General features: G+C 45.1%; 1 long non-coding RNA gene across 1 annotated transcript; it reads right to left on the bottom strand.

The window, feature by feature from the left end:
- Nucleotides 1–1,152: 1,152 nt before the first annotated feature.
- On the bottom strand, nt 1,153–40,336 carry LOC308463902. The gene is made up of 3 exons (XR_013979806.1): nt 40,253–40,336; nt 8,788–9,369; nt 1,153–1,309 (listed from the first exon to the last, which is right to left on the bottom strand). It is a non-coding gene; the product is annotated as an uncharacterized lncRNA (long non-coding RNA).
- Nucleotides 40,337–61,899: the final 21,563 nt, after the last annotated feature.

Here is a 61,899-nt window from a genome sequence, read left to right as displayed (position 1 = left end):
TAGTTGAGTGGAGATTTAAACCCTGGTCTCCCAGGTCCCACTCCAGCAGTCTGAGCCCTACACCATGCCAGCTTCCATATGGTATTAGAAAACTCTGCTTACCTCATTTCCGTGGCACATTTGAATGCCACCCTCCCTTTGAGTTGCTCAGAGACAAAAACAACTGGCAGGTGAGTAAGACCCAATTGATTGATCAGCAGGCCAAGAAGATCATTCAGCCACTGAGCAAGCCAGTGACAGCAGAGGGGTACTGTAGAGGTCTCCTAGTGACCTTCCAGTGACCCTGTGTCTCTGATTTACCCCTGATCTCTCAATGGATAAGGATGCAACTTTTCATTTCAAATGAGCCTTTTTTGAACTGTTGTTTCAAATGCTTTGATTCCTTTATTTTTTAGGGATCAGTGCAGTGCCCAGCATGGTGGCATCAATCACATCTGGACATAAAACCTATCTTGTTGAGAAATTCATGTCAGAGTGGTGAAAAGAGGTTTGGAATTGGGCAGCAATGACTCAAAACCAGCAGTACATTTTGTCTCTGGGGTACCCAACACAGCGTCTTTCAGATGTTGGACGCTCCAACACCCATCAGCCCCAGCTGGCGTAACCAATAGTTAGGAGTGAGAGTTGTGGTCCACAACTTCAAGTGGGTGCCACACCATTGTTTACCCCCCATTCTATGCCACATCTTTGAATCGTGGATGAAGACCCTGGGCTGGAACCCAGATGGTTTTTCTCCTCTGGCCGGTGGGAAATGGGGATTTTGTTTTCGCCAAAGCAAATTTCTACTTCAAAAGAGGGGAAATTGGGGGAGGATGGTGATAGGTCAGTGGTAACGAAACTGCTTTGCTTGCAGAAAGTCCCAGATTTTGTCCCCATCATCTCCCGGTAGGTTTGGGAGAGTCTCCTATCTGATACCCTCAAGATCTGTTGACAGTCACTGTAGACAGTACTGAGCTAGTTGGGCCAATGGTCTGATTTGGTAAAATGCAGCTTCCTATGCTCCTATGATTTTCCTCGGGTCCACAGCTAGATAGGAAGTGGTTAACACACACACCCTCCAACCAATCTGCCCGCCTGCCTACGGTGACCCTGAAAATTAGTGCACCCACACAGTTAATACTAGTTGCATTATTATTATTATTATTATTATTATTATTATTATACAAATCTGCACATTAAACACAAAGACACATTCAGGGTCTACTTTGGCTCTCAAACAGCTTGTAACCAAATGGTGCACGGCCCGCTTACGAGATTCCTTCAAGGCTCCTCTGTGTGTGTGTCATTGCTGAATTATCATTTCCTTTGTCTGAAATGGAATAACAAGAGCAGGATATACCACCCATATTTCCTTTTGGAAAGAAAAGGGAGGGAAAGGAAAGTGGGTAGAACAACCAACACTCCTTCCCTCCCCCCCCACCCCCACTTTTGCATCCCCAGACCTGTAGAAGTTACTGAGCTGAATTACAGAGATGAAGGTTGGATGATTAACCATCTTCCTGCATTTCAGCATCCCGGCCATTACTCACTCCAAACCTGAGGCTTCTCAGTTACATAGCCCCGCACAGGCTGGCCATTTTTTCCATTGACTGAAAACACATTCTGACTGAAAACAAACTTTCGATCCCTGAGGCTTGGCATGCCTCGGGTCCCTCACCATATTTAATCAACGGGAAGCTAAACACTTTCAATCTGTGATGGCTCATTTGGAGAAGGAGCTCTGGGCCTTTGCTCTGTGCCAGATGTAATAACTCTCCCCTTTTCTTTTCTGAGGACTACTTTTATAATTTTGCTATTTTTCAACGTCAGGCCCATCTTTTGAAGAATTTTTATTGGATTTCCCGCTAGACATCACCAAGAATTTTATTTCTTTGGCAAAAAAAAAAAAAAAGAGTATCAAGCAGAAGGGGGGGGGGGGAGAGAAACTCAAATCATAATCTTGCAAAACAGATTATTATTAGTTGGAAGTTCTTTGTTTACACAAATACGGTCACAAAGAACCAGGCTGTGGCTTCTCGGGTCTTCAGCTGTCTACAAAAATGCCTTGTTGGGTGGTTTATGAAAGCCAACCATTGCAGGACAATAACTCCGTAGTGCAGCAGATGCTCTGTGTGCAGACAGCCCCTGGTTCCATCCCTGACATTTCCAGTTATGGCTGGGTTTGACTCTTTTCTGAAATCTTGGGGAGCAACCACCAATCAGTGTAGACAATACTAAAGTCCCATTTGCACTATACACTTAAAGTACTCTTCCACGATTTTAACAGTCATAGCTTCCGCCCAAGATTCCTGAGAACTATAGTTTGTTAAGTTGTTAGGGGACCCCGTTCACCTCACACAACTACAATTCTCAGAGTAGGTTAACAATTAACCCTTCTTTCCCAGGATGCCTTTTGAATCTCTATAGGCAGGGTGTTCCACAAGACATAGCCAATGACACTAGAGGCAACCTCCGAGAGCCTGGATTTTAAAACTCACCTATCCAATCCTCTGCCTGGGACAGAACCGTCCTTCATCAGCCTTTGCCAACCTGGTGCCCTCCAGATGTTCTTGGATTACAACTTTGGGGGAAGGGTCATGGCTCAGAGGAAGAGCATGCAGATCTTAGATTCAATCCCTGGAGCTTCAAGGTAGGGCTGGGGGAGAGACCTTTTCTGAAACCCTGGAGAGACATTGCCATGGACTGCCAGTCATTGTAGAAATACTGAACAATTAGAGATTTGTGGTTGTAGCCTTGGAGGACCTTGACCAAAAATAGCCAGCAATAGCCCTCAAGGGGTTTCATAATGTGCTGAATAAACTTCCCTTTGGAGTGGCTCAGTAAAGGGGAGTGGTACTGCTCAGGGTCTGATTGATTCCTTATTCGGAGGCAAGAAGGAACAGTTCTCTTATTCTACTCTGTGTATGAGTCTGGGAGCTCGTCCAATGAAGAACATTAGACAAAGCAGATTTATCCAGTAAGAGTCAGAACAGGTAACCTGCGATCCTCAAGGTGACGTTCTTTAACTCCCATCAGGATCAGCCACAGTGGCCAATGTGCAGGGATGGTGGGAATTGTAATCCAACCTCTGGAGGACCATAGGTTCCCCACCCTTGTTCAGATGCAGAAGGGGGTCTGTGTGTGTGTGCAAAATGGCCCTTGTGACTGTCAAGCACTGTGTATAGGGCAGACATGGTATTGTTGCACACCACCCAAATCTCAGAGCGGTGTAAGATTCCAGGGGTTCCAGGCACTTCCCCAGGGGTTGGTTTCCTCAGAATGAGGAATAGCAGAGACTGTGGTGTCTAGGATATGTGGTTTATTGACACATATGCATAACCTGAGCCTACGATGGAGGGGCTCACAGTGTTAACACGCCAATAAGGTCCTGCTTCTGCCATAGCCACAGTGTTGGGTTCCAGCAGAAATCAGGCAAGGCTCTGTCTCTTAGCTGCCCAGCTTGAAGTGTGTTACTAGGTTTTAGCTAGAAGGCCTTTGTCCTTCTAACTAACGGCCAGGTGAGGGAGGGGGCTCACACATTTGTTTTCTGGCGCAGAATCACTTGCATTCTTAGGGGACCATTATGGCCCTTGCCTGGCTAATTCAACAATTGAATCCTTGCTAGAGCCAAGAATTAGAAGGGTCTCGGATATGCAGCCTACCTCCTCCCGCCCAAACAATTTAAACACTCAGAGTTTATCCTGCCTTTGTGCAATCAACAAAACATTACTTGCTGCTTCTGTTGCATTCACAGAACTTGTTCCACTCACTTAGTGACTTCATTGGATACATCCCATTCTACATCCCTTCACTTGATATAGCCATCAAAAGGACTCACGCAAGAGACATGGGCATTGTCTTGCACTTGCCATCGGCCAGTTCATATGGCAAGGATAGGCAATCTGCTTTAAATCTCCCAACATCCCTGACCACTGGACATGCTGACCAACTGGAGTCTGAAAACATCCACAGGGTGACAGGTTACCCACCCCTGCCCTGTTTAGTCAGCTCCCAGAGACCTATTAAGCATCAGAGACCTCTCTATTGCTAAACCCAAGAGCAGGTAAGAATCACTTTTAGAAACCAGCAGAAATGCTGCTTCTAGGTGCCAGTGTCTGGCCTATGCAGAAAAAACTTTGCTTCTAAAACTTGATTCTCCACTGGTTACAGTCTGTGCCATTTCACATAGATGGGTTAGTATAACGTGCTACATTTGCCAAGCTAAACATAGTATGCTCTTTCAATAACCGTTTTTCTTTTGCATTTTAATACACTTGTTGCCATTTTCTCCACAGACACACCAGTTGTCTGACCTGGTATAAGGCAGTTTCCTATCTCCCCACAATTTCTGTACGCCTTCTGAGGATTTGATTGATTGGGACTAATGCCTTTCTAGTCACTGTCAGGCCAGGCTGGAAGAGTCAGATCGACAGTTGAGAATCATTCTATGCCTGCGGTGATCTACCATAGGGAATTTCCTTGGTGCTTTATAAGTCAATCACAATCCCCTCTCCTCCACCACTGCCTCTCCCTCTCCCCCCGCCAAAAAAAAAGGGACTGCAGATCTGGTACATGAATCATGGGAACGTAAACAAAATATGAGCCAGACATACTCTACGCATGGTAAGCACTGTGTGCCAAATCAAACCATAGCCTTTTGTGCACATGCTACGCAGCTAAACCAGGAAAGGTTTTTGCAACTCGAATGCAGGCTTATTCCCTATGAGCTCATGACCCCAAATCAAACGCCTCTTGAACTGCACTATGTCCATTACTAAGATCCAAATCTTTGCAGCCTGCATGTATTAGGAGTGTTCCCACTCCCACACGTTCCCATCGGAGCTTAAAGAATGCAGCCTTCTGCCCGAGGAGCAAAGCCTCTCCTTTGTTCTCAAAGCAGGTTCTGCTGTCTCAAGGTTTTCCTGGGGCTCTTAAGAGTTGCCTTATTCTCTCTCCCTCCCCCACTTTCTCTAGTGTTTGAGGTTAAGAAGTATGCTACAGTATTCAATAAATCGCTTGGCAAGGCGTATGACAAAACAAGAAAATGTAATTCAGATTAAAGTCACCCTCTGGCTAAAGTGATAGTTTATTAAGTAAACTGCAGTGCTGCCAATCAAGTCTGCTGGCAAGCAATCCTTTGACATTAATCTTTTTTGATGTGATTTAAGGTACACCTGGGCCTTTGTAGAGTATCTCCCATAATTTCTTTCCCATCTCTCTGGATCAAGCTGCCGTGCTTGGCGTGGTTGACAAATTCCCGGAGTAATCCCTCAAAAGATTGGGGAAATGCTCCAAACGCTCCATTAAATTTATTTTCCGTGCTTTAAGAGACCCAAAACTATGTCCAATAAATAAGTGTTCCCTGTGATTTATTGAAATGCTGGTCTGATTTAAAGTTATGGGATTGGGGGGAATGTCGCCCTTGGGAGTTTGAAGACCGGCTTTGCAAGTGAGTCCAGATGTGTTCTTTCTGCCTTGGTGAGGAGGGAGGGAGGAGGGAGCAGGGAAGAGAGAGAAAGAGAGAGAGAGAGAGAGAGAGAGAGAGAGAGAGAGAGAAGATTAGCCTAAATGCTAAAGGTTTCCGAGTGACAATGGCGGAACCTTGTTTCCAAGCTTTAACATAAAAGGTCCCCAGTTGTGTTTTCTTTCTTGCAAAATTTATTGTGGTTGTAGTTACTGGGGGAATCATCAAAAGCCTCATTCTGGCCCTTGCTTTTGCACTGCTCCTTTGATAAATATGATACTTAGAAATATGCCTCCCACAAGACAGAAAAGCCATAGAGTTAAAATGAAGTAATCTGTCAGTAAACTCACAGGAATCAAAGCCAGAATGAAACCTGTAAAAGGGAGAGAGGGAGGAGGGGAGAAGCCTCAGCTCCAAAGCATTTTAGGAGAAGACAGAGATTAAGGACCGTCCTTTCTACACTATTTTTATCTGCAAAGTTAAAAGTGAAGATTTATTTGTTAAAGAGGGCCTCGGTGTTGGCTCTTGAACAGATGGACTCTGTTCTTTCTTGCCTTTCTGAAGTCCCAGGGCTTCAACACACATACACAGAGACATAAAATTAAGATGGTGCTTTCTTTTTTGTCCTTGATGGGTGGCTTCACCTGGAATTCTCTGCCTTTCTCCTACCTTGCTAGTCTTTAGAAACGTTTGCACACACACAAAAAAGGTCAGATTTATTTTTTACAACCCTTGTACAGATGTTGGCCTCCAGTGTTGCAATGCTACGGTAATTTTTGAAATCGAGGGTGCTAAGGCTCCCTCTACTCTGGAAGTGCTTGCCCCAGATGTTTGTGCCTTGGCTACAGAATCACAGTGTTGGAGGGGACTTAGAAGGTCATCTAATTCTACTTCTTGCCAGTGCAGGGTTTCCCCCACACACACACACCATCCCTGATATTAAGATCATACCCACACCATATTTTCAAAGGGCTAGTATACCACTTTCACTGCTTCCCCCAATTAATCCTGGGAATGGTAGTTTGTTAAGGGTGCTGACCTTGCCAAGCAAAATTCCCAGCATTCTTAGCGAACTACAGCTGTCAGGATTCCCTATGGTTTTTAAAGTGGCATAAGAGTGCTTTAAATGTATCGTGCAGGTGTGGCTTGAGTTACTATACTTGTGATGAGATGATTTTTAAAAGGCATTCCGAAATCCAAAGTATGGTAATTTTTTTAATCCCGCCATTCTATTTCAGAGAAAATACTGAAGCATCTGACCAAATAAAAATAAATCCCACAACTGTATATCACCAATATCTGACTTCCTATATCCTGACTTTCATCAAAAGGGCTCAATGCTTCCCAAAGGGATCTGACTGGCCTCTGGGAGAACAGGATCCTGAGTTAGATGGGCCATTGGCTGGATCCATTGGGGTTATTCTTATGCTCTTAAGGTGACATGCATGGCTCATCCCCCCCCCCTCACTTTATCCTCACAACACAACCCTTTTGTGAAGTCAGGTTATACCAGGAGTCGGCAACGTGAGGCCCATGGGCGGATCAGGCCCACGAAGACTGTTTTACTGGCCCACGAGCCACCCCAGAACTGAGCCACCTGCTCGACGAGTCCCCTGCGCAATGTGCTAGACCGGCGCAGTGCAGGGACTCGCCGAGTGGCGCTGGAAATCGCATCTGCGCATGCACAGATACCAGAAATCGCATCTCCACATGTCCAGAAGCCGAAAATCGCTTCTGCGCAGGTGCAATTTTTGGTGTCTGGGCATGCACAGAAGCGATTTCCGGTGCCGTGGACATGCGCAGACGTGATATCTGGCATCACGCTGTGCCGGTCTGGCCCACGTGGGAGTGTTCCAGCCCATGGCCGGTAAACCTTGCCAACCCCTGGGTTAGACTAAGAGATATCTAATGAGCTTCATGCAGAAGTGCCAAGTATAGGGGCAGAAGGGGCTTTGGCCCCCTCAATATTTGTGGGGAAGGGGGCTGAGCCCCTCCCCAATGGTGAGAGGGCCCCCATCCCCCGACGCCACCAGGTGAGCAGTCGCGCAGTGGCCGGGGGCAGGATGCATGGAGTTCCCAATCCCCCAGTGCCACCAGGTGGGGGCAGGATGCATCCCGTGACGCTGGGCCCCCTCAATGTAGGGGGCAAGTCTGCCCCCTGGCTTCATGGCTGAATGAAGTGTTTAACCTGGGTTTCCCCGTTCCTAGTCAGACACTTCAACCACTACAGAACACTATATATAAACAGTATGGCAATGTTTATAGACCCATCAATAATCAAACATGTAAGCTACATAGCAGCATCAGCAGACTGTTGTTAAAATTGAGGCCCTCTCAATGAAATCCTGCTGAAAAGAGGTGTGTTCTTCTTGTCCGCTGGTAAATGATCAGATAGAGAACTGCATAGTTCTTGGATGGGTATGTCCCCGTACCAGAGAAGGTACGTGTGCCTCCCTGCCACACTTCTGATAGTACAGGGAAAGGAAGCAGCAGGAGTTAAAAGGCAATGGAAATAGGGGTGTCCTTGTTTGCTTACAGCATCTCTCATTTCACATCAAGGGTGGCCACCGGATCCTGATGACACCTTGTCCACCACATGCTGCCTTAGTGCTGATGCACATACATTCCTATGCATGTGCACCAGCCTCTAGCCAAACTGCACATGGCTCTGAGAGGTTTAACAGCAGGGAGAGAGATAGGAAGAACAGCAGCTCTGATACATAGGGTGTGGAACCCTTTTTCAGCCCAAGGGGTTCATTCCCTTTGGAGAATCTTTCTGGGGACCACTTGTCCTGATGGGTGAGGCCACAAATGTAACATTTACTTTTGTACAGTAGGTTGGTTTCTGCACACACTCATACCTGTATGCAGGTTTCTAGGACACATTCCATCCAAGCATATATACTTGGGGTGCAAACCAAGGCCAGACCTGGGGGAAGTTCTGAAGGACTAGAAAATAAAAGAAAAATGTTCCTGTTAAGTCAGAACAGTTTCCCCAAGGAATTGTGCCTGCTGCAACAGGATGGATACTCCTAATCTAACTCTGACTCCTAAGAACCTTTCAACACAGAAGAAGAAGAGTTTGGATTTGATATCCCGCTTTATCACTACCCGAAGGAGTCTCAAAGCGGCTAACATTCTCCTTTCCCTTCCTCCCCCACAACAAACACTCTGTGAGGTGAGTGGGGCTGAGAGACTTCAGAGAAGTGTGACTGGCCCAAGGTCACCCAGCAGCTGCATGTGGAGGAGCGGGGAATCAAACCCGGTTCACCAGATTACGAGTCCACCACTCTTAACCACTACACCACACTGGCTCACAGGGTTAGCCCAAGATGTTTTCCTACCTGAAATGTAGGAGAAGTCCAATTACACAGACAGAATCTGACTGGATGGTAGTTGAAACTTTGTTCAACACAGGTGATGGGACCACTTCCTCCAGAGGAAGCTAGCTTTGGAGATTCAAGAGGCATGGTAGTGGAACTGCTATGGCCCCCTGGAATCAGCCGCCTGAGACAACTGCCTCATTCTGCCTAATGGTAGAGCCAGCCCTGTTTCAACATCAGTCCCAGCAATTGCGCCAGGTCAGGACTAGTGACTATGACTGAGTTCCTGGACAAAGGACATTAAGACTGTTGAAGCTGTACAGCCTTGTTAGGACTGTACCACTTCAGAATGCATGTAGCATGTTTGCTTTTTGTTGAGAGGAAAAAGACTGGTGTCCCTTACCTGCATTCTGAAATAGATAGATTGAACGGTACCACCTGGGTTATTCTCTTTTTTTTTGTCCTGAGCCTTCTGATGCTGAGCCGCTTTCCTTGTGTGTACACCATTGGCTGCTTCCTACATTGTCTCAGCAGGTTTGGATGGAGTTAAAAGAGAACTGTCTCTTGCAGCACCTGTATTTGCGCTCTTCAATCTTCAGTTTACTGTAATAAAATCATTTAATACAGTCATAATTTTGTTGGCAAGGCCTATGTTTATGGTGAGTGATATGGAATGAGGCTAACTGACAGCCGCCTGATTAAAACCATAAATCAAAAAGTGAGGTTGCTTTTAACAGGAAGCAACATGAAAATCCAGTTTGAAGCTGAGACTTCAGTGTTTGTGGTGTGGCTGTAGTTAAGACGGCTGATGGGTGCACCTCTCCTTAGAACTTCAGCCAAGCTCTTCAGAGCTGCCTCGCTAGAAAATGGGCTTGAATACTGCTAAGACAAAAAAACAAAAAAAGCAAACCAGCCAACAAGCCAACAAGCTTTCTTTTGAAACATCGGTGCTTAGAAGAGTTGAGTAATAAACACAATGAGAACACCCTGTGGGAATGGCATCTTAAAGACAAGCTGAGAGAATAGGATGCTAGGATCTCTCTTGTTAATATTGGACAAGGCTCTTTTGATCTTTGTGTCTCAATTTCCATTCAATAACCATTTCATCCTGTACTCTGCACGTAGCTGTCAAGTGTCCCTTATTTGAAGGGACAGTCCCTTACTCCAGCGCCATGTCCCGCTGCTGTCCCTTATTGATGGATGTCCCTTAAATGTCCCTTAAATTTCAAAGGAAGCAGCTCCTCTCCCTCCCTCCCTGCCAGCCAGGGAGGAGAGAGGCTCCAACTGTGTTGCTTGGCTGTGTTGCTCACCCAATAAGAAGTCTAAGAACGACTGGGGGGTGGAGCTTGCATGCCTTGTGTGTGGCTAGTTAATGCAAGCTGAGGGGTTTTTTGAATGCTGGACGCCATTTTGTTGCACGTGCTGCTGCAAACTTTGCAGTGCAAAGCCAGGCCGGGGAGCCATCTTAAGTTGAGGCTGCATAGGCCTTGTGGTGCATGTGATTCAGACTCTATTCAGTTGAACCTCTGGTTACAAAGTTGTTTGGACAGTGTTCTCGAAGCTACCAGCATGAGTTTGACCAGACTGCAGGAGGACAGGAAGACTGGAGTGCCTGGAACAAGTGAGGCTGCAGGTCCCTTATTTTGGCTGCTGGTCCCTTATTTTCAGGGCTGCTGGTCCCTTATTTTCAAATCTGTAAGTTGACAGCTATGACTCTGCATTCCATAAATGAAGCAAAGTTTACAACAGCCTTAGCCTGGTGTGTTTCTTCTGAAGAAGAAGGATGGTGGACAAATTCAGTCCAGTTCACATTTGAAGGTGAACCTTCCTAATTTGCACTTTCTGAAACATTACATGACCTGAAACATAACTGACCAGAACTTTAAAAATAAAATGCATGCTGATGTGGAAACATAGAGAACCGAACTTAAGATCGCAAAAATGAGAACGTGAAATTGAAGGATTCCTCTGACCCTACAGCAGAGACATGTAGATTTATTTATTTGCAGATGTTTGGACTGAAGACCAATAATTGGACCTCAGAGTCCAGAACAGGCAGTGCTAGTGCCAAAACAGAGACACTTTTATTAGTAAAAGACCTAGAATCCAACAAGGCCACAATCCATTTCATTCTCTTGAACTTCTTGCCTAGGTAGATGAGATGTGTCTGGATTTGCAGCATATTTTTTTGGGGGGGGGAGGAGGCTACAGCCTCTGTGGAAGGGTGCAAATTGGACTGAGATAGGGTGCGTCATTTCCACACTTTGAATTCCCTGAATGCCAGGTGGCCAAACAAGTCCATAAGAGATAATGGACAGGTGCATTTGTGTTAAGAGCATAAAATCAACATGGATAGGTGGTAAATAATCCATGCAGGTCAGCCCTATATGGAAAACACAGGTTTCATTTACAAAACTGGCTTGCAAACTTCTGTTCCTAGATAAGCTGGCCTGGAAACCACTTTACACAGAACTGGCGGCATAAATAGCACTTAAAGTGGGTGTAAATTTCAATTATACCCACTTGGAAGCGCACTTACACTGAGCATTTGCAATATATTACCAGATTAGATGAAATATTAATTAAAATTAATCAACCACAGACACTGAGATGATCCTTTGGGAAGAAGAAACTATAAATACGCAGCTTTTAAAAGAGAGAAGGGCACTTCCTTTGCTTGTATCTGGCTGTTTAAATATTAAAATGTTTGTTGAAGAGGGGGAAGACAAGGTGGGAGGGGGCATGAGTGTCTCAGATCTTCAGCTTTGTCTGCAACGCAATTGCTAAATCATAACTTCATTGATCTTGGTGAAAAATTGGCAAGAAGAAGCGGGGAGTTCTCTGGGGATTTCTTAAAGCATACTGAAATTCCAAAATCTAAGTGTTTGTAATGTGAGTAAACCGTTGCTCTTTAGTTAGCTGGTAAGGCTCCTGAGCTCTTGGGATCCAGGTTTATGAGCCAGAAAGAAAGACTTCCCCTGTCCCTTATTAGGGATAAATGAATCTATCAATTCCAGTTTCACTCCATTCTTCCCAAACTCAAAATTCAATTTACCACATTTCCACATCAGTTTGTGATTTTTTAAAATAATAAAGAAGTCCTCGTGAAATTTTGTTGACATTTTTGTGTGCATTTTACCTAATACAATAGACACATTTTTCAATTCAGTTTTGCCTAATACGTGTTTTTTGAATAATTTTTCATAATATAATACTTTTTAATATAAAAAGTAAGTTTTTGAAACATTAAGTCAGAGACTATTAGACCATCTGCACTATACGTTTCAAGCAATATTATACCACTGAGAAGAGTTCCCTGAGAAGAGGGATTGATGGTTAAACCACTCTGAGAATTGTAGCTCTGGGAGGAGAATAGGGGTCTCCTAACCATTCTGAGCACCCTTAACAAACTACACTTCCCATGATTCTTCGGGGGAAGCCATGCCTGCTTAAGGTGGCATGATGCTTCTTGAATTGTATACTGCAGATGAGACCTGAAGGACATTTGTATGAAGAAAATTGTGAATTGGTTAACCCCTTCCCACAGCTGGTGATTCTTCCTTGCTCCACCATAATTGTTAAAGGGTCATCTCCCTAAGTGGGCTCCAAAACCAGTTTCAGAACCTGTGTAAGTGTATTCTGGACTGGAAATCAAGGTGTGATTTCCTGAAACTCACTGGATGGCCTTGGTTCTGCAGCTATTTCTCAGTTTCCATCCCTGGCATCTCCCATTACAGGAACCCTGATAGCAAGCAATGAGAAGTGACCCTGAAGAGGCACTGCCAGCTAAAATAGACAAAATGATTCCAGTCTCACCTAGAATTGGAGCACTTTCCTATCTTCCCTTCCATGTAGGCCTCACCAGGCAGATGGTATCAACAACTCAGAACCCACGGTGGTGGCACTGTTGGCATCACTGGCAGAGCAGCAGTGTAAAAAGGCATCTCTCCAGCCTACCGTTGCCTCATCAGAACGGCTGTGGCCATCAGAGAAAAGCTCCAGAGCTTGGTGACGTAAGACAAATAGCTCGCATCAGATGTAGGCATTGCTGGGCACCTGTAAGGGCCCACACCACAGCAGGGAGGCTAGGGCCAACCATAGGAGTCCCCTAATACTCACTTCAGAGCCTGTTGATGAGTTCCATCTAAGCAACTGAGCAGTGACAAAAGTGAGGAGATGAAACATCTTCCACTTGTGTGGTTTCTGTGGACTGCTTCCAAACAGAGAGGGTAAGTGAATGGACAATGTTGACAACAGTGAGGAAGAGTTGGAACCACACGGGGTCCCACTGAGGGCATCTTGCCAAGGGCATCCCAGAACCTGAATGCACTAACAATGCATTCAGTCCCCAAGAGGGCAAGCACAGCCAGGAAAATCACACTATACTTTGAGCTAAATCTTGGAAATACTTGGGGAACGAAAGCTTCTAAAGGGGTTGTGGGAACCATGACATAAAGCATCCTCCTCCTTCCAGATGCCTCCCAGATGTTGCTGGACTCCAACACTCATCACCTCCAGCCATCATGGCCAATGGTCAAGGATGATGGGAGTTGTAGTCCAGCATCATCTGGAGGGCACCAAATTGAGGAAGACGGATGAGGAGGGGAAGACATCCTCTCTCCAAACCCTGCTGTTGCATTGATGAATTCTTCCATGCCTCCGTTTGCTGGGGGCGGTTTGCAGATAAGACCTTGACTATCAGTTGAACTTCTATGCAGGTCATGAAGGGAAAGCAAAACCAAAATTAAAACAGGGTGTGAGACTGAAAAATACCAACAGCCCCCATCTTTCTTGGTACATTAGAGGGCATTGTTGTCTAGACACAAAGCAGGGGGAGGTGGGACTGAGGTGTAATATAAGTCAGTAGCTGCTTTCCATCTGCATTAGTCACGGAAGGCTGTATGTGAAACTAACCCAGGGAAATAAGAATCTGTAAGACACACCACAGCTCTGCACATGAATTGGCCTGATTTATGAATCTGTGCAGGATATAAAAGAACTAATAAATTATACGTTTCTGCCAACCTAAACCATACATGAAAAGAGTTTGCTCAGGGAATAGCTCGGTCTTGGCTCCGGTGAGCCTCCTAAAGCCCCTGGTGACAGAGTTCTGAAGGGCTGCTAGATGAAGCTTTATGCAAAACACACTGCAGAGAAGGCCCTGGCCAAGCCCAAGACTTTTCTGAAAGCCTCTCTGTGTGGGGAGTGAGCCCTTCACAAGCACAGAAGCTACATTAGTATGGTGTGCAATCCCACATTGCAGGGCACAGACATGTGAATGGTGTGATCCTAGGGAGTTACACCTTGCTGGCTGGTATGGGTGTGGAGGGGACCTCGGCCTTTCCTCTTTCAGCTTTGTTGAAATGTTTCACTGCTGCTTTCTTCTGCCTATGCCTGTTTTTGGCATGCAATTTCCCCCTAATATAACGAATTTTATATGCTGTTTTCGCTAATTTATGCAACTTATGCACACTTTGCTCTAACACACGCACATTTTAGTAAACATCTTTGGTTGGGGAAATATTATTGCAAAAATGTGTGAATTTCGAAGGATAGCTGTGCTTTGGTGCATGTGTATCCTTTCATGAAGGGCAAATTAGGACGGTTCACGTTGCAATGTGTGAACCAAGCTGAATGTCGCTCCCTCACTTTGTTAAGATCAGCTGCTCCTTCTTTCCCTCCCTGTGGGAGGCACCAAAATTTAAGAAGGTTATTGACAAGCAGGAACATGTGCAGAGGAGTGTGACCAAGATGATCAAGGGTTTGGAAACCAAGTCTTAAGAGGAATGGTTGAGGAACCTGGTTATGTTTAACCTGGAAAAGAGGAGGCTGAGAGGAGATAGGATAGCCATCTTCAGATATCTAAAGGGCTTCCATATGGAAGATGGAGCAAGCTTGTTTTCTCCTGCTCTGGAGGGTAGGACCTGAATCAATAGATTCAGGTTACAGGGAAGGAGATTCCAAAAACTTCAGGAAGAACTTTCTGACAGTAAGAGCTGTTCTGCAGTGGCACAGACTCCCACCAGAGGTGGTGGACTCTCCTTCTTTGGAGGTTTTTAAGCAAAGGTTTGATGGCCATCTGTCATGGATGCTTTAGTTGAGATTTCTGTATTGGGATTAATAACAAATGACATCCCCATAAATAAGAAAAGTATATTCTTATACGCATCCGCTGCCGCAAGTGTCCTTATAGCAAAGAACTGGAAGGGAGACAAAATACCCACAATAATAGACTGGCAAATCAAACTTACTGAATTTGTTGAATTGGCCAAAATGACGGCAGCTATCAGAGGTCAAACAAATAAAAATTTAATAAAAGAATGGAGTTGTGTGAATGAATATACGAAGAAAACACTGCTCCGGTACAGAAATATTGATATGTAAACAACAAAGTTTGTAAGGGGAAAGGTTACAAATGCAAGTAAAATCAGAATATTTGTCAAATACAATACAACAACACACTTGTAATGATAAGTTATAGAATTAAGGTTAAGCAACGATGGAAAGAAGTCAGATTTTAACTCACATTTCGAGTTATGTCGAACCAATGGTGGGATGGCGGTGAGGTGGTGGGATGCTTTGTGTTACTAACATGTACACATGTGTAAACCTTTCTTTATTTCTGTTATTTTGTAGAGATAAAAACTCCAATAAAAATTAATTTAAAAAAAGAGATTACTGTATTGCAGGGGTTTGACTAGATGATCCTTTGTGTCTTTTTCAACTCTACAATTCTATGAATTCTAACTTTTACTAAATCCAAGTACTTTGGGAAGGATCTAGCACCCAGGAACTTAAAGGATCCTTGCCCCCCCCCCAAAAAAAAACACAACTTGAATCAATACATAGCCAAGGGTTAGCTATCTTTAGTTTAGGTGAGATGGGGAAATCAAGGGAAGATAAGGGATGGAAAAGGTAATGTTTTGATTTGATGGGTGTCCCTGTGTTGGGGGGAACCCATAACATCCTCTACTATGTGACCATTAAAAGAAAGATGACTCGTGGTAACAAGCTTAGTGAGGTGTGTTCTGCTTCCAGTCAGCCATGGCTTCTTCCAGAAACTCAATTCCATCCTTCTTTACCCCCCGGTTTCTGCCCACATTCAGTCAACCTCACATGCCCACGAGCAAGTGCAGGCCTCATTGGGCCATTTGAGGGGGGGTTCCCCCTTCCCACCCATTTAAAGGGCTTTCCTCTTAAATATTGTTGTAATTCTCCACTCTTCAAGCTTTCCCTATGTCTGCCGATACCTTCCTTGCATGCGCGGGTGGTGCTGTTTTGGCTGCATAGACGCCGGCACTCACAGCCTGAACCTTGGAACGATTTCCTGCCAGTTGCCTGAAACTGCTTGAGGTTTCCAACACTTCACATGTAGAATATCAAAGAATTCCTAATGTGTTTCCTGCCACTTTGCAGATTAGTTTGGGTGCCAATAAGGGAGCTGTGAAACTCTGGGCATCCAGCGCAGGCGAATGAGCATCCAAGTTTGTATAAACTGACGCAAAGTTTTTGTAGAGGGGTTGGTTATGTATAAGAGGGAGAAAAAGATTCACTCACGTTCATCCAGCTAATTAGCATCCCATTATGAACTTCTGAAATACATCCCTAAAGCCTCTCCTCTCCCTTCTCTGCCCCCTCCCCCCAGTAAGGGAAAGGGAACTCCAAGGTCACATGCTCTCCAATTGGTTGCACAGGAATCTGTGAAATGTTATCCTTGTCCCTGTTTTGGGGAAGTGGGGCCTGCGCCTCTGCAAAGCACAGTTACACATATTGGTTCTGACAGCTTGAATTAATATGTCAAATTCTATGATCCATATTGGCGACAGGCCTTTTGACCCTATCAGCACGTTGCTTCCTTGGCTGAAAATCGGGAGGCTTCAAATTGATTTGGAGTTTTCGAAACATCCTGATGTCAAGACTGAGAAGGGGGGAGAATGGGGGGGGGGTGGAGAGAGAGAGAGAAGGAGAGAGAGATTCTTCATCAAGGTTTTCTCAGTCTGGCTCAGTGCTGATTACTGTGACAGGAAATATAAGTTCCTCTTGCTTTCTTCCAAAAGCTGATCAAAAACTTGATATGCCAACAGCCCATCCAGGTGTCTAAGGGTCAAGGGCTGATCACTGATAACCTAGAAAGTGGGTTGGGTTTGATTTCAGGAGCTAAACAAATAGCTGTGGGTACGGTGAGCTGACGAAGCCTGTTCCTTCTCCCACGACTTACCTCTGTGCAGCCCCTCACCCAAATAACTCATCTCTCAAGTGGATTTATCTCCAGCATCAATGGCCCACCTGGGAAGGAAGTGCCTAGACTTGAGATTGTGTCACAGGGAGAGTTCTGCACTCCTCATGCAAGCACCACTTTTTTCCCTAAAATCAGAGGGGCCCCCCCCAAAAAAAAAACCTGCTTTGATACAGTTGTGGCTTTTGCTTTTTTAGGCACACAGGTCTTTTCACATCATATCTAAGACCACATCCACACGAAACCTTTGAAGAACTCTTATACAACTATAACAGTTATCATGGCTACCTCAAAGAGTGTGTTAAGAGTTGTTAGGAGACCACTGTTCACCGCACAGAGCTGCAATTCTCAGTGTAATTTAACAATCAACATCTCTTTCCTGGGCACTCTGGGGACTGTAGTTCTGTGAGAGGAACAGGGGGTCTCCAAAGAACTCTCAGTACCCTTAACAAACTACAGTCCTCAGGAGTCTTTGGGGGAAGCTAGGACTGTTAAAATGATATAATATGCAAACTGAAACACGGCCATCCTTCCATTCGCACGTCTCTGAATTTTGCAGTGCAGTTCTCCAGCCAAGTAATGGGTACAAAAAGGAGCATACTAGAGTAAAATATGCATTAAAATACCTAAATTAGTGAAAATAATGTACAAGTAGGGGTTGTATTATGGGGTATTGCTTGCAAAAGTGTGCACATTAGTCAAAGCTACATATAAAATTATGTTTATCCGGAGAAATGCACATCAAATTGCTGATCAACTTATATGAGGACTTCTTTTTAAAAAATAAATAAATCACAAATTGCTGCAGAAATGTGGAGAAATCAGTTTAATAATGGAAGAATGAGAAGCTAAGGGAACTGAAGCAGGCTGATTGGTCCATTCCAGCTTGCCAAAGATGTAGACAAATGTATTTCTGGTATGGCTATTTGAGAGACTTTTAAGCCAGGGACAGCCCTCCAGAAGTCTGATTCCAACTCCCACAAGCTGCAGCCAGCCTGTCCAACTGTCATGAATTATGGGAGCTGGAGCCCAACAACTAGTATATATTGTTCTCCAGCCCTTCTTTGCATGAGATCTGAACTCAGGACTTTCTCCATGCAAGCCTTGTGCTCTACTGTATGTCTGAGCTGCAGCCTTCCCCCAAAACTATGTGAATCAGCTACAAGACCAGCCAGTTTCTCATATAAACCATGCTTGAAAGCTTACTCACCATAAACAATTGCTCTAAAGGATCTGACTGTATTTTTAACCTTGGAACAGACCTTCTTCCCTATTTGTTTCGCCTCTTGGCACTAAGAAGCATTTAATCCCTGCTTGTTGAAAGTTGGCTTGTGCGTGGGAAAGTCATGCAAAGGGCCCAAATAATCATAAATCAATATTAACTGTGCATTGCTTATTTTTTTCTCTTTTTCTATTTATTATCCATTGGCCTAAGAAGTTAATATTGACTCAGCCGGAGCAAAATGTCAATAACCACAGACCTTGAAGGTCAGGGAAGCGTGATACCAAATAAGAATGGAGGCTGCCTTTAGAAGGCAACATGCAGCAAAACTGGAGAAGTAATTATTTGGCAGGGATCTCTGCTACCTGAGAATCTCAGTTTTCATTGAAAAAGGAAAGTAAGTTTCTAGACCTCATTATCACCATGATAGACTTCAAAAGTTCTGAGCACTCTAAGATCCCTCTCCATGTCTGTCAGAACAGAATCAATTTCTGAAAATTAAATAGACTTTCATATATTGGAATAATTTCTACCAATTGCAGAAGACTAAACTCTCACCTCTTCCCCCTCCCACCCACTGCATATGCATAAGTAGGGGGTAATAGAATAAATTGACACAGTATTTGAGTTGATGTCACAAGAGAAAAATACTGATCCTACCTTTGTGCCAAACCCTGGCTGTATGGAACAACTAGAATCAGAGGAAGTAAGCCTCTAAGCACCAATTGCTAGGTTGCATCAGCAGGAGAAAGCTATTGCCTCCATTTCCCATACCTTCCAGGTGTCCCTATTTTCCAGGGACAGTCCCAGAATTATGAAAGCCATCCTGGCTTCTGAATTGATCCTAGAACAGCCTTTCTCAACCTGTGGGTCCCCAGATGTTGTTGAACTACAACTCCCATCACCGCTAGCTAGCAAGGCCAGGGCTCAGGGATGATGGGAGTTGTAGTCCAACAACATCTGGGGACCCACAGGTTGAGAACCGCTGTCCTAGAACATCCCTATTTCCCCTGCTGGTGCCACCACCACTGAGCTCAGAGGGGAGGATGGGCCAGCATTTGTCCTGAGTGGTGGCGGTGGCAGCGGTGGCAGCTGCAAGGGAGCATCCTTTTGCCTCCCATGGTGGCCACTGCTGGATTCTTCCCATGGGTATCTCGTAGCAGCTGCTGGAGAGCAGGCAAGGATGAGGAGAGGCTGCAACTGTTGAGGTCCCGCTGTGGGTCTCTGAGGTGTAGGCAGAGGGTAGGGCTACCCTGGGTGGGAAGGGGAAAAAGCTTTGTGCGCCTGCTTCTAACCTTGCCCCTTTCTAAAATTTATTTATTGGTGTGTGTTTTTCTTTTTGTATAGACCTACCAAAGAAAAATACAATAAAATAAAATTGGGATTAAGGAATTTTCTTGGGATGGTGGAGGGTGTGCATACTGTGGCCTGTTTGCATAGTGGCAGTGGAAATGCTCTATGGGGGGACAGGACAAAAATAGGGGGGTTGAGAAACCTTAGTTCGTGGAAAGTGAGAAATGTCCCTATTTTCATCTGAGGAATGTTGGAAGCTATGATTTCCTACTTGTGGGCTTCCTGGAGGAAACTGATTGACCCCTGTGAGGGAAAGGATGACTAGAGAGGCCTTTGGCCTGATCCTCCAGCGCCCTTATTAGAGGGACTTGTTGTTGTTTCAGCCTCAGATCTGCTAGCACATGAGATATAGATCTAATAGCTGAAATGTCTGCAGGATCAGACCTGCTAGTCCCGTATTCTGTCCCGGTGGCTGGCCACACACACCCAGGAAGCTCGTAGGCAGGGCTCAAGCAGTCCATAATAATCCCTTAATAAGTCCATAATAAGCAGATTGCACGAGTTGGATGGAAGCACAGCTGATGCTTCACCCACACACACCATAATGGAAAAGCAAACAGAACCCCGGGTATGGACAACCTCCGTAAGTGTTGTTACGGGCTGGAAAAAGTCTGCCAAATCTGAACATTGTTATCTATCATTATTATCATTATCATCATCAACTGCAGCTATTTTGCCCTCTTTTTAAAGCTTCCCTCCTTTCTCCACTCCTCCCCCCTCCCTCTGGCACCCAACAATGCGTCTGCATATAAAACATAGCACCAACAACAATTATTGCCCTGCCAGATTTCCGTCGGCTTTGCAACGACAGAATCACAACAAAGAAATGTGACTTCAAAAGCATCCCGGTCTGTTTCCTATTCAGCCCTTCAAGTACAACTCAATAAGGGAAGCTGACAGGCCGCTCTGTTGAGTGATCACAGCTCCGGCTGTCACACCCTTTTCTTCAGCTGTCAAGCGCACCTTCGTCTCTCCTCCCCCTGCCTTGTCTTCCCTTTAGATGGGCGCAGGGAAAGAGGAGCGAGCAGAGACCTGTAGAATCGTCTCCAAGTTGCTAAGCAGGATCTTGCCAGCCACAGAAACAGCAAAAGGGGTGTTTTAGCAGGGGAATAAGGTTGCACTTTCCACTATGTACTCCTGGTTCCTTTTTCTTTGTAAACACCATTCCCCTTTGAAGGCTTTGTTGGGTGGCCTCTTCCTTTCAGAGGTTTTCAACAAAGGGGCAGGAGGTGAACGATACACTTCCTAAGGGATCCTCTGAGCATTCAAGGTTCAAGGCAAGCCGGAACCCAAGACATCCCCAGCCTGGACGGAATATGAAAAACAAGTATCTTTTTGCTTTCATTCCCTTTCATTCATGAGTCATCTAACCCTTTTAGCCAGCTGAAGTAGCCAGGGGCTTGTTTGCTCGTGGTGAACCCCTCATCCATTTGTATCTTAAGGACCACCTTCTCTCGTAAATTCTTAAGACCACTCTTCTTCCATACGTTCCCCCCCTGCAATCTCAAATCATCAGCTGACATCCTACTCCAGATCCCTCAATCTCACAAGGCATGGCTGATGGCAACCAAGGCTAGGCCAGGCTCTGTAGTGGTGCCCACCCAACAGAACACCTTGCCAAGTGAGGTCCATTCACCCATTAATGTAAACAGCTTGGGACCTGGGTATCCTAAGGTCCACATTCTTCCATATGTTCCTTCTCACATGCTCTGATCATCATCAGAGGTCCTGCTCCAAGCCCTTCAACCCCTTGATCCATGGCTGATGGCAAACAGGGCTCAGGCATTTTCTGTGGTGCTGCCCCCCATGTGGACTGCCAACGCTATCACTGCATGGTATCAGCTAGTTAGCAGACATGACTGTTCAAAAGGCCTTTAGCTGATTCCCCACCACCACCTTGTTTAGTAGTTTTTAACCATGTCTTTGTTTTGTTTTTATAACTGCACTGTATTTAGGTTGGGGATTGTTTTATATTTGGAATATTGTTCTGTTATTCTGACTTGTTAGCTTGGTCTCTGAGGTGCTAGTCCCAATGCCCTGACCAATATATGCCACCAGCTCTATAGCCAATCATGGTCATTGGGTGACCCCCCTCTGAGTTCTAGTGTTATGGGGTGGAAGATAAAAACATAGATCCTCTTTTGCCACGCAGCCTTTAAAACTCCCTTTGCAGAAGAAAGCTAAAGCAAGGAACGGGAGGGATTCTCCAGCTCTCCTGAGGCTGCAGTGTCACTCTTTAAGCTTCCCAATCCCAGTCACATCCATCACTTCCTATTAGATAGTATCAGCAGCATAATACGACTCGACGGATGTAATCAGAGATGGCATGCCAGCCAAAAGGATCTCCAGAAACTTTCAACAACGCTGTTTTCAAAAACCACATGCTTTCCGGCTCTTTTCCTAGAATCAGAGTTTCAAAGGGGAGGTTCTGCTCTGTGCGTGGAAAATTGGGGTCAAGTGGTTGCAAATCAGATCATCATTTTGATGGCCTGATGTTCTGAAAGCTTTGCAATGCTGGCCCAGTTTTCAATCGACATAAAAAGCATCGTAATGAAAGCCGCACTCAGAAGTGCTCCTGTGAGAAGGCAAGCATCGCCCTGAAATGTCCTTCATCCAGAATTGTGTATTGGTTCATCAAGTAGAAACTGGTCCCTGGGGGTGTTTGGGTCTGACCTATTACTAATCAACAGTAGTTCACGATAATCAAGAATGTCTATGTACTTGGCTCTGGCACTCCCTTTTTCAGCAAGTACGTTATGCAACTCTTACAGAGACAAAACAAAGTCTCTGTGTTGTTGTCCAGCTCTGGAGATCCCTTGATTCAAATTCCTTCTGAAGGTTTTATGATCTTGGGTCTTTGCAATGTGCTTCCAGTCTTGCTATGCTAAATTGACTTTGCCCAGATTTGACCACCACTATTGAGAAAACAACTAATCCCTGCCAGTTTAATTTGTTGTTCTACACTAATTTATCCTCCAAATCAGAGCAGATCGTGATGGAACAATTAATTCCAAATGCATAACAAAAAACCGCACACATTAATACAGAATTTCAGCTGTACCCAAGCAAGGGGATCATCCTAGGACACTTTTATACTGCTGCTATTTATGGGTTAGCCCCACCTATTGCCTATGTGTGGCCCCTGGGACATTCCCAAAAGTGAATGTGGCCCACAGGCTGAAAAGATCCTTCTGCTGCCTCTGAGGTAAGGCCAGTGCTTTTTTTTCTGGGGGGACGTAGGGGTACAAATCCTCCTAAACATTTTGTGAGTCTTTGTACTTTTGTCCATGTACTGTATTTATTTTTCCCAATTTGAACTATGAAATGGTGATTTTCTTGAATCAAAATGAGAGTACCCCTAAACATGTTTTAAGACGAAATTAAAAGACGCCTGCTTCTTGGGAGAAAAGCAATGACAAACCTAGACAGCATCTTAAAAAGTAGAGACATCACCTTGCCAACAAAGGTCCGTATAGTAAAAGCTATGGTTTTCCCAGTAGTGATGTATGGGAGTGAGAGCTGGACCATAAAGAAGGCTGATCGCCGAAGAATTGATGCTTTTGAATTATGGTGCTGGAGGAGACTCTTGAGAGTCCCATGGACTGCAAGAAGATCAAACCTATCCATTCTGAAGGAAATCAGCCCTGAGTGCTCACTGGAAGGACAGATCGTGAAGCTGAGGCTCCAATATTTTGGCCACCTCATGATAAGAGAAGACTCCCTGGAAAGGACCCTGATGTCGGGAAAAATGGTTGGATAGTGTTCTCGAAGCTACCAGCATGAGTTTGACCAAACTGCGAGAGGCAGTGGAGGACAGAAGTGCCTGGTGTGCTCTGGTCCATGGGGTCACAAAGAGTCGGACACGACTAAATGACTAAACAACAAAAAAGGCCACCAAGTCCCAACAGTAGAGGAGGGAACTCATCAGAGGGCAGTTTGCCTATGAGCTTCTCAAGCTCAGAGCCAGCACTGTGTACACAGAAGCGTGCTAAAAAAATCTGCAGTTCTAAGCAAGGCAGCTCCTCCTTGTGTGCATGTGCCCGTGCAACCGCTGTGGTTTAAGCCAACAATGCTTCTCTCTAGCCACAACACATAAAAAAGCAATATCATATCAGTCTTTCCCTCTGAGCTCTCTTTCCCTCCCCATGCACACACCACCACCCTGTGCAGCCCTGGGTGGGATCAAGAGAGAATCCTTCTCACACCTCCGCCCTGTCAAAAGGAACAGGCCTTGAAGAGGCTGCCGACAGGTGAGACAATGCCTACTAATCTCACTCGTCTCTCTGCTGCAGGCCAAGCTGCTTTGACAAGCTGCCGTATTTTCCCATCACCAGCCTGACACAGATTTCCTCCAGGCTTGCGCCACGCCCATTATTTTGCTGTTGACAGAGGGAGGACAGATCTGGGGCTCACTCACTCAGCATCCGCACCACTGTGCCTTTGCTCCTAAGCAAAGTGAGAACTGAGGAGGTTTCAACACCACACAGAACAGGACTGCCGTATTGAGTCTCAGGGAAGTTTTGTCCCACCCAGCTAAATGGAGAAGGGCCATAGCCTAGAGGCGGAGCAACTGTCCTTCATGCAAAAAGGTCTCAGATACAGTCCCTGGCATCTCCTAGTTGGTCTGGAAAAGGCTTTTGCCTGAAACCCTGAGAAGCTGCTGACAGTCAGTTTAGACAATACTTTGGTTAGCTAACTGAAGTACTTCTGTTTGACTAACTACCAAACATAACCCTAATCTGAACGCAGAGTATTCCAAGTCATATCCAATGATTCCTTAATTACCAGCCCAGTTACCTGCTGTCAAAATCACACTATTCATAATGAGTTCCAAATGAACTAGGTTCAACGAAAACCCAGAAGACAAATTAGGAGTAAGTCAGGTAGGGTAGGGTCAAATTCATTAGCAATGTACTCAGTGGCCTTTACACATAAAGATCACAAAAGACCATGTGGTAACACTAGCAAACAATTCAAATGAGGTAGCATACACAAATAAAAAAAATTATACATTCAACCCAGAGCACAAAATGTTACCCTTTTCTCCTTCTTCTTTTCTCTTGCAAGTATCAATCTACAAGAGAGAATAAAACCAATGCAGATTCCACCTTTCTTTTGTGGTCTATACATAAAGCAGAGCAAAATTGGGTACTTTGTCGCAGGGAGTAGCTAACATTGTGCGTGTGTGCATGCGTGCGTGCACATGCCAATTAGCTATTGGATGCTAATTGGCACACACACACATACACAAACCTTATTCATTTGTTTGTATCTCATATGTCATCCAAGGAGCTCAATGTAATGTACCCTCCCCTTCCATTTTATGTTTGCAACAGCCCTGTGAGGCAGGCTAGGCTAAGAGTCAGCAAATGGCCTTGGTCACCCAGCAAGCTTCATGGCTGAGGAGATTTGAACCCTAGTCTCCCAGGTCCTAGTCCTACGCTCCAACCTCTATACCACATTGACCCTGAATGTCCTCAGGTTTGGCCTTGTGCATTTGTAGGGATGGGAAAATCAGTCTAGTTCCAGTCAACATCATTTTCACTCGTATTAATCTGCAATTTAAAAAAATGATTTTCCAGAGGGGGAAAATGCATATAAATAATACTAAAATATGTACATTTGTCCTGCCAACCTAGCAGTTCCTGCCAACCTAACAGTTCGAAAGCACGTCAAAGTGCAAGTAGATTGGAAGGGGTGGCTAACACCCCAGAGGACAGGATCACACTTCAAAACGACCTTGACAGATTAGAGAACTGGGCCAAAACAAACAAGATGAATTTTAACAGGGAGAAATGTAAAGTATTGCACTTGGGCAAAAAAAATGAGAGGCTCAAATACAAGATGGGTGACACCTGGCTTGAGAGCAGTACATGTGAAAAGGATCTAGGAGTCTTGGTTGACCACAAACTTGACATGAGCCAACAGTGTGACACGGCAGCTAAAAAAGCCAATGCAATTCTGGGCTGCATCAATAGGAGTATAGCATCTAGATCAAGGGAAATAATAGTGCCACTGTATTCTGCTCTGGTCAGACCTCATCTGGAGTACTGTGTCCAGTTCTGGGCACCACAGTTCAAGAAGGACACTGACAAACTGGAACGTGTCCAGAGGAGGGCAACCAAAATGGTCAAAGGCCTGGAAACGATGCCTTATGAGGAACGGCTAAGGGAGCTGGGCATGTTTAGCCTGGAGAAGAGGAGGTTAAGGGGTGATATGATAGCCATGTTCAAATATATCAAAGGATGTCACATAGAGGAGGCAGAAAGGTTGTTTTCTGCTGCTCCAGAGAAGCGGACACGGAGCAATGGATCCAAACTACAAGAAAGAAGATTCCACCTAAACATTAGGAAGAACTTCCTGACAGTAAGAGCTGTTCGACAGTGGAATTTGCTGCCAAGGAGTGTGGTGGAGTCTCCTTCTTTGGAGGTCTTTAAGCAGAGGCTTGACAACCATATGTCAGGAGTGCTCTGATGGTGTTTCCTGCTTGGCAGGGGGTTGGACTCGATGGCCCTTGTGGTCTCTTCCAACTCTATGATTCTATGATTCTATGAAATAGGTACCGCTCCAGCAGAAAGGTAAACGGCGTTTCCATGCACTGCTCTGGTTCGCCACAAGCAGCTTAGTCATGCTGGCCACATGACCTGGAAGCTGTACGCCGGCTCCCACGGCCAGTAAAGCGAGATGAGCGCCACAACCCCAGAGTCGGCCATGACTGGACCTAATGGTCAGGGGTCCCTTTGCCTTTTTTATGTGCATTTGAACATATTTCCTCTTGAGTTCGCATTTCTCAATATCATATGCCTTTCATTTCCATTTGAAAACTCATTTTTGATATTGATACTTTTTAATGAGCTGAGAACCATGTCACAACATTCAGAGAAAGCTGACATGTGATGGACAACTGCAGTCCAATCAGCACACGACTTGGGAGGTACAATTTGGGTCAGTTAATACTGGGAAGAGTGGAGGAAGTGGACAGGAAAAAGTTTTTCCTCCCTCTATCATAGTGCTAGAACTCGTGCACCTCCAGTGAAGCTGAATGCTAGAAGAACTTTCAGACAGTAAGAGCTGTTCATCAGGAAGTTGTGGACTCTCCTTCACTGGAGGTTTTGAAACAGAGGTTGGATGGCCATCTGTCATGGATGCTTGAATTGAGATTCCTGCATTGCAGCGGATTGGACTTGACGACCCTTGAGGTCCCGTCCAACTCTACAATTCTATGAAAATTCAGGACAGACAAAAGAACGTACTTCTATACCTAGTGCATAGCTAAACTATGGAATCCAGTCTCATAAGGTGTAATGATGGCCACCAACATGATGACTTTAGAAGAGGATTGGACAAATTCTTGGTGGATGAAGCCAGCAGCAGCTACAAACCATGAAGACTGTGTTCTGCTTCTACTGTTAGAAATGTAGAGAAGTAAACTCAAGTATTGGGGGGAAATGAGATACAAAACTGTGAGATTTGTCCATCCCTAGTCTGGATCCAACTGAGTTTTTCTGTATTCCTGGGGCATAGATGTTGGAATTCTGCCTGGGTCAGAGGAATGTGCCACAAGCGTAGGCACCGGCAGATATTCCTGTCGACCTCCCCGCGTCTCCACCACTCTGCTGATAAGCAGGCGAGGTCCGGCGATTCTTCTCAGATGTATGAGAGGAACACACCGTTCTTCCTCTCTCCCCTTTGGTGTCCCCAGGGAGGGGAAAGAAGCAGACAGATAACTATTTACATCATTTATTTCTGCCTCTTACATCAGTACAGAGAAACATGTCTGCACTCAACAACAGCAAGAAGAAAACTCCTCCCAAGTACATCCAGTACGGGTCATATGACACACACACACACTGAGCTAACATCCGGTGCTCAGTACAGAATGGACTGCCCCTTTGTTCCCATGGCAACAGTCACAAACATCCTGTCTGGCTTTCCAGCCACAAGCAGCTTGCTGAGCTGCTAGAGCCTTTGCTTGCTGCAGCATTGGTGCTTTATGGTAACATACTCCCCCTAAAGTATCAATGTGTGCTGCGAGCAAAGCGTCATCCAGAGAAGAAAACAAACAGTTGTTATATTTATAACATTCCCCTGTTGTTTCAGTTCCACCCTTGGAACTACCCGCCACTGGTTTAACCAATGTACCTCTCTGGTTGTGTGACTTCGCATTACCTCGGTTAACAACTCTCTGTTGTGCCTTTGTCTCTGACTCAGACACAGCTTCAATCTGTCCTTGGTCGTTTACAATAGCAACATATGCAAGGTTAGCAAACTCCTTTGAATACCTCTTGGGTGGTACACCCTTCGTTGCTCTCTCAGACCTACGTAAAAGTTGCTGCTCTTCTGTGCTTTCTGGTTCAGCCTCTGAACTCTCTGGAGAACCAGTACTAAGCTTAATCAATGGTTCATCCTCCTCTTCTGAGGGTCTAGTCATTATGTGAGATTTCCTCTCAATGACTGTGACAACTGAGCTGTCTGAGCTATCGCTGTCATCATCAGTACTACTGAACTCAATAAGATCAAACTCATCATCATCATCATCATCCTCTGTGGGAAATGTTTGTACTACAACCCGCTCTTGCTCTGGAGCACTCTCTAGGAACTTTGTGAGAATCACCTGACCAGATTCAGACAAAATTACTCTGTAGAGACCTTTTTCATAACCCACAAAAATGCCTCTGGCATTCTTTACTCCACCTGGAGCTTCTGTTCTCACATGAGACCCGAAAACCTTAAAATAGGCAACAGAAGGTTTTCTACTGAACAGCTTCTCAAAAGGAGAACATCCCAACTCCGTTGAGACTTTTCTCAGCCACACATGAAGATAGGACGCTAGCGATTCGGCCCAATATTCATGTGGCAAATGTGAACTCAGCAATTGCGCATTCATCCCCTTTTGCAATTCTTTGTTCACTTTTACACAGACTCCTCTGTTCCACGCTTCTTGCGAAACTGCCACTTTGTGGTCTATCCCTTTTCCATCCAGGAACTTCTGAAACTTCTGTAACAGAAAAATTTGCTTCTCATCTGTGAAAAGACAATCAATGTTAGCATCATGCATACTTTTAACCTTGTCACAAAACTCCTGAAACTTTTCTAAAGTTTCTTGTGGTTTCTCCATCATATAAACCCAAGAATAATTAGTGAAACAATCCACACACAAAAGGTAAAATCGTGCACCGCCTCTAGATGGTTCTAGAGGACCAATCACATCAGCATACACCCGCTGAAATGCTCTGTCGACCTTCTTCGTCACCTTCCTGGTGCTCACACTGGTCACACCTGCGAGAGAGATTTCGTTAGAAACAGAGGAATTACATTTCATGTAATCACTTTGATCAAAAGTCAACAAATACAGTCCATCTCTCTCTTTGGCAGTAAGAAACAGTTCTCCATCTTTGTAGATCTTGCAGCTTTTAGCATCATAGGACAGTTTCAGTCCTTTCTTCGCAATCTGCGACACGCTCAGCAGATTAAATCTCAGTTCTGGAACCAGGTAAACATCATTTATAGTCAAGTTCAGACTCTCAAGATACACAGTCCCAATTCCGGTTGCTTCCAACTCCTGACCGTTGGCCTGTTTCACAGTGAAGCTTTGCTTCTTCAACGTCGAAAACAGTCGTCTGTGCGGGCACATATGAACCGTGGCGCCCGTGTCAATTATGAACGAGTTCCCAACATCTGGCGTGGTTCCTTTCGCCATCATAGCCTTTGCAGGTTTCACCTGGCACTTGGTACGGCTTTTGCCTGACGCCTGAGGCTTCGTAGAGCTGCTCTTTGCTCCTCTTGACTGGCGCGGCTTCTTACAGTTTCGCTGTAGATGCCCAGTCTGTCCACAATTGTAGCATCGGATAGCACTCAATGCTACACCATGCTCTCCAGTAGCATCAGCAGTGGGGGAATTAGAACTCTGTTCTTCCCTCCCCCTGTCTTTTTCTTCCAGTGCAGCAAGTCTGTCGTGTTCATTCAGGACCACAGCACAAACTCTCTCCGCGGTCAGCTGCGCGGCCGGTAGGGAACCAAGCTGACTGGCAACAACCTTGTAGGTGCGGCTAAGGCTGTTTATCATCATGAAGCAAAACACTTCCTCCTGAAGACGGAAATTGCGTTCCACCATCTGTTGACGCAGAAACTTCATTTCTGTCAGGTGCGCTTGAACATCTCCATCAGGCGCAAGTCTCAGATTGGTCAATTTCTCAAAATACAGCAACGCTGAAGAACCAGCATCTCTCTGATGCGTTGTACGCAGCGTGTCCCATACCTCTTTCGCATTTTCTAAATGCTGAACATGCACCAACTGATCATCTGAGACACACAAAATTATAGCAGTCCTGGCCCTTACATTCTGTGACTCCCAACCTCTGGTTGGTGCTGCAGGGATGGGGTTTTCAATTACATCAAAAAGCCTCTGATTCTGCAGCAGGGCCTTCATCTTTACAGACCAAGATGAATAATTGTCATTGGTCAAGGGAGGTGGGCAAGGCAAAGCTCCTTTCTTGGCATCCATCTTGAAGCCAAGCCTCTAGCTCACGATGTCAAACAAACTGTAAAATCCAACAGTTGATTTTTCCTTTCTCACGCCGCAAACTGCAAATTGTTTGTGCTTTTTGCACCTGGCAGCTAAACTCAGGCTGCTATTGAAAAGTCCCTTCCAAGAGCTCGTAAACCTTGTAGCCAAAACATTCTCTGGTTTTGTTTCGCTTTCCCAGGCTTACACTCAGAGTCCAGCCCCTTTGCCAGTAATTTTCCAGGACCGTTACCTAGCAACAATGCATTTCAATGGGACGTCTTATCTACCACAAAAATTTGTGGAATGCAGGCGTCAGCCTTCAAGCTGCAGGCCTCTTCCTCCGGAGCTTTTGTTTTCTTTGAAACGCAGCTCCGTGAACCAGGGAATTAATCAGACTGCGTTCACACTTTTAGCCCGAAATGCAGCATACCTTGAACTTTGTTGCTCTGGAAAACACCTCTTCTTTCCATCAGCTGTCTGTGGAGCCTCTGGCTTTTCTCAGACGCTTTTCTCTTCCTCCTTGGAGCAGAGGAGGACAATCCACCAGCCTCTCATGCAGATGTCTGATGAATCGCAACCATCCTCTGCTACCACTGTTGGAATTCTGCCTGGGTCAGAGGAATGTGCCACAAGCGTAGGCACCGGCAGATATTCCTGTCGACCTCCCCGCGTCTCCACCACTCTGCTGATAAGCAGGCGAGGTCCGGCGATTCTTCTCAGATGTATGAGAGGAACACACCGTTCTTCCTCTCTCCCCTTTGGTGTCCCCAGGGAGGGGAAAGAAGCAGACAGATAACTATTTACATCATTTATTTCTGCCTCTTACATCAGTACAGAGAAACATGTCTGCACTCAACAACAGCAAGAAGAAAACTCCTCCCAAGTACATCCAGTACGGGTCATATGACACACACACACACTGAGCTAACATCCGGTGCTCAGTACAGAATGGACTGCCCCTTTGTTCCCATGGCAACAGTCACAAACATCCTGTCTGGCTTTCCAGCCACAAGCAGCTTGCTGAGCTGCTAGAGCCTTTGCTTGCTGCAGCATTGGTGCTTTATGGTAACAATAGAATCACACAGAATCCTCTTAGCATGCCTGCTGGCCTCCACATTTTCCACTAGCCTCCACAGAGAAGACATGCAAAGGAATGTTTTACCTTGTTTGTAATGACTGCACAACACACCCAGCTTGTTAATTGCAAAAGAAAATCTCTTGCTGCATCTGAGATAGATTTATGATTGGCTCAAATTCCCTTATCAACTTACACATGAATGCTGGAGAGAAATCTGTGGTGCAGAGGTGTTGTTTTTAATTAATATTTGCAATTGTTCTCATTTTTACTGACCTTGGAAAATCTGGGGGGAAGAGGAGGTACTTCAGTCTGGAGGAGACTTTTTTCCCTGGAACTTTGCCAAATCTGCACTACGCTTGAGAGGAATTTTATTTTTTTATTTTTAGGTTTTTGAAGAAGTTACCCACTGCTTTTAAGGAGATGTGAGGGTAGAAATCGCTGAGCAAAGAACAAGCCAAAGACTCAATGGTAGGTCTAACAGCACAGCCCCAATCCACCCTCAGTGTACATGTGCCCTACACATGAGTAGCACATGAATAGAGCTTTCATATTGTAAATATTTCATTTGGAATTGGGGAAAAGGAAAATGACTGGAGCCTATTATGTTTCCAAAAACAGAGGAAGAGGAAGGGTCATGTGTACACACACACACACACACACACACACACACACACTTCCAAATTGCTCCAGAAGATTGTTAGCCTAGAACAGGGTGGAAAACCTGTGGCCTGTAGGCCAGAAATGGCCCTGCAGTCCCGTGGAAGGTGTCCTTCCATAATGTCTCTTGCTTGCCTAGGAAGAGAACTGGGGGAGGGGAGAATGTAGAAACTTCTGGCTTTTGTGTGACTGGAATGGAACCAACTGTAGATCCTGGCCCTCCCTGCCAGATGAAGAACTCAGACTCCCATCTGTCTTTCTGCCAGAGACTTCAATGCATAAAAGATCACTACATAGGCAAGGCACAGGTTACAAGATGCACCAGGTATATAAGTGGTTTAGACACTTGGTTTACATGAAAGCTAAGACACTGATCAAACAAGAGACGTGCACCTTCTCTCTAATTATTATTATTATTATTATTATTATTATTATTATTATTGCCTGCCCATCTGACCTGCAGCGTCCAAGAGAATATAACAACATAATGATAAATCAAACATTAAAAACTTCCTGATACGGATGTCCTCAGAAAGTTGTGCAGTTGTTTATCTATTTAGCATCATCTGATGGGAGGGCGTTCCACAGGGTGGGTGCCACTACCGAGAAGACCCTCTCCCTGGTTCCCTGTAACTTCACTTCTTGCAGTTAGGGAACAGCCAGAAGGCCCTTGAATAGACCTCAGTGTCCCAGCTGAACAATAGGCTTTTGGCTCCTTCAGGTATACAGGGACAAGGCCGTTTAAGGCTTTAAAGGTCAGCACCAACTTTGAATTGTGCTTGGAAATGTACCGGGAGCCAGTGTAGCTCGTTTAGGATGGGTGTTATATGGTCCTGGCGGCCATTCCCAGTCACTAGTCTGGCTGCCACATCTGACTTTGGCTACCTTTGGCCCTGACTCCACCCACCACTCCCATGCAGTCCCCAGAAGGATATTCATGGGGGCTGTGGCTCTCAAGCTGTTGGAGGGAGGGCCGTTGTTATTACACACATTCACATGTAAACATATAGTTTGCCCATATCTGCACTATCCATTGAAAGTACTCTTGTACCACTTTAGCAGTCATGGCTTCTCCCCAAGAATTCTGGGAAGTGTAACTTCTTAAGGGGGCTGAGAGTTGTTAGGAGACCCCCTCACAAAACTGAAGTGCCCAGGATTCTTGCGGAGAGAGCCATGGCTATGGAAATGTACTTTAATTGCATGGTGTAGGTGTGATCTTTTTCAGAACAGAGGCAAGGTGAATACATTCAGTTCGGTACTTATTTGGTTTCAAAATAAATGGAACAAAGGTAAGGTAAGCCTTCACGAGGCTAGATGAAGTAAGCCTGCTTTAATAACAGGGTAATTACTCAGACTTAAGTGCACAATCACTTTGCATTTGGCTAAACTTTATGACAGGTGATGACAAGTTAATAAATGAGATGTTTCACCAGTACTTAAACAGCTGTTAACCAGCTACCTCCTGGCGATGGATAGCCCAAAGCAGGGGGGAGGAATTAACCTACTCTGAAGCCAATGCATGGAAACAAGTTATTTTGGTTTGTTGAGCTGGCCTCTGCAATAAATCATCATTAACAATGCTGTCATTTATCAAAGGGAAAAGCTCTTGGTGCAAAAAGCCTTTGAAGTACCAGCACCTATAATTTCCTACCTATAAAAAGGTACCTTTGTGTCTGTGTCATGCCTGAAATTGACAAGAGAGCCAAAAGGGATTGAGGAGTTCATTACTGAAACACACCCATCCAAATAAGCATGCTGCTTATACTGGCAAGCTGGGATGATGGTGGAGGCTTTCATTCACATTCGAACAATGCGGTCAGAAGCAAAGTGGCACAGAACCACATCTGCCACTATCCGGGTGGTCTCTTTGACCTGCAAGCTATCAAAGCATAGGCCTTGAACTCCTTTCTGTACTAATGCCAGGACTCAGCCGATGGCCGGTACTGTCTGGCTTTGTAAATTGCTTAGATAGCACCCTCTGCTTAATTTCTGCATCCCATACAGATCTCTTGTCTGGGCAAGCCAACAACTTAATTGCCTTGGTAGACTTGGTTCTTTCCTTGCCTATTCATCATCATCATCATCATCCTCATGTATGCATTGCTTCCCATGAGGCATATCAAAGTGATTTACAGTATCAATCACATTGTTTTAGATTTATGAGCATAGGAAGCTGTCTTATACAGTGGTACCTCGGGTTACAGACGCTTCAGGTTACAGACTCCGCTAACCCAGAAATACTACCTCAGGTTAAGAACTTTGCTTCAGGATGAGAACAGAAATCGTGCGGTGGCGGCGCAGCAGCAGGAGGCCCCATTAGCTAAAGTGGTCTTCCGGTTAAGAACAGTTTCAGGTTAAGAACAGACCTCCGGAACAAATTAAGTTCTTAAACCAAGGTACCACTGTACAGGGTCAGACTGCTGGTCCATCTAACTCAGTACTGCATATGCTGCCTGCAGCTCTCCAGGGGTTCAGACATGAAAACATCCCTTACCTGGAGAAGCCAGGGATTGCACCTGACACCTTCTGCATGCAAAGCAGATCCTCTTCCATTGAACTGGGGGCCTTTGATTTTCTGTTCCTAGCTCTGTTTCCTCTTCACTGCACCTCTCAGCTCACTTTCCTCTAGTCCCTTGGAGGATGGGTCTCCTTGCTTTTTCTCTCTGTGGTTCCTTGCCACTTTGGCCAAACACTTCCACTGTCTGGAAGCCACAGTGGCTGGGGCATCCCAGTCGGATGGGTGGGGTGCAAATCATAAATCATTACTATTATTTTGCTCGCTTAGCTTTTATTGTGACCCTTATTATGGCCAGTGATGGTTGTAGATCCTTTATAACAATGCTAGATCAACCTGTTTCATCCCATCAAACCATCCATGCCCTGTTCCTATGTCCTGGAACTCACACATGTTCATCATGCAGTATTCATTTCTCATAAGAGCAGAAACCTCATGCTCCATAACCATAGTGCCAGAGCCACCTCACTAAAATGCCAGCATATACCCATGATTTGTGGCTCAGGGAAGAACACTTTAGTGGTGAATTTTAGATTGTAAGTTCCCCTGGGGCCGAAATCTGCCCTCTTGTACTCTGTAAATAGCCACATGCTCTGATATATAAATGAAAACCAATATTTTGCACTAGCTGAAGATTCTAGATATCTTTCAGAGGCAGCCCCAGTACATACAATGAATTACCGTTACTGAACACTTATGGGCTAGGTTTCCTTTTATGGAGAATTGCAGCATTTGAGAGTTGGGATGTTGGAGAATTCTGACAAAAATGAAAATGGGAGTGGAAATTGCCAGTGTTCGCTTATTTCTCCCATATCTGGAATGGAAATCAGCCCTCTGAATACAATCAGCAGTTGCTGTCATTGTTGCTTTGGGATATGTAATTGGTTGCATTTCCCTCCCATTTGCATTGCCTTTGCATTGAAATGAATGGGGTAGAATGATGTAATGACAATGTAACTTAATGTAAATAATGTGATTTCATTACAATGGACAGTGGGAAGAACAATGCAGTGTTTGCGGAAGACGAATTGCAGCAAAATGGAAACAATGCTCGATATGACAAATACAGGGCAGAATGGAAATTGCATTGCTGGGAGCGGGACTAAGTTACCCTCGTGTTCCCTTCCAACTCTACAATTCCATGATTCTATGAAAATGATGCCTTCTTACTTTCCTATTTGAGAGTCACACAATTTCTGTGTCCAGGTAGCATTTTATCCATTTCTCTCTGGTTCTTTTTCAGGCAATTCCTTACTAGATACAGGGTCCTACCCTGGCTTTGTAACCTAGAAGAGAACTGTCCATGGATGCTGATTTTCCCCATTCTCACAAGTGTACCCCAAACTGCTCATCCATGTGGCAGATTTTGCCTGGCCTCACCTCCAGCCATCAATCAACCTGAAAGTCATATCAAACTAATCCTCTCTGGGGAATCAACAATGAGGATCTTATATCATCCTGCCAGCCAGCTGCAAAAAGAAAGCAACACACCCAAATTATGAAGCAAGAGGAGATGTTCCTTGAACACAGGAACAATGAGCCTCCAGCTTATCACCTAGTTGAAAATCCCTTGGTGTGGGTGATGGGGAAGAGAGCAGAAAGCATCACATATGTATGGGAAGATATGTGTTGGTGTCATGCTTCCAGCCCAGGTAGATGCAAATATTTCAGATAAACAATTACTGAATTGTATTACGCACACACCCCAAAAATGATTTAGTTGAGATTCCTGCATTGCAGGCAGTTGGACTAGATGAGCCTCAGGGTCCCTTCTGACTCTGCAGTTCTATTATTCTACTAACTGAGGGGCTAGTCCTGTAATGGCCAGAACACTGGACCTGGAGTATGGAAATTTGTGCTCCATTTCCTGTTTATGAGCAACATTTTTGGCAGGGGTATACCTATGCATATAGCATATAGCATAAGCATGTTCTCACTCTAGGGAACTCAGGACTGAGGGGCCAGATGTGACCATCTAAGCCTCTATGTGGCCCCCAGGACTGTTCAACCTAAATTTTGCACATATACAGCTAAATTAGCATATGCACTTATACGTCTTATGGGCCTGTGCCCTCAGTCATTTTGTGTGCCTAGGAAAACACTTATCCCTGCCAGTCGCAAAAAGCTAACAGACATTTGTGTGTGGGCTTCTTACAAGACTGCTCTGTTCCATAGGCAGGTAATAAGCTAAATTGCAAAGAACCTTGATCACAGGATTTTAGGAATATCCTTCTCTCCCTTATCCTGAGTGACTATTGGTCCATCTGGCTCCGTATTGACCACACTGTCTGGCAGAGAATCTCCAGCATTTCAGGCAGGAATCTCTCTCACTGCTACCTGGAGATGCCAGGAATTGACCCAGGGACTTTATGAATGCAAAGCAGGTACTCTGCCACTGAGCTACAGTCTTTCCTATTTCTGATAAGAACTTAGACTATAGGAACATCTTGAACACTCCCTCTCACTGTGTCTTCTGTCAATTTTACTGATGCCAGGTAGGGGGGGAGTTCATTCAAACAGGTTGCAGTTGTGAGGAAGAGGAGCACTTTCGGTGGTCTCTTGTCAGTGGGTCTCCTGCTGGGTTGAGGACCCTCAACATGGGCCCACCCATGCCAACCCTTGATGTTGTCCCTGCAAACATCCGTGTAGAGAGCATTCAAAAGTCAGGATGCCACCATGGAAGGGTGCTCTCCTTGAATATTACCAGTCATACCGCAAACAGTGAGGAAACCCAGAGAAGGTTCATAGATGATGATCTCAGATACAGGCAGGTGCACATGATGGCAGGCAATTTACCTACAGCAATTGTTAGTTTGGTTGTTTACCTGTTACAGTTCCATAATCTAGTTTCTGCCAATGCTCTCAAACCAGTTCACCATTTATAATAATGGCTTATAACAGGGCTGGGAAACCTGTGGCTCTTTGAATGTTCCTGGATTTGGACCACAGCTCCTATCAACCCTGACTCTTGGCCATGATGACCAGGGCTGATGGCAGCTTGAGTCTAAAAACATTTTGAAGGCTGTGAATTTCACATCAGTGCCAAATTAACAGAAGCAGTGCATTATGAGAAAGAGAGTGGGAGAAAAAAATAAGGAAAATAGAAGTACAATGGCTATTGCATGAGATGGTTCTGGAACTGGAGAGAGCCAAAGGCCACACATAGCCACCACGTTGATGGAGGGGGTCCGCACTGTCAGACCCCTCTCTCTGAGGCAGACAGGGGGAGCATTTTGTGAACACAGCAGGATCGGGATTCCTACACCCACCTGCCTCTGCCACCAGCAGGAAATTTTCAGTTTTGTTGTATGCCAGTGATATGATCTTCTGCTCTTATGCACAAATTGGCTTGAGGCATCTCTTATCAGCTTTGAGAAACTTTTCTAAGTCTGAACAGCTGGGTATTAATTATGATAAAACAAAGGCTGTTGTTTCTGATTATTTAAAAAATAAGAACTTCCCCATGCCTGGGACGCTGATGGTCATGATATTGTTGAACAAGTCCAATTCTCTTGTTTCCTGGAGGTCGTTATTCTCAGCAATGGAATTAGGAAAAATGAGAGCTTGGGAAGGGCCATAGCTCAGTGGTGGAGCACCTGCCTTGCAAGCAGATGGTCCCAGCTTCAATATCTGGCATCTCCATGTATGGTTGGGAGATACTCCTGCCTTGTATCCTGGAGAGCTGCTGTCAGTCAGTGTAGACAAGTTACACTGAGTTAGATGGAGCAACTGTCTGACTTATTCCAAGCACTGGGTGAAGGCATATTCATTACCAGTTTATGAGTTAACACACTGCCCAAAACATCCCTGAACTCTACACCAGCCCTGAGTCCTGTTTTACAGAGGACAGTTCTGTATTGGAAGGAGTCCTCTGTTTGAAGGGCTGTCTTGCCCCAGTCCAGTTTAAAAATAAAGGACAATAAGAAGGAAGAGCAGGGCTCTTGAAGTTCCCCATCAATAGTTTTTTTAAAAGTTTCTTGCATTTATATCCCACCTTTCTTCCATCATGGGACACAAAGTGGTGTACCTGTGATTCACAGGTGGTCATCTATCCAGATACTGACCAGATCCAGGCCAGCTGTGCTTCAGCAACGTGTTGGCCTTGTGTACCTTCAAACCATAATCTTGAGAGCAGCTGGCACCTGAACAACAAACTGAACATGCACAGTCTTCTCCAATATGGTGAGATGTGTTACATTTCTATATTATTAATTATAATAACTATTTCTAAGTGTGTTTCTTTATGTGTAAGTTAGTATGCACAAATGTTATGCAAACCCCTATGACTTTTTTCTTTTCTTCTTGGGGGTGGGGGAGCTGATACATTTCCTCTTTTTCAGCAATGTGTGAATGGGCACCCCAATGAGTTACAGCGAATACAGGGCGTGAGCTCTTCTCTCTGTCCTTAATATTGTTACCTGCCACCCCCAATATTAGCCACGGTTTGTGTTTCCATTGGAAATCAGGCACAGTGGAAACTGTAGCATCTTTAAGATACAGTCATACTTTGGTTCTCAAACAGTCATACTTTGGTTCTCAGACAGAATGGTTTGAAAACCAAGGTGCAGCTTCCGATTAGGTGCAGGAACTTCCTGCACTCAATCAGAAGCTGCAGAAGCCATGCCAGATATTTGGTTTCTGAAAATCGTTCAAAAGCCAGGACATTCACTTCCGGTTTTCGATCTTTTAGGAGCCGAAACGTACAAGTTCGAAGATGTCCAGCAACCAAGGTACGACTGTATATGGTTTTATTTACACATATGTACAGTTGAGTCTACTGTGAGAAAGTTCAGAACATTCACATCTCAAGAGGGGCTTGCTTCCTGCAGAAGTGCAACGTTAGATTCAAAAGCAGCCAAGCAGCCATCTCTGTGCCTCTGTGCCATCAGCCTGCTCCAGTCACCTGCATGGCTTCTGCCTACCCTCCTCCTTTTTCTTCCCAGAAACCCTTGCCAAATGTGACTTCCTCTTCTGCTTACATCATTGCCCCTTGGCAACATCCCCCTGTGTGCCTGGCGGTCTCCAGACTTGTGATGGCTTCTTTTAATGGGTTGATGACTGGCCATTTCAGCCTTTGTTAATGGCTTGTGCTGAGCCAACTACGTCAAGCTGGGCTAGCTTGTTATCCTAAACATAATCAAGCAGTGTTTGGTGGAGTTTTAATAAAACCATGATCGATCCTCACTTTTACTAAATCCAACATTTATGGGGAGTCTGTCCCCCCCAAAAAATACACACCTCAAAACAACATATTGGGAGCTAAAATCAAATTTGAGATGGCAATGTGGATCCACTGTTGTGCTCTAGATCTGGAATCAGTTCCTGGCTATGTCTTGAGAACTATATTAGGTTTCCCAAAGAGACCCCCATCTGTTCTCTTGCATTTTAAAATAGGTGTGTTGCTATGAGGATGTATCTCTGCATTTTTAAACAAGTGGATGAAAACTTAAAACTATGGAAGCCAAGAGACTTCCCAGACTTTGACTCAGAGCAATCTCAAAGCATCGCTCTGAAAGGTGTCGTGCACCTGCATCCGAGAAAGAAGCGAAACATCAAAGCCTCCTTGGGAAGATTCAGGACAGGAAAGAAAAAGTACTTCTTCACACAGTACAAACGATGAAAATTGCTCCCGCAAGTGGCAGTAATGGCCACCAACTTGGATGCTTTTGAAAGAAGATCAAATAGATCAAATGGCTAGTGGTCATGATGGCTGTGTTCTGCCTTCATTGTTGGAAGCAGTATGTTTCTGAATACCAGTTGCTGGAAATTTCAGGAGTGGAGTGTACTGACACACTCAGGTCCTGCTTATGAGTTTCTCATGGCTATCTGGTTGGCCAGTGTCTCGTGGGTATCTCCTGGAAGGCTCATTGCCCTTAGTCATTATGTCGTCTCATTATGTAATGATATGAAAGAGGTACCTGAATATGCCTATCTTCCTCTTTCCTCAATGCTTTCCCCTAAGAGTAAGGAATCAGATCTGGCTAGGTGGCCAGATACATATCTGCCCTATAGCACACAGGGCTGTCAATCACCTGACTTCACAATTACATCAAGTGAGGATCATCAAGACAATGCAGGGCTTGCGAAGAGTCCAGGGTGGAGCTTTGAAGTGCCTCTGGTCAGTATGCTTGAAGTCACCACCTGTTAGGTGATCAGTCAATGCCTGCTTTCTATGGGATTGGCTGAGTGAGAGCGAATCTGGCTTGAAATCCTGGAGAACCTCTGCCAGTCAATATAGAGTACTGATATATAGATGGACCAATGGTCTAACTCAGTATAAAGCAGTTTCCTATGTACATGGAGATGGACAATAGATAGATCAATAGATCCACACCTTAGTATGATCATAACTAAGAATGTTCTTTGTCTGATCTCAAAGCATGTCAGATAAGGGCAGACTTTAATCATTTGTGGTTCCAGCAAATGTGCTTATTTTCTTTGGAGGCTCCAGCAAATATGCTTCTCCAACTTGATGCCCTTCAGATCTTTTGGACTACAACTCCCATCATTCATGGTCATTATGTGCTCTACCCCCCCCCCCATGCTCTCCTTCTATTTATCACATTTCTCTTGAAATATAGGAAATCGCCTTATACCACATCATACTATTTGAGTTGACTGGAAGTGGTTCACCTGCTAGCTAAACCTCTTTTACTGAATATGGCAAGGACTGAATAAGCTCAGAGTATGAGGTTGAATAGAGAGGAGTGCCTGGCGTGCTCTGGTCCATGGGGTCACGAAGAGTCGGACACGACTAAACGACTAAACAACAACAACATGAGGTTGAATAAGGGACGTAGGTGGCGCTGTGGTCTAAACCACAGAGCCTAGGGCTTGCCAATCAGAAGGTCGGCAGTTTGAATCCCCAAAACGGGGTGAGCTCCCATTGTTCGGTCCCAGCTCCTGCCCACCTAGAGGTTCAAAAACACATCAAGTGCAAGTAGATAAATAGGTACCACTCCAGCGGGAAGGTAAAAGGCGTTTCCGTGTGCTGCTCTGGTTCGCCAGAAGTGGCTTAGTCATGCTGGCCACATGACCCAGAAGCTGCCTGCGGACAAATGCCATCTCCCTCGGCCTATAGAGCCAGATGAGCATGCAACCCCAGAGTCGTCTGCGACTGGACCTAATGGTCAGGGGTACCTTTACCTTCACCTTTTGAGGTTGAATAGGGATTTTCCACACCAAGGCCTAGTGCTGTGGCTGCCACTGTACCACAGTGGCTGGACTAGCTGTACCAATGGCAGCCACCTCACACAACATACCCTGAACTCCATAATGTGACTGCTACCTGCCATCAGATGTGGAGAAAGATACTGCTTTGTTCCCAGTATTGAAATAATATCCAGCCGATTTACTGAAAATACCTCTTTGGGAAGGGTTGTAGCTTAGCAGCTTTGCATGCATGTAGAAGGTCCATGTTCTATCTCCAGCATGTCCAGGTAGAGCTGGAAATGCCTCCTGCCTGAAACCCTAGTGAGCTGCTGCCAGTCAGGATAGACAGTACTGAGCTACATAGAGAGGTGGTCTGACTCTGTATAAAGCAGCTTCCTATAGGTCTATTAGGATAATGAACATAGCTGTGTAGTAGAACATCTCTACTGAATGCAGAAGATCCCAGCTTCAATACCTGGACAAGACCCCTGTCTGGAACTCTGAACCTGGAGAGTTGTTGCCACATCCTGAGCTAGATGGACCCAATATAAGATAGTTTCCTATGTTCCAGTCTACCAGTCCAATGGGCTGCATTGCATTGAAGGAGAGAGGCCACCATCTTAGTCTTCACCATCCAAATGCCTTGGGCTGGCCCTACAAAATGCTACATGAGGTCAGGAAGATGTTTGGTGCAAACAGTATTTTGGTGCAATGCAGCGGAGAAGGAATCAGGTGTGTTGAAGTCTCCTGAGACTGGAAAAGAAAACCAGCATGTCCACACACAAAATTGCCTTCCTTTGGATTTTGAAATATTGGCAGCCACCATGGCTTCTCTGATAGTTATGTATGCCAGTTTTCCAAAGTCACATACTATGTCATTGTGAAGGAGGACTGAGGTTCTCACTATTAAATAAAAGCAAGGAATAAAGGCTGCATAGACACCATATGTTTAAACTATATCTAAAGCACGTGACTTCCCCAAGCATCTTGGGGACTGTAGTTCACCCCTCACAGAGTTACTGTTCTCAGTGCCTTTAACAAACCACAGTTCCCAGGATTATTTGGGGAATGTTACATGGATCCAAGATCAAAGGATTACAGGATCAAAGATTACAGGAACTGGTTCACCCAGAGAGTTTCTTGATGCATAATGTGTGAAGTAGCCCTAAGCAATGTTTTAATTTGTTTTAAACTGTTTTTAATGCTTTTTTTAAATATTGCTTTAACCTGCCCTGGCACCTTATAATGAAAGGCAGGTACGAAATCTAAATAATAATAAGAATAATAGAAGTGAAAATGGAAGGAATGTGCCCCAGGTTTTCTGCAGCATAGAATTCATTTCAAGCCACAGTCCTGTCTTACTCAGGCCACCTCCCTACCTCCCTCTTTAAGTTGAGGTTACAGGAAGCTGAGAGAGGTGTTGTCAGAGGAAGTCAGACTGCCATGGCAGCAGGAATGTCATTTCTCCCCTCACAGGGCTCCAGTGCCTTTGAGAGCTGTATGAAAGACAGAAATTCAACAGGTACAGCTTCCCCAGCACAGAGTTGCTTCAACCCTGATGTAGTCCCGTCCTGTGAAGGCCACTCACATCTGTGTGCGTTTGCAGCAGTGTTCAGGATGGGGTCCCCCCATGGCTGAAAATTGCCTCTCAAATTTTTGTTGTTGTCGTCATTACCGTTTGTTGTTGCTGCTGTTATCAGAGGCGGTTTTAGGGTGGCACGACCGCTGCAGTCACATAAGGTGCTGCACTGCAGGGGGCGCCACAACAATGCTGTAGAACAGGGCACGAGAGGCAGGGGGCGCCGAATTTTAGCATCGCACAACCCAAAGCCCACCACTGCCGTTGTTACTATTATCCGTGACTTGCTATAACAATATTTTCCTGAGCAATGAACAAATAAAACAGCAACTTAGCAAAATCACAGAATGCTGTCAAATCAACACTAGCAGCCAATGTTTTCAAATATATTGAAAGCCACCTTAAGATTTCTGATTAGCAGGTGGGGGAATAAATATTTTAAATGAATGCATAAATAGTAAATGTACTCTTTTTTCATGCCTAGACTTCATCGCTGCTCTGGTATTGCTCCAGTCTCAGTCCTGCCCAGACTTTGCCAAATCTCCCCATGCTGCAGGGACTATTTCCTAAGAGGGTCAAACAAGTGCTGTAATAATGCTGATGTTTGATCTCAGTCACAACCATGTAAACATGCCAGAATTGTTGCATCAACCCTGGCGCGGCACAGATGGTAATCCATCTGTAGCATTCTTTGATGCCGTCTCACACAGCAAGGAGCAGTCTGTCAGAGAAAGGTGCTACTCACTTGCAAAGGTTAAACCAGGCCAGATTCAATTCAACTGCTGACATCCCAAAACAGAGAGCTGTGTCTGTGCAAGAAATGTAGGGGTATATCCAAATAGCCCACTACGGAAGCACAGTCTTTCTGTTTTGGTTTGAGATGACAATCTTCTCCCCTGGATCAAGCTTGGGTGAACCTGTTTTTCTTGTATGCAACTTAAGTTAACCTTCACTGCACTGATTGGCTGTGACAGCTGAAGTCACTAACCCAACTTCCACCCTGAAGCAGTTGTTTAACATAAAAAAAAAACCTGGGAAAGGGAACTGGGCTGGCATCAGGAGTTGGCATTGTCAAGCAGTTGCCAAGACCCTTGTTACAGCTGGAGACCATTGCTAATCCCAAGATTGTCATACGGCTCTTCCTTCTTGTGGGGTGGTCCTAGAAAAAAATGGAGGACAAATGGGGAACTGCTCCACCACCTTCAGACTGCCCTGAGCCAGCCTCTGCCGGCCTGCCTTCTTTCTTACAACCAGTCAGGGCTCTGCTGGAGTGAATGACAGGTAGAGCCAGCAGACCCCTGACTGGTTGTAAGTAAGAAGGCAGGCAGGCAGAGGTTGGCTCAGGGCAGTCTCCCTGCCTTCTGCCCTTCCAGTCCCAGTGGGCACCACTGGAGGAGAGCAAATATGCAGTAACAGTAGTAGCAAGGAAAAGGAGATGGGAAGCCTTGGATAGGAGTCCACTGATAACATATTATCCAGCTCCTCTTCCCACAGACCTGGGATCGTCATTAGGGAAGAATACACTATGGTGGCTGGAGTCCATTGGCCTGGTAGGATGTAAGGCTGGAGGCTAGGTGAAGCCAGAGCCAATGACAAGGAGAGCCAATTCACTCTAGTTTTGTTTGCATCCTCCTTCCTGATAAAGTGGTACCTTGGGTTAAGTACTTAATTCATTCCAGAGGTCTGTTCTTAACCTGAAACTGTTCTTAACCTGAAGCACCACTTTAGCTTATGTTCCTGCTGCTGCCGTGCCGCCGGAGCACGATTTCTGTTCTCATCCTGAAGCAAAGTTCTTAACCCGAGGTACTATTTCTGGGTTAGTGGAGTCTGTAACCTGAAGCGTATGTAACCCGAGGTACCACTGTAATTTCTACAACTTCAACCCTGAGATTACTAAGGAGGAGGAAGCTGACAGGCAAGGCCGCCCTGGGAACTGGTTGGAAGGAAAATGGCAGGCTGGCAGAGGGCAGAATGAGATTGGTGGGACAGTTCTCCATTCCCCTTAATGGCCCAGCCTCCATTATGGGTGGGCAGCCAAACCAGTTGACACCACAGGCTACTAAATATGTCATTTAATCTTCTGGCTTGTACACCTGCCCAATGAGTTGTTGAAAGCAATAATAATCCAGACAGGGTAGGTGGGTGTGAAATGCAGTGAGTCCTAATTTGTTTTTCTGTCAGTACATACTTGTCAACTCTCTTCAGAGAGCCCATCCCTAAAGGAAACCTTTTTGGTGTTGCTTTCTTTCCTTGACTCTTCAATGAGCCAATCCGTGAGCAACGCTGTCATTTTCCCGGCAGCCGAAGACATCTCTCTTCTCATCCGAGCTGTGACTGCCTCGCCTGCCTCCATGAACATCTGCCGCAAGGAGTCGTCACCTGTCACCTTTTCACAAGTGCCTTTAGAAAAGAGAATATGGCGCATGTAAATAATTTACAGGCCATCTTCATCGAGACAACAGCTGACTTTCAAAACTACTTTCCTGGAACATTCTTCAGATGCCAAACAGGCAGAGAAATGTAGGCCTTTCAGAAAGATGGACAAGCTGATGGGCCTTGGGGCTCTGACAAGTGGGACTTGCAGCTAAGTATTGCGTGATGGAGGGGCATTCCATTGCCCCTCTAGCACAGGAAATATTCTCATATTTAAAGTGCTGTTATAATTTGGTAAATTTGGCCTCTTGGTACCTCAGGCTCAGGGGACAAATGTGGCCCTCCAAGTCTCTCTATCTGCCTCTCAGAACTCTCCATAAGCCACACTTCTTGCCCATCCTGTTTTGCACTCCCTTTGAGTGCTTTTCCTTGAACTCTGGTAATAGAATCATAGAATTGGAAAGGACACAGAGGGTCATCCAGTCCAACCCCCTGCAATGCAGGAATCTCAGCTAAATCCAGGACAGATGGCCATCCAACCTCTGCCTAAAAATCTCCAAGGAAAGAGAGTCCACTACCTTATGAGGGAATCCATTCCACTGTCAAGCAGCTCTTACCACCAGAAAGTTCTTCCTGATGCCCCTTGGTTGCCTACGTTGAGAACAGAAAGAGAGGTTAATGTCTCTAGAAACTAGCCAACTGTACAAGGGTGAAACTTCCATTCATTGCTCTGCTTACTTTTGCCCCTGGCTCTGCCTACCCCCAGCAGGTGGTCCTTAGAAGGTCACCCAAGAGGAAATGTGGTTCCTTGGGCTTAAAAAGCTTCTCCATACCTGCTGTAGTGTATAGTTGATGCCCTTTCAACTATACAAGGACCAGCATATGTGGAAGTGAGATTGCCATTGGCATATACAATACCTTTCTTAATTCTGTAGCCCAGAGAATGTTGCCCATGCATCTTCCCTCATCCTTGAAGTGCCAGATGAATGTGACCCGTCGCTGCATCTCATGAAATGTCTTCTCCCATGCAACTGTTTGATCTACAGGAACCATCTCTGCTCAAGGTCACACACTTAATGCATCGCCTAGTTTTGCCCTCATTGGATAATCTGGTAGCACCCAGCTCAGGGAATGGCTTTCGACATGAGAAAATGTGGTGTAAATACACAAGTGTCCCATTCTTGTGGGGGAAAGAGAAGCGCCTTCATCCCTCCCCTTCACCCCTCTCCATTTGCATGCATGATCTGTTGATCAAATCCTGCAGTCATCTCAGAGTGTGTTAGAAGTGAACATCAAAGCCACCAAAGAGAGGCAACAAGGAGGGGAGGAAGAGGAGAGAGAGAGAGGTGTTACATTAGTGTCTGGAGCTCCTGTAGGCTTCTGCATTTGAAACCGTCAAGATTTCAGCTTTGCTGCCATGTTGAATGAAAAAAAGAAAAGGAAACATGCCTGGCACATAAAGGAGTCGCCTGCCACATGCAGGGCGCTTCACAAGTCACAGCAGCCTGCTAAACACCTCCACCCACCCCCCTTGCAGATGTGCTCTTGAGAGTGGGGCATATCAGCTGCTTGAGAGCTAGTTACAGTGCAGCTCATCCAGCAGTCAAGCCTGGGCTTACATTGGACTCCTTTCCAGTTGCTGCATATCATTGCCACGTTGACTAATCAGCAACTGATGCAGTTAGCTGCATCGTACAGCCTGGGTATCAACTGTTGTGCATATTGTTTGTACAATATGCATAAGTTTCACATATAATTGCACATATAATTAGTGCAACTTTTTTAAAAAAAATGTAAGTGGGTGCGGGTGGCGCTGTGGGTAAAACTTCAGTGCCTAGGACTTGCCGATTGTATGGTCGGCAGTTCGAATCCCCGCGGCGGGGTGAGCTCCCGTCTTTCGGTCCCAGCTCCTGCCCACCTAGCAGTTCGAAAGCACCCCTAAGTGCAAGTAGATAAATAGGTACCACTTTATAGCGGGAAGGTAAATGGCGTTTCCGTGTGCTGCGCTGGTGCTGGCTCGCCAGAGCAGCTTCGTCACGCTGGCCACGTGACCCGGAAGTGTCTCCGGACAGCGCTGGCTCCCGGCCTCTTAAGTGAGATGAGCGCACAACCCTAGAGTCGGACACGACTGGCCCGTATGGGCAGGGGTACCTTTACCTTTTTACTAAGTGGGTGCACAATGCAAGATGTGATCCAATGTGAGCAAAGCTTAACTGGGTTGTAACTATCACATTCTGTGTATGAATCCATTTACCAAGCTAGTGGCATTCCGGGGGGGGGGGAAACATGGCAGGTGGATGACAAGGTAAGGTGCTCCCCTGCTCCCCTGACACGCATAGGCAAGTGATCAGACAAATATCATTCAACTCTGCCGAGCATGTACTAACACTAGCTTCATTCAGCTTTAATTGTGCAATGTGAATTTGCCGGTACAGGTGGCAACACTTTCGTGGGGTGGGGGGTGTTTCTGTTCCTGCGCGCCACTGGAGTGTGCATGAGCCCGCCCCATTAAGCCCCTGTTCTGCCCTCTTCTGGGTCCAAAAGGACTCACACGGCGACAGTCACACATCAATTGGACATGTGCAAAATGGGATTACCTCCCCGCCCCAGCCTCCAATGATGATATGGAAGCAACCTGAGTTCTTGCACACCAAAGACTCTTCCTGCATCCTGGGCAAAACAGCTTCCACTTTCTCTTTTGATCTGGGGCAGGCAGTCCGTGGCCCTGAAGCTATTGCTGGACTCCAGATTTGCAGCTCTCATCAGCCCCAGCCAACGTGTCCAACAGTCAGGAACGATGGAAGCCACAGTATTGCAACATCTGGAGAGCCATGATTGCCCGCCTCTAGATCTAACTAGTAGGCCTCTCCCTCACTGGGCTGTCTAGGCCATCATTCACCACCCCTTCACTCCCACTCTCCTACCCATACTGTTTTCTTCCCCACCCCCCTTTCCTGATCCTCTGTCCATCATGTGCAGCCTGCTCCCCCTTTGTTTGCTCTGTGGGGGATACCCATTAGCTCTGTAGCCTGCTTTCCGGGGGGGGGGGGAGGTCTCTGTGTTACATTTGTTGGGAGATTTATGACTCGAGCAGCTTTGATGTGGGCCTCCGATAACCATCAGGGGTATTTGGGTTTCATGACACAGTCAGTCAGTAAGCTCTGAATGAAAAGGGTTTATGGGCAGCTATGTTTCCTGGAGCTATAGAGATGGCAAGTGCATTCCTAGGGAAGGGTGGCAATTAAAGTACACAGACATTGTGTGATGGTGGGGGTTGTGTGTGTGGTTTTTTTAAAAAGTCAGCTTTGTGATTAAACTCAGCTTTTCCTTTAACAGGGGAGGTAGGATATTTCCATTTAAATCAGCAGCAGCTCTGGGACAAGAGAGCAGAAAGGGAGAGCTGTGTAGAATTTGTCAGAGGATTAGACCAAGGAAAATGGGAGTCTGAGGCTTTTCACACTTGGCTGTTATTCCCCATTAGGCTACTCCATGTTTGGCTCAGGGAAGGGATAATAAAAAACAGAAGAGGAAGCAACAGCAAGAGTCAAGGAAGGGCAGAGAAGAGGCAGAGGAAAGTGTTTCGGTTACTTTCTACTTTTAAAAAAATAATCCAGCTGTCCTCCAAGGAAATCAGAATGGTATGCATAATTCTCCAAACATTTCGTACCCACAATAGCCCTGCAAGACATGTTAAAAAGAGCCTACCACAAAGGTCAATCGATGGGCTTTAGGGTTGAGAGTGTTGCAACAAGTAGCGTAACTGTCACTGGCAGCTCAGGGGGCCTCTGTGGCTATGGGTGCCTTCTTTTAGTCACCCAAGTTAAACAGGCACAGCTCCCTCAACCATTCCTCCGAAGGCTTGGTTTCCAAAACCCTTTATCATCTTGGTCATCCGCCTCTGCACACACCTTTCAGTTTGTCAATATCCTTCTTAAACTGTGGTGCCCAGTGAAAATCTCTGGAAGAACAATTGGAAATTTACTACATGTTACGCCATCAGGGAGAACTTCCTAAAAATGCAACACCGGTGGTATTTAGTACCTCAGAAACTAGCCAAAATGTATAAAGGAGTAAAAAGTAACTGTTGGAGATGTGGAGCACAACCTTCTATCATGTATGGTGGCAATGCAATAAAATAAAATCGTTCTGGGACGATATCCATTTAGAACTCGAAAAGATGTTAAGAATCTCCTTTAATATAAAGCCAGAGGCATATTGACTGGGTATTACTGATATGGACTTTCCTTAAAAAAAAATGATATTTTTCTCTACGCAACGGTGGCAGCAAAGGTTCTTATAGCTACAATGTGGAAAAGTGATAAAGTTTCCTCAAGACAAGAGTGGATCCCAAAAATGATTGATTACACTGAATTAGATAGTTTATCCAAAAAATCAAAGCGCAAACCTAGGAAAGAATTTACAGTGGTACCTCAGGTTAAGAACTTAATTCGTTCTGGAGGTCTGTACTTAACCTGAAAATGTTCTTAACCTGAGGTACCACTTTAGCTAATGGGGCCTCCCGCTGCCACTGCCGTACGATTTCTGTTCTCATCCTGAAGCAAAGTTCTTAACCCAAGGTACTATTTCTGAGTTAGCAGAGTCTGTAACCTGAAGCGTCTGTAACCTGAAGCATCTGTAACCCAAGGTACCACTGTATTTCAAAATGGGAAGTATTTAAAATATATTTGAAAATTAATAACACTGATCTAAAATCCGTAGTGGCATTTGAATAACTCCAGTAATATCGTTAACTCGTTATACGATTTAACATATTTTGAACATGATTCGAGATGTCAGTAAAAACATGTATTGGCAGTAAAGAATGGTAATTTGATCTATGGAGTAGATGGGAAGTCGGGTTTATAAAGAAGAGACCATTACAGTTTAAGGATTGTGTAATCTTTATTATTTCTCTATGTAAGGTGCGACTGATGGTACTTTCACTATGGTTTATTCTGTCTTTTTTGTTGTGTGTTGAGCAAACAAAATAATAAAGTGAAATAAATAAAATAAACTGTGGTGCCCAGAACTGGACACAGTATGCCAGTTGGGGTCTGATCAAGGCAGAGCAGAGTGGTACTATTACTTGGGGGGGGGGGGGGTGACATAGTTCAACCATGAACAGTAGTAAGCAGAGTAATAATAGTAGCAGTAACACTTGCAAAAGTATGTAGTGTTCCAGCCTTCCTCCAAGGAAATCGGGGTGGCATGCAAGATTCTCCCCTCATTTCATCCCCACATTTTTTGCTCGTTAAACTTATATCATTAACCCTTTGGACCCCTAGTACTCTCACAGAATTACAGTTCCCAGAGTTCCCTGGAAAGAGAGATTGACCATTAAACTATTCTGAGAATTGTAGATCTGTGAGGGAAATGGGGGTCTCCTAACAATTCTCGGCACCCTTAACAAGCTACATTTCCCAGGTTTCCTGGGGGTGGGAGCCATGACTGTTTAAAGCGGTATGATACTGCTTTAAATGCACAGCGCAGAAAGGTAGATTCATGTCACATATTTAAAGCACATTCAAGGCACAATTAAAGCTCATGGTTTCCCCCAAAAAATGCTGGAAACTGTAGTTTAAGGGTGATGGGAGTTGTGGCTCTGTGAGGGGAAAACAACAGTTCCCAGGATTCTTTGGTGAGGTCACATGCATTGGCTATGCTTTAAATGTGTCTTGTGAATCTGCCCTCAGCTGCACTTGTGCGCAGTACAGATGCAACCTTAGAACGACACTTGATTATTATTATTATTATTAAGTTTAACAGGGAATTGAAGCCAGGCAGAAAGTATTTAGGGAATTCAGGAGGCAGGAAGGCAACATTCAGGTTTTTTGTTAGGGAAGCACTGTGATTTGGCTTGCGGAATGGGTTTGGAACATCTCCTTTAGTCTCTGGGGGCACTGCCTTCCAAGGTGTCTGGTTAGCTGGGCCAAGCAAATCGTTTCCTAGAGGGTAATATGGTCTGAGTGTCATTCTTCTACTTAGAAATGTCTCACTGGCCATTTGCTGCCTGCTCAGCCTTTATTTGCTAATGGAATATCATTTGAGGAAAGGGGAATGCAATATAGTTCAGAGAAAATATTAAGAATATAGGTTTTGACTGTGAATATGGCACATGGTGCTGCTTTCTTGGGGACTTTGGGAAATGGACACTTAAATGCTGACATATTCTGACTGGTGTCTGCAGAAAGAGGGAAGCACATTAAAAAATATTGCAACCTCTGACCTGGGTTCCAGCTTCACCTGTCGATAACTCCAGGGTCCTTCAAACAGAGCTTTCATGGCATGTCCAGGTCTCATTTTTAATGACTTTGTTTGACTTCTTGGTAGGCATGAGAGGATTTCCTTTGTTCAGTTCCTTTATTGTTCTGTTAGCTTATTCTAAAGATCAAGTCCTTGCTCAGATATGAATATCCTCAGGCGTATTTGATCAAGTCATTGGGAAGATAGGAAGTCTGGTCTATCTGCTGGTCTATTTGCTATTGCCTGACTGGATGTTGCTCTCCAGGCTTTCAGGCTAGGAGTCAGCAACCAAATCCTGAACTTGAAAATCAGGTGCTATGCAACTGAGCTATACCTATATGGTCCTTCCCCATCGTGTCTCAGTCTATTGTATACCCTCAGGTTGCCTTAGAATTAAATGAGCTTCTATTTGTAACCCATCTTCAGCCACTGGGACAAGTAAAAAAGAGCATAAACCTGGGTAAACTTGACTTAGCAGCAGATGTTATGAAAGACTATTTGAGAATAACTCGTTAAAATTATGCCAGGTTTCATCAAATGCAGAGAGATTTCAATCTTGATTGTGTTGATCAGGTGGTCTATAGCTTAATGAAAAGAGCTGGGAGCTGTTCACACATGTTTAGATATGCATGAATGCTGAAAACCATGCAGATAAGGCATGTGAAGACTCTGGCAAATGTGGCAGAAAAGGTTGGATGTTTCCATTTCAGTCTTTAGGCTATCTGATTACTCATCCTGGAAATTTGAGCTGCAGATCTCTCACAGCAGGTAGGTGAAACCTGGGGGTTACCTGATGAACAAGCAAGTTGCTTAGAATCTCTCTCTCTCTCTCTGGGAGCAGAGAAAGGAAAGTTATCGAACTGAATTAAGTCCAAAGAGACTGTGTTGTTTGCTTGTTTAAGAGCAATGTGTTATTTTGTAATTGCAGCCTTTATTTTGTAACTATTTTAAGACTGTTTCCAGTAAAGCTTTGAAACTCATTCTGGTGGTGGAGAGCATTCGTTTCTACCCTGCACAAGGTCCAGACCAGGGGTTGTGTTGCAGCAACTCTAAGACAAAGTGCTGTGTTTAAAGTGGCATGATACGGTTTTAAATGTATAGTGCAGATGGTGCCCTGCGCTGAGCATACCGGCTTTCCCTCTATTTGTCCTTTCCTCTCCCACCTAAACTCTGTAAATCGAATAAAAGGACATTGAGATTAGAAGCCTGGAGGGCCAGTGAACAATTTGTTTTTGTTACACACTTGACATGCATGATATTACATTTGTCATTTCCTTATGGAGATTGAAAGTTCTTACTGCTTCCTTTGGACCAACATATCTCCAGAACTAAGCTGCAGGAAAGTGAATCATGTCAGATGAGTTTCAGCATCCCAGTATTTGGGAGATTTATATAGGAGTTGTGTCTTCCTGAACTTTACTTAAATATCATGGGATAGAGGAAGCAACGTGAATATTAACAGGCTGTCTGGAGAAGGGTAGAATAAGAAATGCAGAGACGTTTAGGCACATTCACAAAACAGCCTAGAGATCTGATTAGAATGTGTAGTCGTGAGGGCGGGTCAAATTGTTGTGCCCATCCATAAAATGCAAGCAAAGGGGGGGGCTTTTGAGCCATAAGGAGGTCACTTGGATGGGTGCACATGTGATACACATTGCATGTTCATTATCCCTTAAAAATGGTTGCTTGGGCTCAACTGCTGCAGAACCATTCTTGTGACTGTAATTTCTTTTAAACTTTTAATGTTGTGTTTTTAAACTGCTATAACTCACCCTGAGACCTTATGGTGAAGGGTGAATAAGAAATAGAATGAATGACTTTCTTTTTAAAAAAAAAAAGGTAAATTTATATACTTGTCTTTTCTCTCAATCTCTTAAGGAGGGTGAAAGAGGAGAGCGCAAAATATGGTCTGAAGCTCATCATCAAAAAAACTAAGATCATGGCCACTGGTCCCATCATCTCCTGGCAAACAGAAGGGGAAGAAATGGAGGCAGTGAGAGATTTTACTTTCTTGGGCTCCATGATCACTGCGGATGGTGACAGCCATCGCGAAATTAAAAGACGCATGCTTCTTGGGAGAAAAGCAATGACAAACCTAGACAGCATCTTAAAAAGCAGAGACATCACCCTGCCGACAAAGGTCCGTATAGTTAAAGCTATGGTTTTCCCAGTAGTGATGTATGGAAGTGAGAGCTGGACCATAAAGAAGGCTGATCGCCAAAGTATTGATGCTTTGAATTATGGTGCTGGAGGAGACTCTTGAGAGTCCCTTGGACTGCAAGAAGATCAAACCTGGAAGGACAGATCCTGAAGCTGAGGCTCCAATACTTCGGCCACCTCATGAGAAGAGAAGACTCCCTGGAAAAGACCCTGATGTTGGGAAAGATGGAGGGCACAAGGAGAAGGCAACAACAGAGGACGAGATGGTTGGACAGTGTTCTCGAAGCTACCAGCATGAGTTTGACCAAACTGCAGGAGGCAGTGGAAGACAGGAGTGCCTGGCGTGCAATGGTCCATGGGGTCACGAAGAGTTGGACAAGACTAAATGACTAAACAACAACAACATTTTCTCTCAAAACATGCATTTCTATAGGTATATTATGCTAAAATTTGTATTTGAGTACATTTATTATTATTATTAAGAACTGCATTGCAAACTTGCAAAATTCAGAGAAGTGCAAAATCTGAAGGATATCTGCATTCGAAGCTTCACTTCTGTCTTTGAGCTGTGGATCTAGTCAGTTGGAAGTGGATTTTACAAGGAGCAAATAACTTAAGCATTCCAGGTTTCAAGTGGCACAAGCCAAATGCAGGTTTACCACTTCAGTGAGAACAAAGACTTATCCACTCTTGAGTTACAGAGAGTACGGAATGAAATGAAATGTGTGTGTGTGTGTGTGTGTGTGTGTGTGTGTGTGTGTAATGGACCTAATTTTCTGACCCACAAGCAGCAGCTTTGAGTGCTCATCAACTCCAAAACAGGCTCTGATCCCATGTCCCATCTGTGCTCACTTCTGCCCATGCAAAAACCTCTGCCAAATGACTTCATTCAGCAATGCTGCCCATATCCATAGCCACATTACTCCACAAGTTCTCTGAGGCATCTGCACATGTGCATATAGTGTAAGCTCTTTCTGACTCACTTCCCTACTTTAGACCTCTTTAAAGCAAAGAATATCAATTTCTGCATGGTGGTTGCATTCATATAGTCATCCACCCACATGCCCATGGACACATTCCATTTTTACAGACGGGGACAGGAGGGCAAGCCACTGGGTAGTGTAACAGGCATGCCAAAATCAGGACATTTGCATATGCTCCAGCTATTCCTGTTTAGCGGGCAGCGCAGATAACTGCCTCATATCAGAGCAGACTATTGGGCCATCTAGCCCTAGTATTGTCTCCATTCTGATCAACACATCAGTTTATGGCAGACTTCCTTCAACCTTTGACTCCAGCTCCCACCACACCCTGCTGGTATGGCTAATGGCCAGGGATGGCAGGAGTTATAGTCCCGACAATATCAAAAGACTCAAGAGTGGGGAAGAGTGGGAGATGTGGGCCAGGCAGGTTTGTCTAGGAATTCAGACCTGGCAAATTCCACAAGCTTCCCTATTCAATGCAGGAGGGATACATGAATGCAGAACGATTTTTCAGAAGTGTGCAACACTAGTAGGGGGCCTCATGCAGCCATTCTTGGCATGAAAATAATAGTGTTGCATGTGGGCCTAGAGGTGTTGCCTGGAAGGGCCATAGCTCAGTGGCTGGGCATCTGCTTTGAATGCAGAAGGTCCCAGATTCAATCCCCGGCATCTCCAGGTAAGTCTGTGGGAAACCCCTGCCTGAAATCCAGGACAGACACTGCTAGTCTGTGCAAGCAATTCTGAACTAAATGTGCCAGTGGTTTTCTGACTCAGTATAAGGCACCTTCCTATGTTCCTGTTTTATAAATTCAGGGCACAGGTGCATGGCATTTGCAAAATAAATTGCATATGCTGGTGTAGGTCTCTGAGAAAATTGAGATTGTGGGCGAGTGGCATCGCAGCAACATTGCAGTTTACAGCATGCTCAGCTGCCCTGTAAGCAAAATAAGTTCAGTAGGTCCAAAGCCCAGAACAAGACACAGAGAGCTCAGCCCCCTGGCCCATTCCCTATAGCTCCCCTGAGCATGTATAGATTTTCATCTGAGAAATGTTGGAGGCTAGGCACCAGGTCTCCTTAACCATGCAACATGGATTGCAACAACTTTCACTCAGTCTCAAATCCTTCCTTCCTGGGGAAGGTGATTGAGAGGGCCGTGGCTGTATAGTTGTGGACATTCTAGGTGGGACTGATTATCTGGACCCATGCCTGTCTGAGTCAGGCCTGCAGGGTCATATTCAGAGAGTGGCATTGGGAGGGTGCTGTTTGCCCCCCTGGTGCTTACACTGTCTGTGCCCTGTCTCACCAGAGTGGTACATGCTCTGGTTATCTCCCACTTGGACTACCGCAATGCACTCTACCTTTGAAGGTGACTTGGAAACTACAACTAATCCAAAATGCAGCTGCCAGACTGGTGACTGGGAACGGCAGCTGGGAGGATACAACACCAGTCCTAAAAGATTTACTTAAGTTCCCAGTACATTTCCGAGCACAATTCAAAGTGTTGGTGCTGACCTTTAAAGCCCTAAATGGCTTTGGCCCTGTATACCTGAAAGAGCATCTCCACCCCCATTGTTCAGTCCAGGCACTGAAATCCAGCTACAAGGACTTTCTGGCGGTTCCCTCATTGTGAAAAATGAGGTTACAGGGAACCAGGCAGAGGGCTTTCTCTGTCATGCCCACCCTGTGGAATGCCCTCCCATCAGATGTCAAGGAAATAAACAACTATTTGACTTTTAGAAGACATCTGAAGTCAGCCCAGAATTAGGAAGTTTTTTTAATGTTTGATGTTTTAATTTGTTGGAAGCCACCCTGAGTGGGTAGTGCAAGCCAGTCAGATGGGATGCATATAAACATATTATTATTATTATTATTATTATTATTATTATTATTATTACTGCTACGTCTGTGGGGTGTCCCCAATGCCATTTAACACAAATTTAATACAAAGCCTTCGCGAGCGGACAATGGGAGATTTTGAACAAGGTTTCATCAGTACACTGGTGATACCCAACCATGTCTCTCCATTACATCTGAGTCCGAAAATAAATCTATATTATAATCCACATTTATATACTTTATGAAAGTGTGGATTATAAATATTTAAGTACATAATCAAACACCTCCCATGCACTTGAATCCAGCACTTGGAGGGAGCTTTCCTTCCTGACCCTGCCATGCACAGAAGGAAATCTAGCTGCTAATACGGATGGAATGCAAGCAGCCAGCACTCACTTTCAGGTTAGCAAAGGGAGCAAGGCAGGCAGCCACATTGCTTAGCACTGCAATCTACCTAGGAGTACAGATGAGGTGTCTGATATTACACGACTCAGCATAAGGAAATGAAACTTTTTCTTTCTTACTTTTAATTGGATTCTACTTGCCCAGCAATCACGCCTGAGGCAGTATTATATGGGCTGCGTACATGTAAAAGAAAATTTACAGCACATGTTGACTGTAGCAGGCACATCTGGGCTTCCAGCTCCTGCCTGTTCTTATCCAGAGGGGTTTTGCAGTCCATGGCAGGAGGAACATGTGGGCTTGGAAGGAGGGTGAGTCTGCTTCATGAAGAGAAATGCAGAGAGATTAATTCCAAATCCTAGCAGCTAGTCTGTTCTTGGAGTTCAGCTGGTTGAAGGAGTGGGAAGATTTCCAGATGGACACTTAACACTGCCAAGGGTAGTGTGAGGAAATATAAATCTCTCTGTGGCATTAAGGTATAGGAAGGCTTGCATATTTGCCTCAATACAGCAGTTATGGACCAACGACTGCTCTGAACAATGCTGGGCTTGGAAATGCCAAAAACTGGATTGCATGGTTGGGGTGCCGTATGTTTCATTATTTTGTTAAAGGTGATGGCCAGCAGTTTTATTAGGCCAGGCTTCCTCAACCTCGACCCTCCAGATGTTTTGAGACTACAATTCCCATCATCCCTGACCACTGGCCTGCTAGCTAGGAATCATGGGAGTTGTAGGCCAGCAACATCTGGAGGGCCGAGGTTGAGGAAGCCTGTATTAGGCAGATGACGAGTTAATAATCAAGGCTTGCTGGTTGATGGCAGGAACAATAATAATAATAATTTATTATTTATACCCCGCCCATCTGACTGGGTCTCCCCAGCCACTCTGGGTGGCTTCCAACCAAATATCAAAAACAATACAGTGTCAGACATTAAAAACTTCCCTAAACAGGGCCACCTTCAGGTGTCTTTTAAAAGTAAAATAGTTGTTTTTTGCCTTGACATCTGCTGGGAGGGCATTCCACAGGGCAGGCGCCACTACTGAGAAGGCCCTCTGCCTGTTTCCCTGAACCTCACTTCTCACAATGAGGGAACCGCCAGAAGGCCCTCAGTGCTGGATCTCCGTGTCCAGGCTGGATGATGGGGGTGGAGACGCTCCTTCAACAAATGCTCAGGAGGTGGTCTCCTGATAGCTGGGAAGAGCTCACTACTATGTTTCTGCACATAAGAGCCAACTCCTAGAGACCAAGGTCCCTTCTGTCCGCCCTACCCAGTAAAATATTTGAGGAGGGCAGTCTTTCCCCCCCCCCCAAGTTGATGGGCATTGCCATTCAAATGGTGTGCATGTACCACATCACGTGACTGGTTATGTGGGTGGGGCTTACCTCCCCCTCCCCAATATTTTATTCAGGTTGGCACCCCATTTCAGCATGACAGCCTGGGAAAAGTAACATTCCTACAGCTAAGGGGAGGGACAAGTGTTAGTGTCATTCAAAAAATCCCAAGGTAGGTGCAAAATACTTTTATCATTTCTAACCAAACATTGCCTTTCCAATGAATGCTCAATATGACCTACCCCCCCCCCAAAAAAAGCTCTTAAAATCAATATGATGAAATACTGAGTGGTTTGATTTACTAAACATTTCTGCTTGGCATGGGCATTTACCATATTTTTCGCTCTATAAGACGCACTTTTCCCCTCCTAAAAAGTAAGGGGAAATGTGTGTGCGTCTTATGGAGCGAATGCAGGTGGGAGGCTCTGTGGAGCATGTGTGCGGCTCTTCGGGGCTTTTCCCCAAGGAGGGAGAAGCACTCCCTCCTCAGGGAAAAGCCCCGAAGAGCCGTGCACACACTCCGCATCCTCTTTAAAGGGAGCGCAGCTCTTGGGGGAGGCTTAGCCACGTGCAGCCTCTTGCGGGCAGGGGATGAAGGCTCCCCTTGCCTAGGAAAGGCTGTGCGTGGCTATCCCATAAGCCAGGACAGCCAGGGGATCACTGCGCTGCGATCCCGCTTGCTGTTCTGGCTTCTGGGATTCAGAATTTTTTTTTCCTTGTTTTCCTCTTCCAAAAACTAGGTGCGTCTTATGGTCTGGTCGTCTTATAGAGCGAAAAATACGGTATATATTCAGGTCTCCCAAGTCCCTGTTTTAACATTCACCCATTTCTCTCCAAGCTGCTTAGGGCCTGTGTGACCTCAGTGCAGTTAAGCCACCGAGAATGACAGAGGTTGTGATGCCCATAGGAACAACCCTCTCTGCCAAATAGCACTGAACCCACAACCAGCAGAAATGCTTCTTAACCATATCTGTGTGTCCCCCCCCCCCCCACTTTTCTGGTCTACACCATGCTTTGCAGTTCTCGTAATAACTTTTGAAAGCCTGAAACGCCACAAAAGCTCATTTCAGGCTAAAACCCCTAAAATATAGACGTGTCTAATTACGACTAAGTGCTGGTTTTAAAGAGCACAACGATCTTTCTTTTCTTTTTTAGTTCCTTTTTTCTCTGACATCAAGCAGCTCCCCATAAATTAAGATTAAAGGGAAAGAGACAACGATGTGTAATAGAGGCCTTTCATTCTCTCCTCTAAGTGCATCGCGCCACAGCCTCCTCCATTCCCTTTTGTCCTCATCACTTCATAAACATGCTCATGAGGACATAAAAAGAGCCCTGCTGGACCAGGTGAAAAGTTCCATCTGAGGCAGCATCCCGCTTCCCACAGTGGCCAATCAGGAGGAGGACATGAGCAGAATAGAACTCTCCCACTCATGGTCTCCAGTGACTGGTCTTCAGCTGTCTATTCAGTTCATGCATCCTCCCTGAATGGCTTGCCTCACCTGGCGGCCTACTGATGTCCTTCCAAAGGGGGTCCTGCCTTCAATCTGCTTTTGTCTCAAACTTGCAACTCTCCTCCTTTCCTCCTCTTTCCCCCTCACAGAAAAGTTATTAACTTTAGAAATTATCTTGAAGAGAGGGAGAGAGATCAAAGCATGATCTAGGAATGGCTACTTCTCTTCCCTCATCACGAAACAGCAAGAGAATAAAAGGTAGCAGCTTCAAGCCATCATAAAGAACATTCAAAATACTGCCCCCTCACCCTGCAAGGCTGTGAAGAAGCTGTTAAAGAAGCCACTTAACTGATACATCAACTGCCTTTCAACAGATTCATTGATTGATTTCAAATCAGTAATATTGTGTGTTGTCAAATACTTGCCTACTCCCAAAAGCTTCATCCTAGTTGAGATGCCTTTGGGAGAGACTGAAGAAAATGCAAAGTGACTTGCAAATTAATGGAAAAAAGCTAACCTCCATCAATGGTGGCAATACTGAAAGGCCAGCAGTCTGGACTGGTTGTAAGCAAGCAGGCAGGTGAGGGCTGGTTGAGGGCAGACTGAAATTGTTGGGACAATGTCCCATTTGCCCTTATGGACCATCAGCTTTTTCTTCTTTGGTAATGCACCAGGACGAAAATAAACATGTCCACAACTCACATCTCCACCAGTTAAAAGGTGTGACTTTCTTTTGTACTGTTGGTTAACTACTGATTATATCTTGCAGCATTAAGGGGTGATGACATGATAAACACTTTTGGCAACCATCCACAGTGCAGAGAAACTGGGTGGGGAGGGGCCTTTCTCACACAACCCTGGAATTCAGATGGGTGAGTGTGTCCCACATTAAAATTGTTTGGCAGGATTAACTGATCCAGTTATCAGAAAACTTGTTATCAGAAAACTAGGCATTTTAAGATCAGAGATAAGGCCATTGCATGTTGCCACGAGCTCCACAAAGCCACAAAACTGAAAGCTAAGGCGGAAGACTTCCGGTGGAGCGCGGAACCCGCTACAGGCGAGGGTTTTTTCCGGTGGGAAAGCCCTGGCTTTTTTAGCCGAAAAAGGAGGTTTTTAGGGCGCAAAAACCTCTGGTTGTACCTCTGGAGGGTGTCTAGGGGTTCAGGTTCCCGGCGGTGCCTAAAAAGCTGCCCGTCCGGCCGCCAGGTAGCCTCCGTAAAAAGAGGTGAAGAGTGCGGCGGAACGAGCAGCAGGCGATCGGGCGGCCATAGCAGCGGCTAATAAGCGAAGCCCCGAGCCTGTGGGAGATAGCGCTCCGCTCTCAAAATAAAGAAATTCGGATGCAGAACATCTAAAATTGCTGGAATTGACGAGCAGTAAGAGCAAGGAAGTCTCCGAATTAAAAAGAGAAGAGCTCGAGTTCAGCGGACGTCTGGCTTCATTTAAAGACACAGGTTGTATGCAGAGCCTAAAATGAAAGTAAGTTGCCGCTAGCGGCTACTATTATCGTCTCCCCTGTAACAATTTAACTTTCTCCAGAAGAAAGAAGAGAAGGGAGGACTTTAAAAAGGGGAGCAGAAAATTTTTACGAATGAAGTGTGATCTCAGCGTCAGTGAAGCAGTGGAAAGACAAAGAGGACTATTCTATTACATCTCTGTGACTCTGTGAGTGCATTTCCACGCTAAGAAACCTCTGACGCCATATTGGGCTAAGAAGGACTCCTGATGTTATAATAAGTGACTTTATAAGATATTTGGTTTTACCTTTTTTTTCTTGAAGAAGGTGGTTTTTGGTGGTTTGTTTAACATCTTTTTCATCTGTTCTCTATCTTTGTTAGGAACTTTAAATTAGTGAAAATTGGACTTTAAAGAGAACTGTTGGAGTAGGGAAGCCATTTAAGAACTACTCTAAAATTTGGTAAGGTTGGACTCCCTCTAGTGGTTCAAATCAAGCATTATTATTTAAAGTAAGAAACCTCCGTAGAGGTAATCTAAGACTGTGAAAGAAAGAAAAATCGTCTTTAAGAAATCTCTTCAACTCCTAACGGAA

This window comes from Podarcis pityusensis (assembly GCF_964106645.2).
Source record: "Podarcis pityusensis genome assembly, chromosome: 15".
NCBI lineage: Eukaryota > Metazoa > Chordata > Lepidosauria > Squamata > Lacertidae > Podarcis > Podarcis pityusensis.
Note: the sequence above shows the minus strand (reverse complement) of the source record. Positions and strands in the feature narration are given on the sequence as shown.